This window comes from Hetaerina americana, unplaced genomic scaffold (genome assembly GCF_022747635.1).
Source record: "Hetaerina americana unplaced genomic scaffold, ioHetAmer1.1.p SCAF_9, whole genome shotgun sequence".
Lineage (NCBI taxonomy): Eukaryota > Metazoa > Arthropoda > Insecta > Odonata > Calopterygidae > Hetaerina > Hetaerina americana.
Window position 1 is genome coordinate 19,276,672 of NW_027287538.1, and position 72,089 is coordinate 19,348,760.

Here is a 72,089-nt window from a genome sequence, read left to right on the forward strand (position 1 = left end):
ATAAAGGTTTTTCTCCAGAACGTAACTTTCTAGCGAGATTGAGCGCTCAAAAGAAAGTACCTATCGAAGCATGTCAAGATTATTCTCTGCATATGAGTCACATTGCTGACCAAAAACCTTTCATTTCATTTTGCTGGTTGAATAAAGTGCGCAAGGTATAATGTAACGTGCCTTAAGGTATAATATTCGAGTTTGACAACAACATCAAGAAAGTGTCCACGAGTCAGCTTCAGACATATTTTCACGGTAACTGGACAAACTCAGTGGCAAATCCTGATGCACAAATGTATGTCTGTGTATAAATAAATAAATAAATAAATAAATATATATATATATATATATATATATATATATATATACATATATCGATTTCAAATATACTTTACACTTTCTGGCTTTACTTCGTGGAATTGTTTGATGCCCATATTAAATGAGTTTTTAATTTTCCCCAGACGTTATTATTAGGTACAACGCGTCTGACTGACTGATATCAGGTACCTGCTGATGCCGCATATCGATTTCATTTTCGAAATCTTTCCAAACTCTACCGTTACACCAGATAGATTCCCTTTTATTTTTGTGCTTGCTAATGAGCTAATCAGAGCCGCATTCATTTGAACCATTAAAAAAATCAATAATTTTCTTCATACCAGAAGCTTAGCGGGACAAAGAAATGTTACGGGGGAGGAAAAGCCACCGAAATTTACTTCCCTGGAGAAAGCCATGTTTATTCTCTGGAGTTTTCACCATTAGATATTTGCGCGGACATGAAGTTCATACGGCGACACTCCTGCCTACCGGATGAAAGCAATATCTTATTTATTTAGCATCCACTTAAACAAGTATCGTCGTTATTACATACTTCTACTGACAACAGTATTTGCAATTTATCTTTCGGTGGCCTCTTGATATGCACATTTCAATGCCGTAATCAATCGTCTCCTTATTATCTCCTTTTGTGTATGAAACTCTTATTTTATTTGATAGTGTTCCGTTTATACAAGTATACCACAGTATTCTTCAGCATTTCATCCCCAATAAAAACGCCCTTCTTCCACATTTTATACCTCATTTCGATCTATCCTAACAAACTTTCCTCTTCTCCCATAGCATGCCTAGCACTTCCTCGTTTGTTTTCCTTTTTCTCCATTTTTATCTTTTCCATCCTTCTCCACAGCCACGTTATCTAAAAAGACTCCAAAATATGCATATCATTATTTTCAATGGCGCGCGCCGAGCAATATTCCATATAAAAGTTTTAACGATCGTTTTTATAATAGCTTTACTAAAAATCCCCGGTCTAAATTCCCTCCTCCTTAAGGAAGCTTCTGTGCCCAACTCAATTCTTCGTCTTATATCCTTACTACTGCGACTATCTTCGTAGAAAACACTAACGAGATACGTAGAATATTCTACCTGCTCTAGTTTTTGCCCTTCTTTTTAAACGGTTCACTTAGCTTTCCTCTTTCTGAAAAATCGCATAATATTTGTTTTTTCGCGTGGATTCTCATCTCATAACTTTCATAATTGATTTCAAAATGCGCTCAGCAATTTTGTAACTACGTCACTCTGATGAGATGACGTCAATTATCTTATTTAGCTCATAATTACGAACACAATATTATAAAGTCGTGAAAATTATAAGGAACATTAGGTATGCTAATGCTTTTTTGGTGAAATTATTTCATTAATCAAGATAAAAGGACTATCCTATGCTGCTTCCTATCGGAGTTCCTATATTGTTATCATTTTGATATCTGACGACAGTTTCAATTTCCTTTGACCACATTATCGGTGGAAGATTATGACTTGCATTATTTGCTTTTGCTTACGATGACTTAAAGTAGAAAAAATTCGCACAAACAGCTCAGGCTCAAATGACTCACAGCGATTTCTCGTGAAAACACAATAATCTGAAATCTTCGAGTCCGAAGAGATATACCGTAATATTAGCGGTTTATCAGTTTATTCCACTTATTTGGCTCTTGTTTTCGTAATATCATGCTCTTCTGAATTGTAATATCAACTAACTGATTCCCGTGATAAGCCGAGTTTCAAATAGTTTCCGTAATTATAGTAATTTTCAATTGTTCGACCTCTCAACTTCCTTGATTTATACCCACCACATGAGGCCATGAGAGACAACCGATACACAAAATGACAACGCATGAGAATTGGACATTTGAGAGGATAAGAATTTTAGATGGAGTTCCAGTATTTCTCTCATACCGTTATGGTATACTGATTACATCGCAGGTCATCAAAACAAATGAAAGTAAGAAGGTAAGACTGAGACCACTCAAAGGTAAGTTGTCCGGAATGATTCTTCATTTTAGTTTACGTCCACATTTCTTGTGACTAAAAGACAGGTAAGGTTTCACGTACACTTTATGGTGTAAATAAGGGAAGGAAAGAATGGTAAAGTCTTTCAAATGCGGAGCATGGCGCTGCACTAGCCTGATGTTTGGAGCAAGAGGATGGCAGTAGGTTGGTGGCTTTTGTGGTATGAGTAGGGCGAAGAATGGTGAGAATGAAACGGACAGAGAGGAAGGCCAACTATACAAATTTAAACAGGGTGAGCGGAGGGAGAGGGTTACTAGGGGAAATCCGTAAAAGGTAGGGAAAGTGGGTGGTGGAAACCTCAAAAGGCAGTGACACGTTGACGGCCGAGATAGAAGGGAGGACACGTTGGGCACGAGGGGTGGAGAGGACGCAACGGAGCGGGCTTTTTAGAGAGCAAGATGACGGGGAGAAGTTAAGAAAAAACGAAAAAAAAATTCATTCGGGCAAACTAGAGGAAATCCTCATGGAAAACATAAATTATTTTATTAATCCTGCAAGCCATCGCTAGGACGTGTGAAAGGGTGACTACACACCTGACTGATTTTGACCCAAAATACTTTTCCCTCGGTCAAAATTATTCTGATCCTTAACCGTTAGTGAGAAAAATGGCATCTTAAATCTTTCTAATATTGATGGAATGACAAGTATTAAATGAAGATACATTTTATAGATTGACTCAACTTAGAAAGTATTTCAGAGAAGAGGATTTGAAAATAAGGCCAAGCCGAATTCAAACTGGCAGGTTCGGCAATCAATTTTAAGTTATCTTCGAGAAACCAGCCTATCCTCGAAGAAATTAATATAATTTGTATCATTCAATTCACGGAGGCAATGGAAGTTGGTAGTGGTTCTGAATCACTTTCAGTAAAATTTTAAATAGTATTATATTGCTGGCCCCGGTGGCGGCGGGGTAACGTCCTCATCTGCCAACCCAAGGGTCGCGGGTACGATTCCCGCCTGGGTGGGCTTTCCCCCTCCTAGTGTTCGTAATAGTGTCTATTGTTATCAATGCTAATAGTTTGATGTAGAAGGCCAAAGAGTGCTGTTTACGGACTAAAAATAAATAAATAAAATAAACAAATTCCTCCAACAAAAAATGGTCCAGTACTATTTAAAACTTTGGTTAAAAGAAGTCAGAATGAGCACGTGATAGAAAATACGATGAGCACAATGCAGTTAAATGAACCTACATTATAAAACATTCATGAATTTCTGGTCGACAGAATTCAATAAAAATATCGCGTTTAAAAGAATTTACCGATCAGGAAACTCCGTAGAGATCAACCCAGTTATGAATGCACTTGATATTCATCACGGTGATGCAACGCTAATCGAGTTTCGACTGACGATAACTAGAGAAAACCATCCACTAGGAATGACCGGCGACTGCTAACAGAAGTATTCTCTCCCTTCATGAATAATGCGAAGGCCATTTTGAGGCAATAATAGACTGCAGCAAATTGTTACGGCACGCACGTCTTAATAGGATGAGGCGCAATTCAAACAGTAGAGGGTTTGTATAACATCGGGCACACGGGCAATTTGCGAAGGGTACTTTATGGGACATCCAAGAAATTTGAGGCAAAAGTACCGAGGCTTTGACTTCGATAAAAGTATGTTGAAATGGCTGTAGAGTTGATATTCCTTAAGGAACAAATGGTTGGGCGGGGGTTGGGCTAGATGGGAAAGCTGTCCGACACACCTTAAGGTGCAAGAGGAGGGGGACTTTGGTTTGTAATTAAACAACGAGAGAAAAAACTGTTCAACACTTCAGATGATAATTTTTCCGTTTCTGCTTTCGGAATATATCTCTTGCTTCTCCTCTAGTTCTTCTAGTTCACTTCTAGTTATATTTCCCACCGGGGATCCCAGGGACGAATATCTACAGCATACTCGTTCTAAGGGTGTAACCTTAAACCCACAAGATTTAGATTTGTATTATGATTAGTAGTATGGAATCTTTGGATCAGTAGAACGTGTGTTCGACCAACTGAACTTATGTAATAGGAAAATAAAGGTTTTTAAATAAGCAAAAGCAACAACCGAGGGTGGTTGAATGGTGAGGTGTGATCATGTGTTTTCAGAAAATGGCATTATGTGGTAGCCTCTCCTGTGGAATTAGCGAGATAATAACATAATAGCCGTATTTTATTCCGGAAGAATTCAATGCAGTCATTTGCATTTGACGGCACTACAATTAGAGTGAGTGAATTCCATTATTCATATTTGTTACGTAATCAACGCAACACCACAGCAATCAACCAGGCGGTCCGTTCGTTGGCGGCAGAGCTCGCCTCGTTGCTACTTCACTTCGTAAACTCTCGTAAGGCGTGCGAAGTTCACTCAAAGAGGGAGGGAAGTCGTTCCTTTCCCTGTGCTACCTGATGTTTCCAAAATGGTTTTCCGTACTTGAAAATTCGCACATTGGGTATAGTCGTTAACTCTGAGAAGTGTCACCCGGATTTGAACCTGGTACACTCCAGTCCGATGTTGAATTTTCTACCCACCAACCTAGAACGTATACTTAACTTAAAATTAAGTTTAGCCATCTTCAGATTGTGTCCAGGGTGTATAACGCCAAGCTCTTGAGGGCATGGGCTGACGTGAAACGTATTCATGAGCTGCCAACTACTTTACAGGGATCAATTAAACCACAAGAGCAGTGGGTAGAATCCGAATGTTTACCCTTCAACAATTTTTTTCTATCACACATTTATTTCGACTCAACCTGGGCGTCTCCAAGCAATTCTACGAAAGAATTTACTGGCACTTCCGTTGCCCGATAGCACTGACTGTAATCATTCACTTCGAAGCTTTCGCGGCTTCTCAGCAGAAGTTACGTCCATTGCAAGTGAGGACAAATACAATACAATACTTGCATTGTCTTGGGTGTATTAATTTACTCCGTAAATTGGAAACATAAAGATATATGGGGGTGAGAAACGAATTCGGGTAACAAACTACAGGTATGAAAAGTGTTAAAGCGTATATTGAAAACTTAAAATATTTTGAAATTTAGACATTTTTGAGGAGTTGAAATGTATCTATCCTTTCCGAAATTTGCATTATCTTTGCTTAGAATGCCGAGAACAGTGGTAATTGAGTATTTGGGGAAGTAAAAAGGAGTGACGGAAAAGACACGTCCATCGAAATCTATGCTCTGCCATAAAGGGATCTAATAGAGGTGGAATCGACAGAATATACCTAATAGATATACGTAGGAATAAAAGAAAAAAATGGAAATTTAATAGACTATGAAAAAACGGCATTTTTCAGTAGATTCCCAGGGTAAATATTGAGGCGACTTTGTTCCTCAGCATTATGAGGGACAATTAAGAGTAGCAATTATTATTCAATGTGGAAAAGTAACCCAATTTTGGTGCCGTCAAGCCAAAATAAAAAATAAAACAGTTACATACACTGAAAATTTAAAGGTAACCCTTGAAACGTCTTATTCAAAATATTCGCAAACGAGGTAAATAGGTACTACTTGTGGGAAGAATGATGTGAATTTCGTGGTGTGACTGTTTAAACGTTTTTGACAGTCTACATTGCCAAATAACAAGAGAAACTAGGTACTTGATGTTATGATTATAAACATCACTTCTTGTAGTGAATTTATTTTAATTGAACCCAGGGAATGTCATGGTGATACTAAAAATAATTCAATACACTTGATTAGCGTATTAATGTATCTAACAGACTCCCTCTTTTGGCGCGCTCAGTTCAATGCACAGGTATACACAGCTTTGTTATCTCTTCGACAAGTGCGACATTATATTGAATCTATATCAGAATAAACACGGTGCGTGCCCTTATCTTATTCGATAAGACAACAGAATGGGCTCTTGTGTGACGACTCATAAAGTATTAATTACTAAATATCGCTAACTTCACTCTTAATTTTTTTCCTTAAGGAATAAATGAACGTGCACAATGATAAAATATTAGATTTTCGAGCTGCAATTTAATACATTTGTGCTATAATTATGTACAAATTGGTATTATAGTTATGTTTGCGTTTGTATTATAATTATTTAAACTTTTGTATTGTAATTACATAAGAAGCTTATTGATAGAAATGAGCTCTTACGGCTAGTAATATATAATAAATGTGAAACTCCAATAGCCGTAAACAGTTTACCTTTCTAAACAAAGTGAAAATGAAATTAATTGGCTAGCGCCACAAGTCGAAAAAGGGTAAAGGTAAAAAAGGATAATGAGGTAGGTAAAAGGGGTAAAAGGTAAAAAAGGAGAGGATAAGAAAGGTGAATACGAATACGCGTATTTCGGCCACAAAGTAGCCCTCTTCAGCGTACTGAAGGGTAATCGTCACTACAACACAAGTCGAAGTGAGGCAAGTCGAAGAAGCTTCCCTCCTAATTTTGGTGAAGTGCACAAAAAATAAGTTAAAAATCGTGCAACACTGGGTTGATGGTTTCATGGTTCGCGTCGCCGAAACTAAATAGAAACCTTCCTAATCACATAAGCGGGGACGCCAACACATATTTTATTATTTTTTGTAAAGGTATAGCGCGACAGTCCCTTAGACTACGAAGAATGCATAGATTTGCGTTCTTCTTTGAAAAAAACACCATTCACCCGAATATCCGCGCTAGTGCATCTGCTTTAAATGTCGGTGAGTACTATACGTATAATCAATACCACAGAAAACTTGAATGAGGCATGTTCCTTCAAAGCCTGCCCTTCCTCAGGCAAATGATAAAATATTATCAGCACACTTGATAATTAGCAGCACACTCGATTCAAATGGGTGTCTTTACTTTCACTCGCAGGAATAGCATCACATTGGATATTAGCTTTCAGAGCATTAGTGGGGCTTAGATTATTTTTGTATAGGCCAAATACAGAGGTCATTTGAGGTCAAAAAACCCTCTAATGTGCAACCCTGATATAGGCTTACAGAAGCTCAATTGACATGAAGCAAAAAATAGCTCCAGTTAAGTACCAGCACACTTATTGGGAGGAAAGAACCAATATACTCAAATACTCTCTTTAGAACTAAAACATGTACCACAGGATACCAAAGAATAATGGTAGTTTTTGAGGCATGTTACCAGAGGTGAATTCTGAAATTCGAATTGACAGATACATTGAAAAACAAGGAATCATACACATACAGCAGAGGAATTGGATATATCAAGAATTACATGAAAAAGGGGGTTTGATAGTTTAGTGAATAGAACGCTAGGATACAGAGTGGAAGGCCCAGGTTCGTTTCCTGTGGAGACCACTGTGCATCCTTAGTTTCACCCAAGCTGAGCTATTTCTTGGGTATCAGCACTTTCTGGGAAACCACAGGTGGTGGAAATTCCCTCCTATTACCTGGCTATCAACCAAACTTCACACGCAGTTAGGTTTAGTATCAAGTAAGCCATACCTTCACCTATCATACCAAACTTCAGGGATAATTTCAAAGAAACTGCGCGAGATGCCACAACAGTAACTTTTAACATAGTTGTCCGCTTATATACATTTCAATGCAACAATTTCAATTTGTTCCTTTAAAGCCCCCAGAATTTCAGCATTTAAGAGGATGCCTCGATAGCTAAACTGGCTAAAGCACTTGACCAGACATTGAGGGATCCAGGTTCAAATCCCGGTCAAGGCAAATGATTTTTTCACTCTGAAAGTTGCATTGAGCGATAATTATTGAGACTTTTCCAAACAGAAAAGTAGAACTAAATAGCTTAGACACACCTTGAAGCATAATATACCGATTGGAAACAAAACAGAACATGGGTAGAAAAGAAAAGAAGATTACATATGTAGGATGAAAGGGAAAATACCTGTTTGTGGCCCAAGTAAAGATAGCAGGATGAGAGAACACTATAAAAACAGAGTTATCTATGTTTATGGATGAATGGAGAGGGCTGCAGTCAAGCAACTTTGGAACCAAAGTAGACACTGATAATGGCAGCCTAATAAAAAATGCTTAGAAAGGCAATGGACTCTTTCAAGCTCATGCTGCATGGATTTAATGATTGGTGTACTAGTCATGAAAATCCATGACAACATCCTCAATTTGACGCAAAAGGAGAGCATAAACTCTATGAATGCTCTGACAGTAAAGTGAGCTCCTACTAAGGAAAGAGGCAAGGAAACACATCATTATTACTGCAGGTTATTTATCACTTAAGGTAAGTTTTGGATGAACACAACAAGCAAAATAATTCTCTTGTCTCTCCCAACAAAACATAACCCAACCTTGTACTCTACAACAAAGTCCCTCCTCATCTCTGTATATTTTCTTCCTCCCTTCATTCCGTCCAACATTCCTATTTTATTCCTACTCCTTCCTAGCTGGCCCAACATTCTCCCCTTTATCACTGAAAGACATCATACTTGTATGGTAATAAAATTTGATAACCATTATGTACTATGAAGATGTACCCATTCCTACAATTTTTAAATGTGTCAATCCCATATAAAAAATGTTGGTACTAAACCAATTGTAAAGTCATCTTACATACTTTTTGCCCCCAATAAAATGGATGAACATGATTTCAAACTGATTAGTTACAGTAATTCCAATTTTTGATACGCACATTTTATGAATTTTCCACTATCACCTAGATCTGCAAATCTGCAAAACATTACACTTTTCAAAATTTTATGGATTATTTTAATTAAGCATTCAAATGTGGAGATGAAATCGATGAGTACAAGCACAAGTCAATATTTGGCATAACATATACATCTTCCTTTTTGCCTGTTATTCATTACCATTTGTATACTCTATTGAACTATACTAATGACTACCTTACGCCTAATTTGCTAACAAATACTAAATTTGATTTAGTTTTCGTTGATAGAAACATTTTCAGTAACAATGGGTCACTACATGATGTGCCATGAAGATATAGAAAAAAGAATTCATGCTGCATGGCAAAAGTTTAAAATTTTACCTCTGTATGAGGCATACAAATCTGAAATTGAAGATAACTACCTACATTTATAAATTATAATGATTCCAATAAATAAATTTGCTAACATAATATACTTGCCAATTGTTAGAATGACTTAAAGTATTTATGTAAATATATTTACATGCAAAAATAAAATTAAACTTGAACAAGGTAGTTTAGATTTACCTCTATGCATAATAAATGGCATGGTTTTCATTTGAATTCTTGGAATTTTTGAGACCATAATTTTTGGAAACCAGGAGATATATCAGTAAATCCTTTGGTGAGTAGACCAAAAAATATTCCTCTAATCTCTCTTCGTAGATTAATTATCCCATCTAGTGAAATTCCAAAGAACTATTTTTATGATTCTTCATATGATGTTTTCTAATGAAAAAATTAAATTAAGGAAATGTCATACCATGATTATGCTCTCTAAATTACCACAAAAACTATTTTGGAGAAAGAGTATTTTGAATGCCAACCTTTTTATATGGTTTTACACAATAGCCTTCATATTGTCGATGCAATAGAATCAATTTGTCGCTGGATTTATTTCTGTGAATAATATGTGAAGTTTTCCAGCATAGATTTTGACTACTTCACTAGTCACCTAAGTATGAAATGATATTCATTGGTGAGGATATTCTTGATAAGAGAAGAAATATCACTCTAAGAGTTGATACACATGTTGAATAATACACTTCTTTTCTATAAAATTAATTTTTATATCATGAATTCTCCAACTTTTTACATTAATGAATGGGCAAATGATGAAAACCAATCCCAGAGATCACTCTGAATAGTGCGCTGATGTGTGATGATGTAGGACGTGAGTATGCTTTTAAGTTTAAGAAACTGTTGAAAACAGCAAAGAGAGAAAAGAGCAGCTTATGCATTCCTGGCTTGTAGTCTTGCATTACTTTCTTGAAATCCAATAAGACCAATTTTTTCCAGGAAACTATTCAATGTAGCAATATACTCTTGAGGGTGCTTTGCATAATGGCCAACGTGAGGGGTTTTCTCCCAGCACTTGGTGAAGACCTGAAAATTTGTTAAATAAGGTCTCTCATTAAGGGTGATAAGAAATTCATCAACTGGGAGAAGCTTCTTATAAATAAAAAATTTATTATGTTCATTCTGTACCAAAGATATAAGGCAATGTTCATAGAACACAACAGATTTTGTGGTGTGGTATTTTATGCTCATAGTAGATATCATGGTGTCAAGTTGTACTTTTGTTTAATTATGTAACTCAAACCATTTATTTACACTGCCATAGATTCTTCAAAATAAGAATGCATTCAGCTTTCTTTATGATTGAACTCATGGAAATATGTTTTCAACTGGGATGTAAGCACATTAATGACCATCACATGCTTCACTTAATGGTCCATTGGCATCTATAATAGTTTCAATACTCTTGACGTTTGGTGAATTGTTCTCGGCCTGATAATGAAAGACTGATTTTCAGCTAAAAAACTCATTTTTTCCTACATTATCCCCCTTGACTTCAACACACTTGGTCCAGCCTGTATTCCTTCCCGGAAGCAAGAGTCTGGAAGGCCGTGAAAATATCCATCAACGGCCCTCGTGCCCTCTCCACTTCTTTATTGGTTGCGAAGCGCTTCCCAGAAACAAATTTCTTCAAGTTTGGGAACAGGTCTGAGGGTGCTCTATCAGGAGAATAGGGGAAATGGCCGAGCAAATAGTACCCCAAATCCCGTAGTTTTCCTATTGCCAGTGCATCTTTGTGAGCAGGTGCATTGTCCTGACGAAAGATGATTTTTTTCTTCTTCAAGCCAGGACTCTTCTAGCAAATTTTGGCATCCAGCTGGTCAAGAAGGTTGGAGTAATATTTGCCTGTAATTGTTCTGCCTTTTTCAAGGTAATAAATTAACAGGATGCCCTTCGCATCCCAAAACACACTGGCCATTACCTTTCTGGCAGATGCGATCAACTTTGCTTTCTTTGGTGCTGAACCACCGGCTTCCACCCGCTACTTTGACTGCTGTTTCGTTTCTGACATATAGTGGTGGACTTATGTCTCATCCATGGTGATGAATCCCCGCACAAAATCGGTTGGTTATATTTTGAATCGGTCCTAACATTGCTGCAAAAATTGTTTGCGCATTTGCTTTTGATCGGCATTCAGCAATGCGGCACCCACCTTGCGTAGAGCTTCCACATAACTAATTCTTTGTGCAGGATGTTTCGCACCCTTTCTCCCAATATTCCCATGGCCTTAGCTATCTCATTTACCTTTACTTGCTCATCGTCCAACACCATATTATGTACCTTTTCGATGGTTTCCGGTCTGGTTGTGTTTTTTGGCCATCCTTCACGTGGGTCATCTACGAGGGATGTGCGACCACGTTTAAATTTAGCTGCCAAATTTTTGAAAGGTCTAAACTGAAGGAGTAGGGTCCGCATACTTTGGTCAACTTCCGATGAATTTTCTTAGGGGTTAATCCATCAAAAACGAAGAAATTTATGACTGTACGATCTTTAGGTTTTTACATTTTAACGAAAGACGTCTTCTGCAACAATCAGAGTAAACAAACTATTTGAGAAAACAAATTGAAACTTATCTTGCAAACTAATGGCACATGTACCCAGGCAGGAATATTAAATTTTTGTTGATTGGTACGCCATCCCTGTGTCAGGCCGAGAACTTTTCACCTTACCCTCATATGTATGTATTATTTTTCCATTGTAATAAAATAACTATAAATGACCAAATGTTCCATGAATGAAGCCAATATTTGGTAGATCTCATTTTAAAGGTGTATTAAAATACATCACCAGAAAACTTACAGGCATGCCGAGCTCTGTCCATACGTTGTATAAACCCAAGCTTGTCCTTGTTGTGCTTATTAGATCAGCCTTAGAAAACAGCAAAAGGGATGGGCATCTAGCTGGTGAGCTGTGAAAAACTTGACTGGTTCTGATGTAGTATTGAGTTGCTTGCTCATGGAATACTTTTAGGTGATATCTGTAATAGTGATGAAGATTTAGGTTCCATTAATGACATGAAGTGATTTTGAATACATATTATTGACTCAAAAATTACACAAATTGGGAACTTAAAGGTAAGCAATTAATTAATAATCTATTATTCATAATGAAATTTAGAAGAACAGCCACTTCTATTGAGATCCAGAATTATACTTGTGAAAAACTTATGATAATCATTTATACTTGAGAATATTATTGCTTTCCTCAAAATCAGCACACCAATTTATTTTTGGGACTTCAAAGGATATTTGATACAATCCCACTATTTTAAATTTTATAGTACCCTGTTGAAATTTATGCTTGGATTTCAATTGCTACAATTCTGACAACATTACCAAAAAACTCCCATTACATATCAATTCTTTAAATTGATTAACACTGAAGTTATTTCCAATTTGTGAAAATAAAAATAAGTGACCATAGAAAACTCTGGGATGCAAACTTAAACTTTAATATAATCTCAATTATTCTGATTTCAACTGCTATTCTTCAATGCCTGAAGTTTAGATGTTTATCTATGAGTATTGCTGCTACTATCATAATATAGCAAGGAATCAGAAAGCCCAATCGCAAAAATATTGACGATCCAACTTTTATATACCCAGGAATTTCAAATCCTTAAGAAGCAGTTTGATGAGGTGCGTATATTAATGCATAACAGTGTTATAGATTGTAAAGTGAGGCTTAAAAGGTAATGGTAGAAACATATGATAGAAATGATCGCATGGAATAATAGATTGTACATTTTTGGAATTAGCTAAGACTCTTCTAAAATATTTGATCCTTCACTTTTCTTGCTGGGAGTGTCATCAGAGGTAGGAATTGAATGTCCAATCCCACAATAAAGGCCCAGATGCCCATGGTGACTGCCATATCGTTGGGTGAATTCAAAAATGCAAAACCATTGCCTAATTATCAGTTACTTGAATCATTTAGAGACAGTTTATTGGCATATAATGCAGCTGCTTCAATTACTGCTTTCACTGGCGATAGCCAACTGGTACATGGAGGAATTCAAGAGGGCTGCCTCACAAACATGCAAAACCAAAGCATTATGCTGGTTGTGATATTCATGCAGTCATTAACTTCACTGAAGAGATCACAGGGATACAATACTTTCTCTTTCCAGGTAGTCTTGACCCAGAGGAAAGCAAAGAGAACCTAAGAGCATTTGTTATGCAAAAAGTAATAACATATAAAAAGTTATGCCAATGCAATCTCTCAACAAAATCCACCATAAAGAGAAGATATATGCAATTAATAGTTAATCAACATGCTCAAATTGTCTGCGATGATGAAGGTTTTGAATAAGAGGAGGAATCCTTTGCCTGGGTCATTAAAGGGAATGGCTGCACTGACAACTTCATCAAAACAGTCATGAGTGCCTGTAAAATAAGAGGATTTTCTTTCAATAAAACTAATTGCATTTCCAAAACACCCTTATACCCCTTATATATTTTGACTATCTTCCCTGCAGTGATGAAGATTGAAGATCATTAGATAATTTACCTACACTGAAATTTAGCCTGCTGCCACTTCAAGAGAACAAAGAACATGTGGTTCAATGCAGTTATGGGTGAAGCTATGTTGTGCAAAATAAAAGAGCCATCTCTCAGAGGATAATATAGCACAAGAAGACAACATTCAATGGAAGTCATGGCGAAATATTCAATCTCTATTCCTGGACACAGCATTCTTATTGAAAGGGCAAGGATTTCAGTCAGGAATGTTGAAGAATATTCATGTTTAAAATGTGAAGCAATAGAAATCACCAAAAGACCTCTAAATAATGACTAAATTGTTGCTAAAAGTTTTTTTATTTTTTGAAATTGTACAATGGAGCAATAGCCATGGGAACTTGGAATTATATTAAAAGAGTGGATGTCTGTAATTGTTTTCATTCACCTGTAGTTTCTCAGGAAGACCTGGTACCCAAAAAATTACGCAGCTTGGGTGAATCTGAGGGCACAGAAAAGAATTTGAAGGCTCTCAAGAGAATATGGAGTGAATGCAACAAGGGAGAAGCATATGAAGCATGGTGTAAAACAGGATATCACCAATGACTGACTTCAATTTTTTTGTGTACAAATGTACAAGGGGCAAATGAATGGATAAGGAAGAAATAATGATTGGAAATGCAAATATTTGGACGTATATTTTTCTAAGTTATGCTGATGAAATATTGCTCAATGAGAACCCATAAAACATGAAGGCAGCATGGATGCCTTCTCTTAGGCAACATGAAGAATGAGATTTAGGGTAAATGCATCCAAAATAAAAGTCGATATTGAGAACGATTGAATTAGGAGTGTGCCAAAATAATTTAACACATAGACTGTTTTCTCCCCTTGTAGAATGTTTGTGAAAGATGACAGGGTAAGTGAAGAAAACAGACATGATTTGGCAGAAAGGACACATATGCAGTGTATGAATGCTTGTTTGAGGTGGCAAAAATGGCAGTTCCTTTGTACATCACTGTGTGGAAGTGAAACTTGAGTTGTTCCAAGCTAAGAATAAATGTTGAATAAATGCAGTTAGATTGCAGTACATTAAGGTTATAACAGGTGAAAATAACAGATATAGGGAAAGGAATGAGTGGTTAATGAGGGAATCCGGATTGGATGAACCAATTATAGATGAAAGTGAAATAAGTGGGCTTTCTTGTTTTGGGCTTGTTGAGAAAGTTGATGAGAATTTAATCACCTAAGAGATCTATGAGTAAAGAGTAAATTGTTTGGGAGGCAGAAATAGAGAGTGAATGATAGGCAACAGAGGCACCCCAGACTAATGTAATAAAAGATTTCAGGAAGAGAAGAGCATACTGAAAACCAAGTGTAATGTGACAGAGGTGAAAGAAATACTCAGGAATAGGGACCCATGAAATATATTAGCATAGTAGAGTGAGTTTCCCCACTCAAACTCTTAAATCAGGCTTTTTTTGCTGTGAATATGACAGCACCATCAACTTATTTTTGCATTAATGCTGGAAAGTACAGGAATATAGCATTATTGATGATTTAAAATGATTGTAATACCTATTTCACATTTTATGAAGAGGTCATACCTTAGATAACTTTCCAGTGCATTGCATAACATAGATCCAGGAGTAAATAGGGATCTTGAAACACCAGTTGGAAGCCCATCAAAGTCACAAACACTATCCCAAATGGCACCTGATACTCTTTTAGAGAGTGCATCAAATGGTGAAATGGCATCCTTATCTGACTTTGGTAGCTGTCCTTTCTCCAGCAGTCGCACAAGTGAGTAACCCCAAATGTAGCCCCCAACTGAGAAACCATGGACCAGCAGTCTATCATACTCCGGGTTTGACTCAAGGAAGGACAGGAAGTCCTCTGTAATTAGCTGGATAGGATATAGAAATATCATTTAGTAAGTACTAAATAAAATAATACAATTGAAACAATGATGACACTGACTTTGATGCAAGTGACATATGATATTAATGCATGTATTCAAAGTATTTTACCCATTTAGGTAGATTTTTGGAGTCCTTAATGCTCCATCTTCTATTCATGGATTGTATAACAAGTATCAGTAAAGGTTTTGGAAATATAGATTTATTTCAGATATTGCTGCAGTGCCTCAAAATTCCTCAAAGTATATCTCTTGAGCATCAAAACACTTTTACCAGTGGTTTATCCATGACTCAAAGGCTCTCTGATCAGTGGATTCTGGAAGGTCCTTAAGGGTACACGAGCTAGCCTTTGATGGCATTTAGGGTCCTATGGTGGTATCCTTTGAGGTAGGATTTCACTTTTGGGAATAGGAAATAGTCTGATGGTGCAAGGTTGGGACTGTAAGAGGGTTGGGCAATCATTGCGATGCCATTACCGAAGGTCTTCGCAAGCAGACATGCTCTTGGTCGTCTGTCAAGACCTTTGGGATGAGTTTATTGCTGATTTTTCACATTGCCAAATTTTCAGTGATAATGGTGTCCACTGTCATCTTATCAATGCCAATATGATCTGCGATCATGGGCACACTTAACCAACAATCTAAATTCAGCACTTTACCTTCATGTCAGGGAAAAATTGTTACTGACACTTTTTTTGTAAACCTTGTACAGTATTAGGAGAACTTTTTTTTGCCTTGCCTTATTCCCTTTTTCATAGTTTATATGTTAAACTTTATATTGCCTATTAATGCTGTCTAGAAAGCATGTTACATTCTTTCTTCTGCTCTGATAACCTAACATTATCCCTTCTATCATGGCCTTCAATACCAACCAATTTTTAAATTTTATTCCAATCAATTTCTCTTCCATTTTCTGATTTCCCTCAGTATCTTTCTCTATTCATTAACTCTTTTTTAAACTTCAGTGTTTGCCTCGTACTCTGTCTAACTTGTATTCTCCAAACTCTGCCAAATTCACATCTCAAATGCTTCCAATCTATGGTTATTTCTTGCCTTAAAAATCAGATTTCATAATCATGAAGCGCTATGTTCCATTTTAAAGTATTCACTTATCATCGCTCACATTTTTACTCAGCATACCTGTCATCAGTTTTAATCTTGTAAATACTTAATTTACTATAACTCTTCTCCCAGTGTCCCAATTACAATGCCCCTTTTCCTCTAGAGTATTGTCCAAATTCATGAACTGTGCCACCTTTTCTGGTCTATTCTCTTCTAGTTTAATCTTCAACTTATTTTTCTTATTTACCGATAATCTTATTACTTTAATTTTTCTAGTTAATTTTCATCCCATACCACCTAAATTTCCCCTACGAGGCATGTAATAATTACTTCAATCCCTTGGCCGTCTGACTGACTATTGCTTTATCATCTGCAAACCTAACTGACATTATCATCTCACCATCAACTTTTATTCCCGGCCCAAGCCCTTCCCATGCCACTCATAACAGGACTTTGGCATATACATCAGTGTGTTGAAAAGTATTCTTTCAAGATCATTTGTGCCTCCTACAGATGAATCAACTAAGACATCTTTTCATTTCAGCAAATGATGGAACTAATACATATCATTTAAAAAATTAAATCATAAAAGTTGTCTATTTAGTCTGAAATGTAGTTGTTTAACATCTTACAGAACAGCTCTGCTGTCATGAGACACTTTCCTAGAAAATAAGAAACAATTTTTACCTAGCCTTGATGATATTTACAATCAATGTAAAAGTGCTCTTTAGGGTTAGGGGTAAGTTTCTGATAACTGAAAATTTACATCAAAATAGTCCTACCTAAACAAGATAAGAATTTAAATATATCTTTAATACCAGCATAAAAATGCAGATGAATCTACTCATTTATGAACTCATGTATTATAACATAAGCAGGTATAAATTTTAATATTTTACACACATACCTAGTTACTCGTATAAATATGTAATACAGGAGATATAAAGGGAATATTTTACATGAGATAATCTTTACTTTATGGTTTTATATATTCCATTATGCATTATACATATACACATTGATACATTTCACATAATCTGCAACAAACTTTATGGGTGTATTACTATTTCTTATTAAAAAAGTGAGATAATTTGGGTTTTTGATCCCAGTTACATAGATAAACCTAAATACAATAGCAAATCACTCATTTTACTACTTTTTTTTCAGAGAGAATGAATTGTAACTTTCAAAAATTCATACTTATTCAATTGAAATGGAATTGATGTTTTTTTCAGCGAAATTAAAATATTTCAGGAAAATGTCTACCCCATTGAATTTGAACCACTAAATATAAATGGATATAAAAATATACAATTACAATATAAAAAAGTGAGATAATTTGGGTTTTTGATCCCAGTTACATAGATAAACCTAAATACAATAGCAAATCACTCACATTACTACTTTTTTTTCAGAGAGAATGAATTGTAACTTTCAAAAATTCATACTTATTCAATTGAAATGGAATTGATGTTTTTTTCAGTGAAATTAAAATATTTCAGGAAAATGTCTACCCCATTGAATTTGAACCACTAAATATAAATGGATATAAAAATATACAATTAATATCTAAGGCAACTTCAACTTACATTTGCACCCTTAGTAGGCCATAAAAGTTGATTTGGTGTGGTGCGAACTTGTAGGACATCAAATCCATGTCCTAGGTAGTAATTAATAAACTTCCCGACATGTTTTGGTTTGCTCATGAGCCATGGGAGAATAATAACCAGTGGCGGTCTTGAGGTATTGTTGTGTATCAATCTAAGTTTCTTCTCCTTTGCCTGCTCGTCAGTTTTCTGAAGTTTCACCCCAGCTTTGGAGATTAACTCCATTCCCAGTGCCGGACGTACAATGTGTAGAGAGCGTAAACATTGTCCCTGTAAGAGGGGAAAAAATATATTTCCTCAGAACTTCATACTAGGAAATTATATCTTATACACATACACATGCAAGGCATATGTTTCATCGATGCGCAAACTGAATGCACTATATAGGAATTTAATTTATGAAAAGGGCATACCATTTATAAATTTTAATGCATCAGCCCACATATCCCAGTCAACTTCAGGAAGTCTGTTTTTAGGTACCTTAATGTGGTGGCTTTCAACTCACAAGTAAGGAAAGCTTTGAATTCTGGTAGTGGAGATTTTTTGGCCATTCAACTTTAAAATGTTTTTTAAAATGACACAGACTGAGCTCATTAATGTTGTTTGAGTTTAAATTCCTTACAATACCGACTTTAATCAAATTTTACAGCATTTTTTATATGGTAAACACACCTAACTGAGAAGTTGAGGGTAGTATAATTAAAGGATCTAGCTTATCAATCACAAGTGTGAAATCATAGACATTGTATAGCTCATCAAAATGAAATCATACCCTTTTACCAACAAGATCAATCTGAAATATGTACAGTGTGTTTGAAAATAAATATTGGGGTTTTAATACTGGTGTTTCTTATCTTGATACACTAGAACTACGACTCTTTTCTCAAATGGAGGAAGCTGAACCAGAGAAATTTATTAGGCAGCAAGATGGTGTACCTCCTCACTGGCATAACTCTGGACATGATTGGTTAAATGACATTGTACATGACTGCTGAATGACTGAGCTTGTTTCGTATGGCCTCCATGTTCACTTGATCTAACGACATCTGATTTTTACCTTTGAGGGCTCTAAAGGATCATGTGTGTTTGCCTACATTACCAGCTGACCTACCTGACTTAAGAAACAGGACTGAAGCAGTTGTTGCAACAATTATTTCTTACACACTGATGGGATGGGCTTGGGAAGAACTCGCCTATCGACTCGATGTGTACCTTGTGACTAATGGTGCTCACATGGAATACTTATAGAAAAAACTGCTTGAGTTGCTTTTTCATTAAATGCATAATTAATAACTGTTAGTCAAATGTAATAAACAATACAAGGTCTTAAAATCCCAATATTCATTTTGTAATATCCTGTATAATGCTCATTTTTTTAATGACATGATGAGATAAATAAATTCTCCAATTTAATAAACCTTTGGTGAAAGCAACGGTATATGAATATAATTCTGGAGAATATTTTGATTTCCCACATGGCGAAGAAAGGGCAAGAAAGGACAGAAATGGCATTCAATATTAATAAAGGGAATATTAAAAGCCAAATACGTGAGTGCACAGAAAATCTAACTGTCCTTCCTGAAGCAGTGGATTTTACGAAACCATTGTTTTTCGACAAATTTTCATTGAAACTTTTTTTTACCCACAATCCATTAGCCACTTTTTTATCGTGCATAAAATATAATACGAGTATAAACTGCAGGAGAGGGAAATAAGTATCTATGTAATGATAGCCAGTATCGGAAAAACCGTGAAGAGTATATCACTTATTTTCCTGGAATAATAAAAGTGGTTCGAAAATGAGTGATTTTACTATCAGGACGCAACTAAAATAGATTTCAACGCAGGAAATTATTTCAGCTATTTCCTGAAATTATACACGATAATCCCATATTAAGAAGTCACCTTTTGTGCTTTACCTTTTTAATGTCCTAACCACCACAACTCTGTTTTCATTTATCCTTGACTCACTAGGGTGGCCAAAGGAAAACAATTATCGTTCCTAGATATACTCCTGCTACCATTTAATTATAACTAATTGTTATTCTTATTTTCAAAATCTTGCACACAACAACATTTAATGGCGTTTTTAAGGAAGAATTTCGAAATAAATCACTTCTGTATCCTTTGTTAACCGCAACTCCGCAATGCAGTTATGTTTTTGTTTCGTGCCTTCAAATCCTCGAAGGATATTCGTTCTCCCCAGAATTCGTAGCGTGCGTGAAAGCACGGTGATAGTAGTCGTAGTCACCTCACATTCTAAGCTATAGAGAGAGCTTTGTGTTGAATTATAGACTATATCTAGCTCCTTTATGAAATACATTTTGCATCCACCAATATTGTAATATTTCAAAAAAAATTTTTAATTGTTTCTTCAGAGGCATTTTTCTTTTGAGAATGGAGCGAGGTTCTTCGCAGTGAAAGGCCATCAGCTAGGGCTAGTTTGCAAGAAAAAAGCAAGTCCAATCCATGCCCGATGGGCAAAGCGATCAAATTTTTTAAATGGGCTAAAAAACTCATCCTCTTATATTCCTCAAACACCAAGTCCGATGGTATGGCATTATTGGTATGAACTGTGAATACATTTCGAACTCTCGGATGCATATTACAAGAAAAGTGTATGGAAAATCATGAGGTTTGCTAAATAATGCAAAAATGGCCGACAGTCGAAGGAGAATCAGGTAACTTCGGTATCCGCCAAACAACTTCCTGCATGTTTTCTGAAGATACACCAAGCATAGGGCACGAAACGTTGGAGAAGAAAATAAATCAATTCATACGTCAAGGGCCTCGTATTTTGTAACCAATGGTGTTGAAAATGCATCATAATTGGCAACAAATACAAGAATGCTGTATACTTGTCGATGCGCAGACATTTAAACGCGTTGTACCAAAAAATCGCTGAGTGCAAAATTATATTGAACATTTTTTCCCCCGTTTAATTTACAGAAACTAAAGCCTGCCACAGTTACTTAACTTCCTGCATAATATTTGGTAATGATATTGCATGCATTCCCACATTGAGATGCACGGGATGAAAATAATAGTGACCATCTATCCTCTACATGACTATTTACAATTAGCTAACATTCCATAGTGAAAAGCTGGTATTTTGGTGCCAGAATATTGCATTCAATGATAAGCCTACGGGCAAACTTCGATTTTTTTCCGGAAGGAAGAAATTAAAGATACCATTAAGTTCATTTACGTATTAAACGCGCATGCTCTATCCTTGCATGTGATCTAGTAGCGCCTATGTAGAAATACATGCCGGAAGAATTAGGAGTGAAATAAGAACTTCCAAAATGGCATGCAAAATGCTTTGTTTTGTGGGGATTTACTGCAAGAGGGTGTATAAACAGGCAGATCAATAAAAAAAATATAAACCAACTGATAAATATGCAGTTCTGACATCATAATCAACGAAGACATTGTTGATAGGCGTGTAATATTTTCTCGTGGATATTTTTGTGTTCATTCACAAATTATGTTTATGTTCGTGACTATTGTTACTATCCCCCAGGTTCCAACTTTTCCGCGTCGAATTAAAATGAATCATTCAATTTCCGGATCCCCAAAAACTTCGTACAAGGCTGTAAATTCAATCAACTCGTTAATTTTCGCTTCTGCTTTTAGTTATTTCACATATCACTCTCTTATGATACTATGGAGGGTGTGGTATTCCAGTGGGTAGGGTGCTGGACTACTGACCGGAAGGCCCAGGTTCGATTCCTGGGGATGCCTCTCGGCACCCTTAGCTTCACCCATGCTGTTCGATTTTTTACGTGTTAGTCCTTCCTCTGAAATTGCATGCGGCACAAGGAAAGGGACTTGCCCAATTTCCCAAATGCATGAATTTCACACGCTATCGCATTTGCTACGCGATGAGCTCCGCTCTTGCATTTTAAACCAACCTTCCGGGTGATTACAATGGTTTTTATTTATGCCGCCATGAACTCGACGTCTAGAGGAAAACTTTCTCACTCTACTCTCTCTCAATACTTGTCTGGCCATAATGCAGTTTAGTTCATTTAAAAAAATGACACTTTTTTTGAAATGTTGACTCAAAAACTGCGACGATGAGAAATATTTGTAAATTTTAATTTGTTATACCGATGTAAAAGCAAGACTATGGGGCTACTCAAAGAAATTCGAAGCATAGAGACTAATAAAAAAGGCAAAGGAAGCCGATGTAATTGACAGAATCAAATTGTTACTTGCGAGAGTTGGGATAGATAACTTAGGGAAATGATAATGTGAGTTGCGCTCAGGAAAACAGGCTGTGATAGAGATGAAAAAACAAATGATATAGGGGATATTGTCATACGTACGAGTACTGCTTAAAAACAACTTTTTACACATAAAGAATCATCTAAACAAAATAAGCCTGATGAAAGGTAGCATACATTAAATACCGCCTTTTAGTGTTATGTGTTCATATGTTCAAATCCTTCGGAGAATCCTTAAAAAAACTTAATGAATACTACTCGAAAGAAATTACGACGGAAAATATGAAAGTAAATGTAATGCGGGTGTTTTATTTCATAGCAAGAGTCACACTGTAGTTTAACAAAGAGGAAGAATTTTCATAAGATGAATGCAGGTTTAGAGCTACATTACATCTTATTTTGTTAATTAAGACTTTACTACCTCTTATGCTGCCAAAATCAAATGCACATAGACAACTAGAGTCAAGTATGAAGTAGCACAGATTGTTCAGGAAATACGTACCTTTGAAATTTGTCTGGTAATCAATCCATTGGCAAGAGGAAGTAACTTAGGCAATAGGAGATCCATATTTTCCACTTGGTTATGTTCTTAAGCAGCTGTAAGAAATCAAACATGTTCAATATAGTGCCACTCTTTGGTCAAAAAGTTTTCTTATAGGATAAAGCAATTGATTATCATCTAAAAATTAACACCTACAACTGTATCTACTTCATTTCGCCTATTTCTTTCCACTAAAGAAATTCGAAGCATAGAGACTAATAAAAAAGGCAAAGGAAGCCGATGTAATTGACAGAATCAAATTGTTACTTGCGAGAGTTGGGATAGATAACTTAGGGAAATGATAATGTGAGTTGCGCTCAGGAAAACAGGCTGTGATAGAGATGAAAAAACAAATGATATAGGGGATATTGTCATACGTACGAGTACTGCTTAAAAACAACTTTTTACACATAAAGAATCATCTAAACAAATAAGCCTGATGAAAGGTAGCATACATTAAATACCGCCTTTTAGTGTTATGTGTTCATTCAATATTAATAAAACAAAGGTTATGCGATTTTCTAGAAAGAAAAAGGCCAAGCTTAACATTAAAATAGGAGGGCAAAAGCTAGAGCAGGTAGAACAGTTTACGTATCTCGGTAGTGTTTTGGACCAACACGGTCAAAGTAGTAGGGACGTAAGGAGAAGAATTGCGCTAGGCAAAGGGGCTTTCACAAGGAGGAGGGAGTTGATGACAGGGACTTTGAGTAAGGATGTTAAGAAAAGACTCGTAAAAACTTTGATATGGAGCGTAGCTATGTACGGAGCGGAAACTTGGTCATTGAAGCAGGAGGATAGACGTAGATTGGAGGCTTTTGAAATGTGGGTGTGGAGAAGAATGGAGAAGGTGAAATGGACAGAGAAGAAAACAAATGAGGAAGTACTTGGTATGGTGGGCGAAGAGAGGGGTTTGTTGGGAGCAATCCTATGGAGGCAGGAAAAGTGGATGAAGGGGGTGTTGACCGGCAGTGGGATGTTGAAGACTGTGATAGAGGGTAGAATGTTGGGCAAAAGAGGAAAGGGAAGGAACAGGATAGGGTTGTTGGACGGGATGAAGGGAGGAAGGAAGTACTCAGAGATGAAGAGGGACCTGATATAGAGTAGGATGATTGATTTTGTGTTTTGTTAGGAGTAATAAAATATTTGTTTGGTAGTTGTGTCCGTCCAAAAACCTACCTTAACCGGTAGATTACTTTAAAAAAAAAATATATATATATATGTGTGTGTGTGTGTGTGTGTGTGTGTGTGTGGGTCGCGGTAGTGCAGGGGGTAGAGCGTTGGACTGAGGCCCGAGTTCGATTCCCGGGCAAAGCACTCTGGGAACCAGCAGCTCCACCCAAGCTATGTGATTTTTCGGCTACCAGATCTTCCTGGGAAACCATAACTGGTACAGGGAAAGGAACTGGCCCCCCTAACCTGATGTGTGAATATTCACACGCCGTATATGGCTTAGTACTGGGTGAACTCTACCATCACCTACCAAACCGACCTACGAGTTGTTTACTGTGTCTATGGTTATATATATATATATATATATATATATATATATATATATATATATATATATATATATATACACGTACATATATATTCACACTCACGCACTTTAAATATGCGTTGATTAAGTTCTTATTCTTTAGTTCATGATTGGGGAACGTAGTAGTTCTGCGGGGGTTGAGTGCTGGACGACCGACTGAAGGACCCGGGTTCGATGCCTGGGGGTGCCTCATTGACACTATCAGCTTCACCCAAGCCGTGTGATTTTTCGGACACCAGATCTTCCAGGGAAACCATATTCGGAACAGAGAAAGGAACTGCCCCCCATTGGGCTTAGTACTCGGTGAGCTCCACCCTCACCTATCAAACCGACTTTCGGGTTGAAAACTGTGGTTTATGGTTTTACATGTTTTATATATCTGTACATAAATACCTATCGTGCCTATGCATATCTAACACAATAAACATTTATGTGAACGCCGTAGGCTGTTTTAAATATGAAAGTAATTATGAGCGCAAACAAACGTGTTTCTAAGTAATGCTCCCTACTAGGAAACTGCATATGAAAGGCGAATATGAAACCGCACAAAAGAACTGATTAAATGAGTTTAAGTTAATGCAAGCAAAAGTTCTATTCATTACGCAGTTACGGAATAAGCTGAAAAAATAGCACTCTGCATTTATGAGTGTAATGTTATCGTACACTTGTCACAAAATCGTTCCAACAAAAAAAAACATTCGGCCATCATTAGCATTACATGTACATCGCAGTTTAATTATTTGGTTCTCATTAACGAAAGAAGAAAGCAAGAAATCAGAGACTGCAAGTCACCGTTAAAATTTAGAATGGTCAATATAATGTCTAAACATTGAGGATATTTGCAAAATATGAAATGTTATGAAAAATGGACTTTCGTGAAGTTTTCTCTTCAAACTTCGCTCACAAGATGAAACTGTAACCTATTTTAATGCATACTTGTATGTAATGTTTTCATTTTTTATCATAAAATAAAACATAGAATTAGCGGAACATACAGATTTCCTTAGAAAGTTGAGTTCAATACAAGACACAAAGTAATAAACAATACGATAAAGTTTTCTGGAGAGTGTTTTTGAAGTTAATTAAAATCATAACTAAACTTTTGATTTTTTAGTTTCTTAACTTGACTAAACTATCATCTGTTACGTTTCTCATTTTTCCTCATCCTCTCCGATATAGGAGAAAAGTTTTGTGAAAGTGGCATTTTAAAATCACCAAAGCGAAATAGCCTCCCATTTTCAGATTTCGAGATTGATGACATAGGCACCGATTTATCATTTTCTCTTAGTAACGTCAAACACCGATACTTCACTGATTATGAGGTAAAAGATGTTCTACCACTTCAACTTTGGGATTATCTGTCATCAGTGACAATACATTCGAGTATGTGGAGTATCACTGAACTTATCATCAAATCAATCAAATCGAAATGCCTTGCTCCCTTATCTTAAATTTTAAATATGCCTGATATGGGAAATATTTCCAAAGCAATCATTTTGGATTCAATTGGATCCATTGCATTATCAATTTCTATCACCAGAAATCTTTACCAATGATCGTGAGAGAAAAATAACCATTGTCTCTCAATTTACAGGGAGCAAGGCGGAAACAGGGGATGGATAAAAACATGAGTGGAAATCCTTAAGGCAAAGGAACGGGCGAATCACAGTAGTCAATCCCAAAACAATGTTAAAACGATAGTTTCGCCAGTGGAACGAAAATTTTGACACACATATGAACACGTAAACGTAATTAACATAAAACGTAATTAATGTAAAACTTAATTATCTCCTAAATGTATTCATCTATATTTTTCAAACGCAAGTAAATTCCATTTCTTCTTTAACTGAAGTATATGAAGAGGAGAATCGAAACGTCTGTGAAAATTGTACCAATCATAAAATAGGTCAGGACGAAGATAATAATGTGTTAATTATGTCATTATTATATTAATATTCCACCTGTCACGGTAGGTTTTGGATATATAAAACCAAAAATAATGTACAAATGTACATTTAATAGTCTCTTTTAACAAAGAGTACAGCCTGAAAGCGGAAATCGTGGCACTACAGTAAGTCCCTCTCCATCTTCAGATACTTCCTTATCCTCTTCATTCCATGCAAAATACCTATACTACTTCTGCCCCTTCCTCACTTACCTAACATTCTACCCTTTATCACAGTCTTAAACATCCCAGTCTCAATCAATATGCTTTTCATCCATTTTTCTTGCTCCTTATGATTTATCCCGAACGAACCCCTCTCCTCGCCCACCATGCATAGCACTTCCTCATTTGTTTTCTTCTGTGTCCATTTCACCTTCTCCATTCTTCTCCACACCCACATTTCAAAAGCCTCCAGTCTACGCCTATCCTCCTGCTTCAATGACCACGTTTCCGCGCCGTACATATATTCCTTATCAAAGTTTTGATGAGCATTTTCTTAACATCCTTACTCAACGCCCCTGTCACCAAATCCCTCCTCCTTGTGGAAGCTTCTTTGCCTAACGCAGTTCTTTTCCTTACGTCCATTGGTCCGTTTTGAGTCAAAGCACTCCCGAGATATGTAAATTGTCCCACCTGCTCTAGTTTTTGCCCTACTAGCCATAGAGCTTATCCTTTCTCTTTCTGGAAAATCGCATAACCTTTGTTTTATATTCTCATCCCATACCTATCCCACTGACCTTCCAATGCACTCAGGAGAGTTAGGAAAAAATCGGAAATCAAATATACTCAACCCGCGAAAATTCGTAATTCGCGATACTTTTTGAACAGACCTCGTATGTACTCGTACTTGGCTACTTTGAATAAAATATACATTTTTCTCCCAAGCCCGATCATTTTCAGTTATTCTGGTACTTTATCACTCACCAATCATGATTAAACCACGCCAAAAGAATTGTCTTCAGTAGGTGAAGCCCTACTCGCAAACTGTGCTTGGAAAACCAATAGATATTGTTAATCGAGGCTTAAGGGCCCCAGAAAAGAAATCAGAATAGTATAGCAACCCCGCTGAAATTAACCAACGAAAGATTTAAAGGTTTAACTTTATGCGATCAGTACATACTTTTTAATTGTGAAGGTTCGACCGTTATCAAAACTGAAAGAGGTTTTACTTTTGTTTGTCATTAAACTTTTTCCAACACTTCCTGCATAACTCCATATAAAAACATTGGCGAAATCATTATAGAATATATTACCATACAGTTTTCCAGAGACATTTTGACGTTTGACGCTCGAGGCAAGAAGGCTTCCTGGCGTGATCATTCCACTCCTTGACCTCGGAATGCCAGGCGCGATTGCCCCACAAGGGATACCGTAGTCCCCGGAAGTTATGAGAGTATGCGTCGCCACTCCATAATAAAGATTGAATCATGACACTTTTGCTCCAGCAAATAATATTAGTCAGCAAATCCAACATCTAAATAAGTAACCTCGTTAGTCAGAGAATTCCAGGGCCAATTCGATTCTTGATGTAACAAGATGATAACATCTCATTCCCTCAACTGTTTTGCAACAAATGGGACTTACTTGAGATTACTACGGTGTTTTATTAGCGTCACATATTAGAAAGAAATTGTGGACAGATGGGATAAAAAATCCCCTATTCAACATCAATTTAAGGACGTTACAGGCAAATATTTTATCTCAGCAATGACCAGCGCAAGAAAATAATTGGTTTCGGATGACCGCCTTCTCATTTTATCTGAAAAGTTTCGCTCATCATTAAGATAATACAAGCAAAAGTGACTGACAAACATCACTATATAATCGTGTCTTCGTAATCACCCAAGACACAATCATGCAACAATCATGCTTTCTGAAAAAATCAACTCGCCTATTTGATGCAATTCATTAAATGCGAAGCGATTCAGAGCGCCACTTCAAGGATGTCATTAATGATGGAATTAACACAGTCATATTTTCGACGTAAATGTTTTTAATCCACGATCTAGGTGTCAATGTTCAACTTCACTGGTCTATGACTGCACATCGAAGATTAGGTTGAGGAAATGGAAAAAGGGAAAATGTCAGTTTCATCATGCCTCACACATGATTTTCATGCATATAGAAATGCACGGTCAAAATCTATAAGCCCCAACCATCATCCAGTCATACTGCTCATTTTTCCTGAGCACCTGAGCCTACATAGCAACGAAAAGAACTCCTCGAAACAAATTTCACGGAGGAGGGCCAAAAAAAGTAATACTTTTTTGCTTTTATCAACCGAGTAAAGGTAGACAATGCTGAAGGTGTATTCGCATTTGAGAAAAAGCACTACTCTTCTTTCATTTACAAATATAGACGTGGATAAATTATCTTTAGATAGGAAAAAACCACAAAAACCATAAAATTAACTGTCTTACAGTCTTAAAAAAATTTAGAATTAACAAATCATAGCAATACTGACATGCTCCTGCCTTGGAAGCGATTATAAGAATCACAAGGTGGCATGGAATAAAAAAAAAATGCAAATGAGATCCAATGATTCCTGTTGACTTGAGTATATGCATTGCGTTGGCAGAAAAACCGGTCTTTTCTCGGCAATTATTGTCTCAAAAAACCTTGTAAATAATGCCGTGATGTTTCTACTTCATATACTACTATCAAAAACATAGTTTTGAATATCCTCTTCTCGTCTCCTACTACCTATTTATTTTCATCGCGGATTCAGAAAACAAGTCGGAGCAGTCAAGAACTTACGAGAACGTGAAAATATGGATATACGACGTGTAAGATATGGAAAAAAGGGTCTTCATTTAAGGGAGATGACGAAGTTTTTATTCTAACCTTTGCCGGAGAATATTATCGGCAAATATCTCATTCATTAATGATAAATCGAAAGAGTAATCAGCGGTTTGGAAAAGGCCAACTTATTATATTCCTTCTTTCAAAGCGCCTTCACTAATGTCTCACCGAATGTATCGGATAGCTTACTAAATTGTGCCGGCCAACCGATGCCCAAAATTGAAATCTCATGTAATGGAATAGAAAGTTTGCTAAAAAATATAATTACTAATAAATCCTCCTGGGCCGGATCAAATAACCACTCGTATATTTAAAGTACTAGCGTCGGAAATAGCACCGTATACAGAAATTATATTTAAGAAGTCACTAGCAGATGACAAGGTTCCCAGTGCTTGGAAAACGGCTAACGTAACACCTATATTAAAAAAACGGAGACAAGGAGGAGCAGAGCAATTACAGACCTATTTCCCTCACATCCATTTCATACAGGGATAAGGAAAATAAAGTTGCTACTTCGATCGAGAGAAACCTCGATAATCAGGAGTTATTAATTAAAAATCAGCACGGTTTCCGAAAGGGTAGATCTCGCGAGACAACTTGCGCTTTTTGTTCACTATGTTCTTATTTTGGGAGGGAGCGATGTTCCAGTGGACGTGGGTTTTCCATATTTTAAGAAAGTTTACGACTAAGTACATCACATTAAACAACTCACAGAGCTAGAAGCATATGGCATAGATAAAATATCCAGGGTTGGATAAAAGACTTTTTGAATAGTCGGGTACAAAGAGTAGTCTTAGATGGAGTTAGCTCAAATGCAGTAGAAGTTACTTCAGGGGTTCTCCAGGGAAATATCATCGGACCTCTTTTATTCCCTTCTTTACGTTGACGACATTGACTCCGTAGACACTAGAAAGATACGTTTATTTGCCATCGATGCAGTGGTTTACCGCAATATCCGTATTCCCGAGGAAAAAGCAGCTTTGTTAGGTGGCGTTAATACTGTACAATGCTGGTGCAACACTTGGCAATCAGGATTAAACTTAAAAAAGTGCGCAGTGATAAATTTTTGGAAAAAGATCAATTCCCTCCCGAACACGTACTGCATCGGGAACACCGAAATGGAATGTGTGGACTTGATTAAATACTAAGGCGCTACCCTCACTCCCAACCTCTCTTGGGTGAAACATACGTACATGGGGAATGTGGCAAAACTAACTAAAAATTTGGATTTATTAGAAGAGTACTGGGTAAATGTGATAAAAAGGTCAAAGAGGAATGCTATCTTCCGCTGGTTAGGTCTGATTTAGAATACGCTACTAGTATATGGGATCCTAACGAAGTTGGATTAATTTCCGAATTTGATCGCATGCAACGTGGAAGAGCTAGATTTGAAAAACGTTTTTATGATAAACTTAGGGGCGTATTCAAAATATTAGAGCAGCTAGGTTGGGAATCACTCACGGAGCGAAGGCTAAATTACAGATTTAATTTCTTGCATAAACTGGATGGAGGTCTCTTTAGCAGTCATGTTGAAAACGTATTAATACCCCTAACATAGGCGTCATCATGCCAATACAAATAAAGAGATTAAGTGTAGATGAGATAGATTTAAGATGTAATATTTTCCACGGACGATAAGTGATCAAAACAACGTTGAAGACCGCGGTAAGAGTAAAAATATTCGGGTCAAAATTATTCTGGTGTGTTTTCACCTCCTGCCATACACCCTTTCGGTGACTTGTAGGATAATAAAAAATGCTAAAACCTCATTGATTGAGTAATATTTCCTTTGCTTAAAGCTGTAGGGCAAAAAGGTTTATAACGAATTTTGATAATATTGCCCCACTTTTTGAGTTACAGATTCAATTTTGATGACTAACTTGACTTAGTTTGCCCTGGAGAAAATTAATACTGGATGTTTGATGATATGGGTAACATCTTGGGGGACAATCGCCTTCGATGGCCCTCCTAAAGAATGGGGAACAAACACTCGCTGCCACACCTCTTCGCGCTTTCATACAGCGTAGGATGTAGATCTGTAAAATTATTTATATGAATAATTGCACAGAAATATATTTTAACTTAAAATGAAGGAAAACTTAATTTTTGATAATGCAAGCCTCAAGTGTTATTACCCCCTGCCACACACCCTAGAGGTGACTTGCAAGGTACCATGTGCAATATAATAGAAAATAGATTTGTATTAAATGACTAGGGCCGTTACAGCGCAGGACATAGTTTGATTCTATACTCGTATACTATTGTAAACCCCTTAATGGATTCCATCGTGCGAGTGAATTCTTACCATTCATATTTATTTTGAAATAAATTAATTTCCTTTTTGACGTTTGCATTTGAAGGGATGTGGAAGCCTAATAATTTAATGGTTCAGTCATTGACTTGGAGATCCGGGTTTAATTCCGAATGACGCCTCTGGGCTCACTAAATGAGTTTCATCCAAGCTATGTGGTTTTTCTGGGAACCATATCTTCTTAGGAAACCATAGGTGGAATATGGAACGATATTGGCCCCTCCCTACCCTTATGTGCAAACTTCAACCACCGCCGTAGGGATTAGTATAAGGTGAGCTCAATCCTCAGATCTCTGACCAACATTTGAGTTAATTGCTTTCTTGGTTATGGACACTTACTCTTGTGTGTTTGTGATGATTCGTGTACTTTTTAGTAAGAGAGCTCAAACTAATGCGTGTTGTAGGAACCGCGTCGGCTTTTACCATAAATAATCAATTATATAGGACTATTTGCATTTAATCACATTGTTCTTGCATCTGTGAAAAATTCCGTCGTCTGTTATTTGACCCATTTAAAGGTAAACTAGAGGGCACAAACAACGGATGTCCTTTCGAGGTAGTTACACAAATGCGGGAAGTTAGGTCATAATGTAACACACAAAGACCTCCTGATTTCGTTACAGTGCTCCCTTTTTTACATTTAAAACCGCAGTCTCAATTGTTCGACTAAATCGAATTATTTCACGTAAACTGAGAATCCCAGTCGTCAACCGAAATAAATTAACATAATCTACATCCTCATCATAATTGAGTTTTACCACTACTAAAGTTACGAGTTCATTTCTTGTTAGTAAAAAAGTATTAATACAATAAATTAGACAATCCGTGATTTGATTGTTAACCTTCATCACGCCACTATTAACGCTTTAAATTTGCTGAAATTTTTTCCCGCGGTAAAATTGATGGAATAATTTCAAACTTGATTGGAATTGTGCAATTGGTCACGCCACAATTTAATCGCCACCAACACGATTGTAATATTTCCTGGTCAATTATTCATCCAGTCTATCCAGTCTTAGGCAACACTATTACTCGAAGGCCGAGACTTGTTATTCCGCCTTAGTGATGGATGCTGGATTGCAAAAATGGCGCAGTATTATTTTCTAACTCCTCCAACGATAAATGCAAAATGATCTGAACCGTAGGAGCACAATTAAATCTGATTACCCAGAACATCTGCACGTGGGGGCCACCAGTAACGTTACTACTGCCTCCTCGAATGAACATTAAGCCTCCTGCTAGTGTGGAAGGTCTTAAAGTGCGGAAGTGTGCCTGCCTATCATCGCTTCGATACTTTTGCCCTTTTCGAGTTACTAGATTTCACCGTGCTTGAAAATGTTTGTAGGTTCTCATTGGATCCACGTTTACATTCAATTAGTACGGTTAAATGCAACGTTTTCTCGTCCTATGAACATCAATAGCAATTGTCTCGATTCTTCTGTTTACCTTTCCGTCCGTCTCCCTTTTTCCCACGAATGTTCCAGGACTCTTTTAGTTACTGAAGGCTGGTGAACTAACATTCCATGCCATACACCTTCTCAGTAGCTTGCAGGAAACGATATAGATGCATTCTATTGTTTCAGGCTTCACTTCGTGGAAGTAATTGATATCCATTGTTGAAATAGAAAGAAAGACTCGTACTTTTCCACAGATTTTATTATACGGCACGACGCGTTTCACCGACTTGCGGCATCATCAGGTACAAATTTGCAAAACAGACAGAGCAAGTATATATACCCTCAGGACAGAGTGGGGGCGGGGAGGGTTGGAAGGATTTGAGGGGGGTGGGGGCTCGCAGGTGCGTTGATGGATTGTTTTGACCATTTCCAGGCTAATTTCTCGGAGAGGAGTGGGGAGGGGTATGGGAATAATTGCTCATTACAAAGTGTCGTGTTGGGGTTCACCAAGTGCCTTCTAATCTCTAATTGCTCGAGAGCGTCCATTTTTAATCCTTTTGGGAGTGTGTGTAATATCTCTGGGACAAAGTCACTGCTGTGGTTGAATTCTAGTAAATGCTTGGCGAAGAGAGAGTTGTTATTCTGATTTTTGTGACACCTAGCGTGTTCCTTGACTCGTAACTTGATATTCCTGCCGGTCTGACCGACATAAACGCTGTTGCAATCCTCGCATTTCAGTTTATAAATGCCTGATTTGAGAAGGCTATCCTGGGTGTCTTTTCCATTGGCTAGAAGTTTGGAGAGGGTTATGGGTGGGTAGAAGGCTGCTTCGAGTGAGGTGGGTAGGCAGTTGGAAATCCTATATGAAAGATCTCCCAGAAACGGGATCGAGCACCACTTAAAATCTTTAGATACTGCGGGCTGAGATACGAAAATGCTTTTTATGGCCATTGCTTTTTGTTTTTTCCGTAGTAATGTGTCAACTAGTTTGGGGTTGAAACCATTGTTGGTAGCTATATTAGTGATATTCACGAGTTCAATTTTGAAGTTTTTGGGGGAAAGGGGGATGTGTAGGAGGCGGTGGATCATGGAGTGGAGGGCTGCGTGTTTGTGAGAAAAGTGGTGTGCGGAATCATTAGAAATTATATGGTCTGTATATGTGGGTTTCCTATAAATTGCAAATTCGTGTCTATTATCCCTAATTGTGATTGTCAAGTCGAGGAAGTTGATGGTGCCGTTGACGTCTTTTTCCATGGAGAAGGAGATATTCCGATGAAGAGTGTTTAGGAAATTAAGGAAGGAGTCTAACTGTCGGTTGGTTCCGGTCCATAGGCATAGTATATCGTCCACGTAACGAAACCAATAGCCCACGTTTTTGTTATGCTGATTGTCAGCATTAAAAATATGTTCTTCTACAGAATTGAGGAAGACTTCGGCTAGGAAGGGGGACAGTGGGGAACCCATAGCTAACCCATCCGTTTGGCTGTAAAGGGTGTGGTTGAAACTAAAATAATTCTGGTTAACTGTCATTTTGATGGGGGGGACCAATTCGTCTGAGATATTTTGGGCAATGGTGGAATCCTTGAGTAGTTCTTCCACCCTAAGCAAAGTTTCCGATATTGGTACGCAAGTAAATAAATTGCTAATAGCATTTACTAGAATTCAACCACAGCAGTGACTTTGTCCCAGAGATATTACACACACTCCCAAAAGGATTAAAAATGGACGCTCTCGAGCAATTAGAGATTAGAAGGCACTTGGTGAACCCCAACACGACACTTTGTAATGAGCAATTATTCCCATACCCCTCCCCACTCCTCTCCGAGAAATTAGCCTGGAAATGGTCAAAACAATCCATCAACGCACCTGCGAGCCCCCACCCCCCTCAAATCCTTCCAACCCTCCCCGCCCCCACTCTGTCCTGAGGGTATATATACTTGCTCTGTCTGTTTTGCAAATTTGTAGATTAGATCAGAGACGATTTCATCAGACATCAGAGAGACATCAGAGATCATCAGAAGACATCAGGGTTTTCAAATAACACTTTCGATATTCAAGAGAGAAAACTGCAGCGGAGTGAGCTGCTACCATCCTTACAAAGGGTATTATAGCCCAGGCTGCAAGGCACCCGGGAGGAGTGGCTAACTCAGCACCACTTACTCACTCTCGGGTGGCGCTCTGCGCCTCATCAATATTAAGCGGTCGCCTCATTTCGGCAATCCAGTAAAGCACCGTAAGGTGCATTGCACTTACTGGGGAACCGGGTGGGTCCCCACGCTAGGGTGTCCCTAAAAACGACCATACCAGTGCTATCGTACCATTTCGGAGCAATCTGAAATTTCGAAAAATCATAATTTTTGACAATTAACAGCAATATTCGGCCGCTTACGGAGTACAAACCGCTGTAATTAACATTTACTAGACTTAAAAGGCTAGATTTGATTTAATATCTGATGAAACTTTGTTTGTAGCACTGCTTATGTACGCTACAATCTCTTTGTAAACCCCTTCGGGGGTATCGTACCATTTCGGAGCAAAGTCTTGCTCCGCAACACATCGCTCAGAAGGCTAATCCTGTCCTTCTAATGGACACCAATAAGGCCCAGGAACAGGGTAAAACACTACCCCCTGCATTGCCATTGCAGGGAATGTTTAAACCGTCATACACCCTTACGGTACACAGCAATAACGGCCCCCCTACCAAGGAGGCCCTCAAAAACGCGGAAAAATGCTCACTAGACCCGGCATTGAAACCAGAAAGAGCCGTCAACATAATGCATTCTGGAAACACCGATTATGCGAGAGAATCACATACACCGGCTTCACCGTCCCCTGCTGTAGCAACAGCTATAGCAGCTATCAACAGAGAAAAACTTTTAAAAGCAAAAGCTCAGAAACCACACGAGCCACGTGCGAAGGACACCATCGTCCCCGATTGTGACAAACCATGCCCACCGTCCACCCCTTCAGCGGAAGCCACTTTAGCCCTCCCGCTCGATACGAATACCCACACTGGCCCACAAGCGCAAACCTCGCATGGTCAGGACGACGACAGCTTCACTGTTGTTTCTAGAAAGAAAGGCACACCCTTAAAAAGACGCAGGGTAGTCGAATCCCCAGAGATAGCTCAAGCAAATAGTTTTGCCCCCTTAGACACGCCGGAGGTGATGGAGACTCAGCCCCCTGTCCCAAAATCCACCAAAATCCCGGCAATCACAGTTCACAACGTTTCTGGGTGGGTAGAACTGTCAAAGGAGCTTACAACGAACCTCCTTACCCCCCCTAAGTGCACTTTGAAAGGACTGAACAGAGTCGCCATCAACTGCGCAAATGTTGAAGATTACTTAAAGACAAAAGAAATCTTGCGCAAAAGAAAATTAGAATTCTCTTCATACCAGATTCCCACCGACAGACTCAGTGAATTCTGCGTTAGAAACCTGGTCGGCGACGTTAGCTCGTCTGACTTAGAAGACGAACTAAAACGTCTTGGGTTCGTAACCAAAAGCGTTACCCAACTAACCACTACTAAACCTACCCTAAAGGACAGAGAACTAGGGAAAACCTCAGGCACCAAGAGACTGATACCAGTTTTTCATGTAATCTTAACTAAAGACCCACAACCAGGAGATCTCCTCAAAGTTGAATGGCTGCTGACCATGCGAGTGAACATCACGAAATTCACAAAACCTAAGGGCGTGATACAGTGCCACAAATGCCAGGGCTTCGGGCATACAAAAAACTATTGCGACATTCGGCCCCGTTGCGTTAAGTGCGCCGGCGCGCACCTAACGACCGAATGCGAAAAAAAAGATCGCACTACGCCCGCGAGGTGCGTGAATTGTGCAATGGACCACCCAGCCAATTATCGCGGTTGTCCCGTCTACAAATGGGAAAACCAGCGACGATTGGCGCGTGAAAAGCGCGACACAAACTCCCGTGGATCAGACCAAGGGAAAACATTTATACCTGCCCCGGCTCCCAACAGGAACGCTTGGGCTCCGCGAGCTCAAGGTCCTTTGCAGGGCCAAACATCTTTTGCTGTCACCAACCTATTTCCCTCCTTACCCCCTCCTAGAATCCCTCCTCCCCATGTCATCAACCCTCTAATGCCTGGTGGCGCTATTTCACAATCCTCTTCTTCCTCTAACAGTCACCTACCAAAACTCCCTACTTCAAATCCAGTACACGGAGAACAGACACTTTTTGGATATTTCATGTCAATGCACAACCAGTTAAGTCTCCTAAAGACAAAAACGGAGAAGAAAATCTTTATACTCCAGCAATTATGCGAGTTGCACGAGCTTAATGACTAGTAAGCTCCGCAACATCTGCCTTCTCAGTTGGAATTGCAACGGCATACTCGGCCGCCAACGGGAATTCAAAAATTTTATAAGCTCTGGCAATTTTGATGTAGTCGCCCTTCAGGAGACGCATCTAACACCCAGTCACAGATTCTACATACCCAACTACACCACATATCGGCGAGACCGTCCCACTGCTCGCGGTGGAGGCGTGCTTATCGCAGTTAAATCCTCAATAAAACACAAAGCATTGAAAGCACACGCCCTTAGTACACTAGAATGCGTCGGAATACGACTCCCAACTCCCATAGGTGACCTTGACATCTATTCAGCTTACCAACCTTGTGGTAAAACTGTTGTTCCTGACGAAATTCGTCCCTTATTCCCGGCTGACAGACGCGTCGTAGCCATCGGCGATTGGAATTCAAAACATTTAGAATGGGGGTGCCGGTCCGCGAATAGTAATGGCCGGCGTTTGCTTAATATTGTAAACTCCATCATGCTAGGCGTCGAAGTGCCACTAACGGCGACGCACATTGATAATCGTGGAGGAGAGGACATCCTCGATTTCTGCCTTACCAACAACTTACCTGTCATAGAGACTCCAACGGTACTACCCGATCTCTCCAGTGATCATTATCCGATTAAAGCCAACATTGCGACTGTCCCTTATGAGCAACCTCCTTCCATCTCTGTAAGAACGAACTGGAAACAGTTCGCCACCCTTACAGAAAACGCATTCACAGCAATCCCCATCCCACAATCCTCAGACAGGCAGGACATTGACGCGCATGTCCTTGCCATTACAGAAACAATGCGGGAAGCGCATGCACTTGCATCACTCCCGTACCCTCACCCCCCTCCTCCTTCAAACGCCCTACCCGACGACATCCTGATGCTCATAAAACAGCGTAACAAGGCCCGCAGACAATGGGCGCGAACCAGGGATGGCGCCTATAAACGGCGTTATAACTTTTTCGCGTCCTGCGTCAAACGCGAAATCAGAAATCGGTTCAATGACCAATGGAGAGACAAACTCGACAACCTTTCCTTTGACGACGGTTCCCTTTGGAAGGTTGCTAAGCAACTGACCAAAAAAGGACGTCCCGACCAGCCCATCAGGCACAATAACAACTTGTATTTTGACGCCAATGACAAGGCAGAAATCCTCGCCAACGCATTTCAGGAAACCATGACTCTTCGAAACGACTGGCCAAGAACTGTGGAGGACGGGGAGGCTGAGGCTGCTGTAAGGAGCCTAAGTTTCCTTCCGACTCCGCCTTTCCAACCAGTGACAGAGACGGAGCTAAGAATGACAATTAAATACTTGAACCCGAAAAAAGCCCCGGGTATTGATGACATTTCAAACAGGCATTTAAAGAACGCGCCACTGCCGGCCGTTCGTCACTTGCTGGGCTTATTTAATAACTGTCTTTCCTCTTGCTATTTTCCCGATTCCTGGAAAACAGCAAAACTTTGCCTGCTTGCCAAACCAGGCAAAGACCCGACAATTCCTCTCAACCGCAGACCTATATCTTTACTTTCCTCTATCTCTAAACTGTTTGAATCAATTTTGAAAGCCCGTCTAGACCTCTTCCTACGGACAAACGACGTAATACGACCGGAACAAATGGGATTCCGGGAAGGACATTCCACCTCCCTGCAAATACTCAGACTAGCAGAGTATATCAGCCACGGCATGCAGAACAACCAACACATTGCAGTGTTGTTCTTGGATGTGGCCAAGGCGTTCGACCAAGTCTGGCATGATGGATTGATACTTAAACTAATTAAAATCGGGGTTCCATTACATCTCATCAAGATGTTCCATAGTTTTCTCGCTTCACGAGCTATACATGTCGCCGAAAACGGAGCTCTGTCAACCGGGAAACAGATAAATTGTGGCGTCCCGCAGGGCGCCATATTATCTCCTACTCTCTTCAACTGCTATGTCAACGATCTTCCTTCTTCTCCACAAACTCAAACTTTCATGTTCGCCGACGATACTGCTATCGCGGCAAGATCTTGGAGCGGCACGTGTGCCTTCCGAAAGATACAAAACCACCTATCTTTACTTGAAAAGTGGACCGTCGACTCGAAAGTAACAATAAATGCTGAGAAAAGTGTTGTTGTTGACTTTCGGAGGAGACGAAGCTATTTCCCAAAAAAACCTCTTACCTTTCAATCCGTGCGTATTCCGACGAAATCTTCACACAAATTCTTAGGGATACATTTCGATTACAGACTGACATGGGCCACGCACGTACAGCATGCCTTACAAATAGCAAGGGGCACAAGAGCACTTTTGTCTCCACTCTTGTGCTCCAAATCGCGCCTCACGCACCGAACCAAAATTAGACTCTACCTTTCCTATATCCGCCCCAGGATGCTGTACGGTTGCGAAATTTTCGGAAACGCGACAAAAACAGACAGAAATCGTTTAGAAACATTCCAGAATAAAACACTTCGCTACCTCACAAACCAAAGTAAACTCGTACCAATCAAGGAGATCAGAAACGCACACAAAATTCCTAAAGTACACGACTTCATCCGAGCGCAAGCTGAAAGACTCGAGAGGTCCCTTCCACATAACACGCTTACAAAAAACATATGGGATTACTCCCTACATAGAAAACGCCGTCCGAGCTACAGACTTCCAAAAGAAATCATATTTCGGTAACAAAACCGAATTCTTTCCTATGACTTTTACTTCTTATTTTCATATTGCAATACATGTTAGCATTTAATCAAACAATTTTATAATTAAAATAGTAATTTCTTTGTCAGATGGCCCAGGCTTAAATCATTGTTACGGGCTTATCGGGCAACCCAAGGCCTATCGGAAAAAAAAGGAGAAAAAAAAAAAATATATATATATATATAAGAACACAAAAAAAAAAAAAGAAAAAAAAAAGAAAAAAAAAACAAAATTAATGATATAATAAAAGAGAAAGAAAAAAAAAAAACAAACCAATAAAAAAAAAGAGACTGAAAAAAAAAAAAAATATATATATATATATATATCAATACATAACCATAAATTGTAGTTTGTAGACCAGAGTTAAGGTATGATGTTTATTTTTATTTTTTTAAAATGTTTAGGATTAGTTTACATTTTCCGTCGTGTTGACGTGATAATGGGCAACATGTTCAAGCCCTTAAGTTAAGGTAATTTAATTTAGTTTCTCTTCTTAATTTACGGCCAATTGCCGACCCACTAGTGGTCTTTCTTTCAACTTCTCCTTCACTAACACTGGAAAGGTACACGTTCGTCACTTACACTTTCGTTGAATGATATCCCATGTAAAATTGTACAACTACTACAGCTGAAGGGGTGGACGATGTCGCACCGAAGCAGCATTATAAGATAGGGCAAACGCCCAGACAATATGTGGTTCTGGTCTGGTCTTTGCAAATTTGTACCTGATGATGCCGCAAGTCGGTGAAACGCGTCGTGCCGTATAATGAAATCTGTGGAAAAGTACGAGTCTTTCTTTCTATTTCAACAATGGATATAGATGCAGATTGGTATTTATCACTTTGCTCGAAGCAATCATGGATTTTTCTTACACTCTGTAGTCTATTCATAGAATAGATTTATCGTGTTTACACAATTATAAGCGCCGAAGATCAGTGTGCATTACCAAATTCTACTATCGCAACGAACGCGCGATTTGCCATGGAAAAAAGCGAACGAGCAATACGAACGGGGCACTGCCGAGAATCTCCCACGCAAGAGGAAGATTTCGCCGAGAGTTCTCGATACACATTGACCAGGCCTGACCCGCTAGACGATCACACAAATACCATCATCCCTTCCGCCGGGGTGGATTAAGTCAGATTACAGTCTGATTGAGGACATTGACCGTAGCGCTTGGGTAATATCGAGGACGCTGCACGGATTGGTGGCCTCAAACATCACGCCACCATCGTCGATATGGGGGCCCTAGAAAGGCCGAGACCCTGAGCTTTCTCTCCCCCTCACCCTCCGGGCAACCTCGGTCTACCGCCACAGACGCAAATGCGGGGAGAATGTTCGTTGTGCAGAGCAGTACTCGAATTCTAATATCGCTGAGCGACCCAAGAGGCGGAGGGAGGCATATAGACTTCGAGATGCGAACGGACGATATCGAATAGCTATATAGGATGTGAGATTTGATGATAATTTTAAGGTTTTAGATTTTATCCTCCTTTCCTTTCGTTCTCTGATATTTTATATTCTAACATATGTTTACGTTTAAATCTCTTATAACCCCATTTCGCAGAAATATTTTTCTCGATAATTTCGATAAAGAGGGTGCACATTTACAAGCACCTTATAAGCTTGATTGTTCCTCCGAAGGAGTTGGTGTTTTGCGGGACATTCGTGAGTATAACTATCGTTCACAGACTAGCAGAAATGTAGACTGCGATTAAATTGCTTTCTTTAAGTTTCGAAATCTAATAAAAATATAGGAGTTTTCTTCATATATTTTTTAAAACCTGATGGTCACACTACATGAAGTAAAAGAGAACAAGAAAATAAATTAAAAAAGACGATAGAGTTGCTAGATTCATGAAGGCACCAAAGAAACGACATATACAATTTGGATAAACCCGACTACCGCCAGATGGCTACTTTGTCTGCTTCGATTGAGAAAATATTCGCGAAGTGAACTGGCACACACATAGGGACCACATGCAAAGTTGAAACACTGCTGTATAAATTTAATAAAATTATAACTTCACCGAAATGTAATTAGAAAATGAAAATGATTACACTCGCACTTCGCTCCGAAAATGTTTACTTTGGAAATTTTCTCTACTTCAATTTTCAATGTCAATACGATTCCTGGTAACCAACATCGAACTCACGATTCCAAAAGAATACTTTTCCATTATTATGGTGTGGGAAACTTATTACTATAAGATCGCGTTTAGGTAGGGTTTTTGCAAAATACTTTCCCTGAAAGTTACTTCACACTGGGCTAATTGCCAATACGACCCAGACCGACCATACTGAACATTTTTATTACACCTGGACTCAAACCATATGATTCCATTATTATGATTACACCATTGTGGAATCATGAAACGCGAACTTTTGCTGAACTTGAATACTCTTCCCTACGATATTTTCTATCCTCAGCCTTTCGGATCTATTGTTCCCTTCAGATTGCCCAAGGTTCCCAAAATTCTCCCTTTTCCCCACCTACCTTGTGAAACCTTAAAATTCTCCCTTTTGGGTCATCCTCTAGGAACCAGTTACTAGATTCCTTCCAATTTCTTCTTCATTGAGTTTTTTGCCATATCCAATTTCCCACATTGACGACCTCTCCTGGAGCATCCGTCTTCTTTTCTTTCCTTCCTCTCATATTTTTTTCCAATGTCATTCATTTCCACCTCTGAAAGACCTCCATTCTACGACCAACCGCCTTCGGCGCTTTTGCGATTTATCTGAATAATACAAGGATACGCTCGATGTCACAGTTTTCTCATTTGCCTTTTTTTTCTTTTCCTCTCAGGCATGAGATCTTGTCGTCAATGTTTCACTTCTCAAAACCAATTATGCTAATCAGCGTCAGAATAATGCCTCCACTTAATCGAAAAAATTGTTAGAACATTACGCATGACAAAGAAAACTTTTTATGGGCGTAGTTTCTAAAGGTGTGGAAACATCGTATTTGAAGCAAGATGATAGACATGGATGGGAGGTTTTTGATGCAAGAGTGTGGAGATAGATGAATTAACGCAGAGTCAACGGAAAGGAAAAGAACGAAGAAGTTTAGGCATGGTATTGGGGGATTAGAGAGGGTTGTTGAGAGAAATTCAAAGGAGGTAGGGGTATGAGGGTCGTTTTGATTTTCGATGGGATATTGGAGAATTCTGTGATATATTGAACGGGTAGAAAGTTAGGCCTAGATAAAACAGGTAGAACGTTAGGCGTAGGAGGTAATGGGAGGAAAAGGATAGTAACGTTGGATGGAGTATAGGTTGATGGAATTGAAGAGTTTGAGTTGTTAGGCTTCGCTTTGCGATACTATGTAAAAACACAAAAATGTATCCCTCCAATATCCCATCGAAAACGAAGATTTTTAAACCATGGATACACAAAGAAAGGACACTCACACTATGTTGTTTTGACGTTTCGACAGCTCGGCCGTCGTCTTCAGAATCAGAAGATGATTCTGAAGACGACGGCCGAGCTGTCGAAACGTCAAAACAACATATTGTGAGTGTCTTTTCTTTGTGTATCCATGGTTTAAAAATATACATCTGTGTTTTTATATATTTGTGCGTCGCCGAAGAGCGTTCCATTTCGAAGATACATATATATATATAGTATATATATATATATATATATATATATATATATCTTACATCATATATCATATATATATATATATATATATATATATCTTACATCATATATCATATATATATATATATATATATATATATATATATATATATGATATATGATGTAAGATATATATATATAAAGCCATTTTCCTTCCGTCACCCTCCAGTTTCCGGTTTTCCTCTGCAGACGATAGCGGAAGATCCCTCAATCCAACAGCGGTGTGTTCTTTTCTGTTTTTATGTGTACATCACACATAGGACAAACGGCGAATCCTTGAGTTCGCCGCGGGCCGACGAGGGTACTCATGTCAAAACATTTGGCAAACGGACTTTCTTGCTCATCTCAATACGTAAGTAAGTCACTGTCACGATAATTAAATTCCACAACATTCTGAAGCCCGCGGCACTTGCCCTTCCTTCCGGACCTAACCGTGCCAGCCGTGAGTGAAAGTCGTGCGAGAATGACGCGAAGTTGAAAGTCGGCCAAGCGCATTCGTTTTGAGAAGGAATCACTGTGGCTTAGCTAAAAGCGGGAGCAATGCGGTGAGTAGATAGAGGTGGGGGCAGATTGCATGGCTGGGGCTCAAAGGGCTTTTGGGACCCCGACATCTGACGGTGAAATCGCGAGGGTTCATCGGGGGTTTGCATCTGTCCCGGTCACGTGAATACAAGACATTTACATTTTCCGCAAGAAGATAGGAAATTACTAAGGTATAATCTCGGGCGGGTTGCAGTGCAAACTTTTCCTGTTCCTATTTCATAGACCACATATTTATTTATAGGCTGAAGGGGTTAATGTTATAATATAATTACAAGTACGTTGATTAAAATTTGGGTTATTCTTAGTATGAAATTACGTTGAAATTGTCATACTTTTCAATAAATTCTCAACTTTTCTGATAACTCTCTGACGCCTTTTGGAAATTGGCCTTGAAAATGGACCGCTATATCTGCGGGTCATAGAGATTGACCCTCTCCGAATGAGCGACAGACTTCTCAATTGGAAGGTTCGGTTGGCACTAGAACAAGTAAAATGGCAGCGCGCAGAACCAAGGTTACAGAAACAGACCATAGAGCTTCAAAGATACAATATATATATATATATATATATATATATATTTTTTTTTTTTTTTGACACCACAATTTCACCCGTGTCACCTGAAAGATAATAAAATACATTGATAGCTTCGAGGAACGGGCACAAGAGTTTACATATTTTTCAAGTATCATTTGGTTTTTGTTCACTTTGGAAAAAATTTCATTTCTCTGAATGATATGGGTGTAACAGTCGATTTTTATGATACCCGGTAGAGGTGAACTCAACAAAGAAAGCGCCATCAAGGGACAGCAGATCCATCTGTGGGATTCGAACCCCGTAATTATGGTCTGGCCGGCGAGCACGTCACTAGCCGGGTGGGTGTATTTACTATGATCGGAGTGGAGAACCGCGATATGTAAATGTGATATATATATATATATATTATCAGTTGCAGCCCTCTATTCTTCCCTATTTCATGTTAATTCCCTCAATCCCTGATACCTTCTCTGTTTTTCGTCCTTCTTAATTTGTCCTATGTACACAACTCTTGGTCCTCCTTGTGGAATCTTCCCATCTATTTTTCCTTCTATTATATTCCTAATCAACCCACTGTGTCTGAATGTTTGTCCAGTCCACCTATTTCTTCTTTACCGTAGAGTCCTCAATATGGTCGTATCCTCTTCTATATACTACCTCGTTTCTTACTTACCCAAGCCACCAGTTGAAGGCAGCTAAACAGATGATGAAAAGGTGAGATTTTTTTGGGAAAATGAGAAGTCACTTCAGCTAAACCATCATCTTGCGTGTCTTCCCGGGCAATTATTTTTCCTAAAAAACGAGGTCTGTTAAAAAAGTATCGCGACTTTTTAGTGTTTTTTCAAAAATTATTTATTTATTCACGAATATCCTTTTTGTCCCCTTCAGAGTAATCCCCATTAGATTTTATACACTTGTGCCAACGTTTTTTCCAATCCTCAAAGCACTTCAAAAAATCATTTTTTGTGATCTTGTTCAGCTCCTCCTTCGATGCAGTCTTGAGCCACTTCAGTTTCGGGGACAAGAAAAAGTCACTGGAGGCCAAATCTGGGGAATACGGAGGCTGCGGCATCATTAGTGTGTTCTTTTTGGCCAAAAATTCGCGCACAAGTAATGATGTGTGAGCAGAGGCGTTGTCATGGTGGAAAAGCCAATTTTTGTTCTTCCACAAATCCGGGCATTTATGGCGGATTCCTTGGCGCAAATTGCACATAACTTTCAGGTAATATTCCTTATTTATCGTTCTACCCCGTGCCAAGAACTCATGATGCACCACGCCCATGCAATCGAAGTAAACTAAGCTAAACTTTCACATTCGACCGAACGTTTTTGGTCTTGCCTCGTGCTGCAGCTTCCATTGGGATGATTGACCTTTAGTTTCCACGTCATAGCCATAAACCAGTCGTCGTCACCAGTTATGAGAAAATTTGGAACTTCGCGGACAAAGTCCAACACCTCATTAGCAATGTTAATGCGTTGCTGTTTTTGGTCGAAATTGAGAAATTTTGGTTCGAATTTCGCGGCGATATGTGTCATGCCCAAATCATTGGTAAAAATTGAATGGCACGAATCATTCGATATGTTTAGGTCCTCAGTACCTTCTCTAACGGTGATTGGACGATTGGCCAATACCATTTTCTTCACTTTATCAATGTTTTCGTCTGTTGTTGACGTGCTCTGTAGTCCGGCTCGCTCTTCGTCGTTCACATCTTCTCGGCCCTCTTAGAACATTTTGTAGCACCGTTAACGTTACTTCGGTCCAAGGTAGCTTCTCAATATGCCACAGTCAACATCCGGAATGCGTTGGCGCACTTAATTTCGTTTTTCACACAAAATTTGATACAGATTCTTTGATCTATTTTTTGGAACAGGCTAAAATCGGAGACAAGCCAAAACATGCCCAAGCAAAACAGCTGTCAACTGCTTACATGAACATGTAAAATGGACGAACTTTTCGGCATAAGTGAGAGACAAAAGTACCAATATAACGTCACAAAAAATCGACAATCAAATATACGTAATCCGCGGAAATTCAAAATTCGCGATACCTTATGAACAGGCCTCGTATCCCCAGCCTATCCATCTCCATCACTGCATTTCCTAATTTCCCGCACACCCCTGATGACCTAACGTTCCATATGCCTATTCTGCATTTATCTACCTTGACTGATGTTTCCCTCCCAGTAATTACCACCCGGAGATCCGATTGGGGGACTAGTTTGCCTCTGGAATAGTTTACCCGGGGGAAATTTTTCTTATCATATTTGAATGCAAGGCTGCATATTCTAGGGAGACTAATGCGGTGGTTTCCTGTTGCCTTCCACATCGCAGTACTGCGGCCGATACCGTACACTTCACTCTGCCCCGAAGCTGTGGTAGCCAACTGTAGCTGATGCTGAATGGGTCGGCCCGGCAAACACCAGGGCCCAATGGTGAAATTGCTGCCTTAAACCATAGGTTCAGGGATCTATTTTTCTCGTTCCGAAATACCATTATTGTATTTTTTTTCTGTTAATGTGCAGTTGCTTCGTTCCGAAAAGTCATTCACAAATTTTTAATAAACTGAAAAACTCTCACCGGTCACGGGAAACAAATCAATGACCTTCGATTCTACAGGCAAACATGCTACCTCTAACCCACATGTTTAAATATACATATGTATAGTAAATCAACCACAGTTTTCAACCCGTAAATTGATTTGATAGGTGAGTGTGAAATCCACACACAATGGTAGGGGGATTAGTTCCTTTCCCTGTATCGCGTATAGTCTCCCAGGAAGATCTGGTAGCTAAAAAAATGACAAGCTTGGGTGAAGCTGAGGGTGCCCAGAGACAACGAACCGTCCGTCGTAGAGGCGCTCAGGAATCGAAACTGAGCCCCGGTCAGTAGTCAAACAAACTACCCTCAAGACTATTACGCCCATATATTTTATATTTAATTTAAAAAAATATGAGGAAATGTTACACACGCACACACGTATATATATATATATATATATATATATATATATATATAGTATACATAAATACAAATACACACACACACACACACACACACACACACACACACACACACACACACACACACACACACACACACACACACACACACACACACACACACACACACACACACACACACACACACACACACACACACACACACACACACACACACACACACACACACACACACACACACACACACACACACACACACACACACACACACACACACACACACACACACACACACACACACACACACACACACACACACACACACACACACACACACACACACACACACACACACACACACACACACACACACACACACACACACACACACACACACACACACACACACACACACACACACACACACACACACACACACACACACACACACACACACACACACACACACACACACACACACACACACACACACACACACACACACACACACACACACACACACACACACACACACACACACACACACACACACACACACACACACACACACACACACACACACACACATATATATATATATATATAATGGGCTGACACAACATAACACAAATAGAAAAGAATAGACACATATAAAAGAACACTTACACGGTAAATTGTTCGAGCTTTCGGCCCTCTCAGGGGCCTTCTTCAAGAGAGACTCTCTTGAAGAGAGTCCCCTCTCAGGGGCCTTCTTCAAGAGAGTCTCTCTTGAAGAAGGCCCCTGAGAGGGCCGAAAGCTCGAACAATTTACCGTGTAAGTGTTCTTTTATATGTGTCTATTCTTTTCTATTTGTGTTATGTTGTGTCAGCCCATTATTGTGCCGCTCGTATGAGTTTTTCCGGACAATCGTTATATATATATATATATATATATATATATATATAAATAATGTATAACACTTAGCACTAGTGGACACAGACAAAAACACACAGAAACACACAAAAAAGAGACTCACAATTTTTCGAATTTTCGGTCGTCGTGGCCACCTTTACCAAGGAAGAGAGAGACAGAACTGAAGGGAATACGAGGGCTGGAGCGATGGATGGAAGGGGAAAGTGGGAGAGAATTCGGATAAAGGTGTTGACGACCGCATTCGGATAAAGGTGGTGATAATGGTGGCAACGACCACCGAAAATTCGAAAAATAGTGAGTCTCTTTTTTATTAGTTTCTGTGTGTTTTTGCCTGCGTCCACTAGTGATAAGTGTGATACATTATTATTCACGTCCGTGAGACTTTCAAAAAGTGTTATGTAAATATATCCCTCCCCGGACTACAACCTTGATGTGGTGGAAGGGCTTGTGCGTTCCGATGACCCCTAGAGCTGTGCTGGCGGGAGTGATAAAAATTGCTCCTGGTAGGGTCACCCATGCCAGATAGGTCGAAGGTTAGGAGCCAGACGAAAGGTAGTCCACGCAGCGTCTGTTCCTCGGTGAGGCGGCTGCAATGGCGTCTGACCCCAATGGGGCGGCCAGTAAGTGATGGTGTCACGTTAAAAACACCATTGAGGAAGGCAACGGGAAACCACCTCAATTATCATTCCCAAGATTGACATGATGGACTGTACAGATATTTTGAGTCCTGGACCTACGGAACGCGGCCCAATCGGCCGTGTGTCGTGCCCGGCAGCGGGGGAGGCAAGGCTTCCGCGGTCGTCATCCCACGAAACCCTTGCAAGGGAAAACCAGCAGCAGCAGGACAGAAGACCCAGGAGAAGAAGACCAAATTAGTTAGAATAGGAACGTGGCATGTTAGGACAATGATGAGGACAGGGAAATTGGAGAATGCTAAGCGAGAAATGGAAAGGGGAAATATAGATATTTTAGGTCTATGCGAGGTGAGATGGAAAGATAGCGGGGATTACTGGAGTGATGAGTATAGAATAATATACAGCGGTGGGGACGAGAGCCAACGAGGGGTTGCCATAGTATTAAATGAAGAGGTAGGAAGAAGCGTAGTCAACATAGAGCAGGTAACGGATAGAATACTACTAGTGGAGATAAAAGCAGAACCGACGAACTTAGTTATTATTCAGGTATACATGCCACCGAGCAACCATAAGGAAGAAGAGGTCGATAGGATATACGATCAGTTAGAGGACATAATCGCGTGTGTTCCTGCAGGGAAACATATGATAGTGATGGGGGATTGGAATGCGACGGTAGGCGAAGGAAGAGATGGTGATGAGGTCGGGGACTACGGTTTAGGCACGAGGAATGACCACGGGAAGAAAGCAGTTGAGTTCTGCAAGAGACAGGGGTTAGTCATTACCAACACTTGGTTTAGACACCACAAAAGACGCAGGTATACATGGAAAATTCCAGGTGACTAGGAAGGTATCAGCTAGATTATATTCTGGTTAGACACAGGTTTAGGAACAGTGTGATATATTCGCAGAGCTTCCCGGGAGCGGATGCGGACTCTGACCACAATTTAGTTGTTATGAAATGTAGCGTCCGTTTCAAAAAGATAAGGCAGGGGCGGCAGGTTAGAAAATGGAATGTAGAAGCATTAAATGGTTTGAAAAGGAAGCAGTACAAACAGACGGTAGAGGATATCATGGAGGATGGTGAAGAGCTAAGTACTATCGAAGAATAATGGGAAACTATCAAGAAAGGGTATTCGAAAGCCGCAGAAGACACTATGGCAACCGTTAACGCTGATAGGACTACGAAACCATGGATCACGGATGAGATGATGACAAAGATGGATGCGCGGAGAAAATGGAAGAATGTAGATACAGAATTAGGCAAAATAAAGTACAAAGAGTTAAACAATAAATATAAGCGGGCAACAAATAAAGCAAAAGAATCATGGTGGAAGACGCAGTGTGAGAATATGGATAGTTTGCAGAGGAAGGGTGAAATTGGTGCGCTGTACAGCAAAGTAAAATCTTTATCGGGAAGTAAGAAAGGAAGATCTATGCTAGCCGTTAGAGATAAGGTGGGCAAGATAATAGCTGACACAGGAAAGATCCATGAGAGATGGAAGGAATATATAGAAGAACTGTATAGTAAAGAGCTTAGACCAACAAAGTTAGACATTGAAAAGGAACATGACGTAGAGGAAGATAGCTTAGGTCCAGGCATATTCGACGATGAGATAGGAAGGGCATTAAGGGAGATGAAACTAGACAAGGCCGTGGGGGTGGATAACATTCCCGTGGAACTGTTGAAATGCTTAGGAAAATGTGGGAGGAAGAGGCTATATGGGCTGATCCGTAGTATTTATGAGGAGGGAATCTGGCCGGAAGACTTTGTGAGATCAGTTTTAGTTCCTTTTCCGAAAAAGGTAAAGGCCACGTCATGTGAGGACTATAGGACAATTAGTTTGATATCCCACGCAGCTAAAGTTGTTCTCAGGATCATAAACAAAAGGATAGAGAGTAGGGCAAATGATTCCTTAGGGGATGATCAGTTTGGGTTTAGGAAGGGGAGAGGTACGCGTGATGCCATTGCAGTACTGAGATTATTAATCGAGAGGAATATAGAATACAACCAGTAGGTATTTGCCTGTTTCGTAGATTTCGAAAAGGCGTTTGATAGAGTGAATTGGGAAAAACTAATGAGTATTCTGTAGAAAATAGGAACAGATTGGAGGGAAAGGAGGCTAATCCGCAACTGGTACATGTCTCAGACTGCTCAGGTGCGGATGGGGAACAGGGAGTCCGGATGGGCAGTGTTAAGAAGAGGTGTAAGGCAGGGTTGCCCATTATCACCGTTGCTGTTCAACCTGTACGCAGAGAAAATGATCAAAGAGGCATGGGAAGAACTTGAGGTAGGACTGAAAGGGGGTGGGGAATTCGTAAAATCAGTTAGATTTGCTGATGACCAAGCTTTAGTTTGTCAGTCAGCCAAGGGGCTGCAAGCATTGCTGAGTGAATTGTAAATTCAGTGCGACAGGTATGGGATGAGAATCAATATTAATAAAACAAAGGTAATACAATTTTCCAGAAAGAAAAAGGCTAAGCTTAACATTAAAATAGGAGGGCAAAAACTAGAGCAGGTAGAACAGATTACGTATCTCGGTAGTGTTTTGGACCAACAGGGTCAAAGGAGTAGGGACTTAAGGAGAAGAATTGCGCTAGGCAAAGAGGCTTTCACAAGGAGGAGGGAGTTGATGATAGGGACGTTGAGTAAGGATGTTAAGAAAAGACTCGTAAAAACTTTGAATCAGAGCGTAGCTATGTACGGCGCGGAAACGTGGTCATTGAAGCAGGAGGATAGACGTAGACTGGAGGCTTTTGAAATGCGGGTTTGGAGAAGAATGGAGAAGGTGAAATGGACAGAGAAGAAAACAAACGAGGAAGTACTTGGTATGGTGGGCGAAGAAAGGGGTTTGTTGGGAGAAATCCCATGGAGGCAGGAAAAGTGGGTGAAGGGGTTATTGACCGGCAGCGGGATGTTGAAGACTGTAATTGAGGGGAGAATGCTAGGCAAACGAGGAAAGGGCAGCAACAGGATAGGGATATTGGACGGGATGAAGGGAGGAAGAAAGTACTCAGGGCTGAAGACGGACCTGATCAAGAGTGGGATTTTGTGTTTTGCTGGGGGTCACAAATTGTTGAATTAGTAATTTTGTCCATCCAAAAACCTACCTTAACCGGTAGATTACCTAATAATAATAATTATATATATATATATATATATATATATATATATATATATATATATATATATATATACATACACACATACATGCATGTTTTTGTGTGTGTGTTAAGTGTATGGGCCAAAATAAAGGGTAATGGTATTAGGAAATCATAAGGAAGGATATGTAGAACTTTTCGCAAAAATAAAATATTTCTCCCCAGGGAAAAAGTTTTGATGCAAAACACGACTCTTATTGATGAATTTCCTGATCAATTGATGAAAAAATTCATCGATACCAGCGTTTCCTGGGTTATACCGCAAACAATTGCTCTGTTTTACAAAATATCCAACATTCTTGGATACCCCATTCTTAAATGAATACGAACTTCTTAGTGAATTCCAATAAATATCGTCTAATTTGAACGAATGGTTTCGATTACACATTTCAACGTCCAATCTTCCCAATGGGTTATTTAAGTTGAAGTGCACCCCAAAAGTCATAAAAAGATGAAATTGTGGAGCAATTAAAATCACTGAATCTGGACACACTTCGTGGGGAGCTACCATATCAATTTATTCCTCACATATTAATCAATATGATGCTTCGATCCAGAACTTATTCGACAATCAATTAACATTATGTGGACGGAAATAAAATTACGTTCTTTATTTTTTAACGTGACACATGTTTCGATGTTGAAAAATAAATTGTGAAATTTCACTGAGTAATTTCATCTCTCTTTCAATTTTGATTTCATAAGTTCATCATGTACTCCGGCCCACCATACAGGTATCTGTCGGTACTTTAAATCATTGTGATCAAGTAAGATAAACCAATTCCCTATAAGGAAGATATGAATATTCGTTTTTTTCTCGCACAATTCACGATTACGTTAAGACTAACGCTTACATTCCTTAAACCTTTTTTAAATTTGCTTTTTTCATTCATAAAACCGAAACACAGAGTAATAAACAACCAAAGACTAATAACTTAATATGCTCGCAGACTCGAAAAGTTAGACATCATGTCAAGGTAATTTTAAACATCAGAAACAGAAATCGCGTACCTCAATGAAGGATATTGCATCGAGATATTACGTACCTACATGAGATTTTGATAAAATGTCCATACCTGTAAACCTAAGTGTACTCTATCAAATGAAAATGACAAAGCAGGGTCTGCCCGAGTTAGTTTCTATTGAGCTTTCCACTGAAAATTAAAGTTTTATACGTTCTCTCATGGCAGTGGAAGAAAATTACCATAAGAATTATAGAATACAGGTGCAGAAATACATGTCCTTCTCACGAAAAATTGATACCATGCGCATTATTACATGTAAGTTGTAATAGTGTCAACACAGGAGCTCCTGAACCACTTTCGCTTAAATGACCTTAATCAATATGGGGGAAAGCAACAGCCGAAATCTAGTGCTTTAAAAAATTGAGGCCTTATACAAATTAAGTTTTAGAAGACGTTCCCAAAATTAAGAGAAAGCTCAGAGTACTTAAAAACTGTACATTCACATGTTATATCTGTTTACGAATTACGCATGAATGGGTGTTTCGTTATTTTTCACCACTTCTCATTAATACGCGGACACAGTTACTAGTGAACTCACGATCTAGATTCTGAATTCCATCTCGCTATGAATTGTTTAAGTACGTTTCTCAACTTGGGATCGTGTGCATATCTTGTGCGTCGCGACTATTTCTGTCGCAGGGAAAAATAAATGATAAATATATCCTAATGGCAGTCGATAAACGTACACAGCTAGGAAAAAGATAAATTAAAATCACATCTGATAGAAGTTACGAAAATCGTACGCAAAATGAAGGACATTCAAGTTAGCATTCGACAAAAATACTCTGGATAATTGTTTGAGACCCTCGGAGGAATTGTTAATACCTATAGGGATCATTTAAAATTTAAAGGATGTCGGCTGGTTTTGAGAAAATTTTGAAGGAAAAGAGTAATATATCTGAGTCTCTCTATGTAGACAACCTAGGAACGAACTGCCAGTCACGACAACAGATTGGCGGGCAGACTTGAGTTTTATGAAAGGTACACTCGAGATTACCTCCAACATCTTTTCACAAATACATTAAATCTCACAATGTATATGGGTCACTTGGATAGAATACGAATTACACAATCCAACACAGGAATCGCGTTTTAGTTCACACAATCGCGACCACAACAGAACGGATGTTAAACACTGCAACACTTTCAAAGGGAAGCCCATTAAAGTTGTTCAAATGACGGCACGCTTCGCAATATATGGTCCCAATTCACTACAATCACATAATTAAGGGCTAGCACACCCTGCCACAGTTCTACGCGGCGGCTCTCAAGGGTGCGAGGCGAGAACAACGGGAACTCACCGGAATTTCCCCGAGGTGTTGGCGCCCAGTGTATCGAAGTGACCTGTCGCTGGTCGGAGTCCTCCGCGCTCTGCAAGGCAGAGGCCGCAGCGAGATCTCGGAGGAGAGAGGAAGGTGGGCCCGGGCTCAGTCTCTCTCTCTCTGTACGGAGCGGGGAACTCCTTGCCTACGGCTAGCAAGGGATCGTAGTGAAGGCCTCTGACTTGTCGCCGTCCGTTCAAATAGGAACCGCGGATCTTCTTCTCCAGCGAGATAAGGCAGAAGATTGGGATGAAAAAGCGTGCGGAAGGGGAGGGATAGAGAGAGAGAGGGGGGGGGGCAGAGAGATGAAAAGGGAGAGGCCCACTCATGAGCGTGAGGATCAGCTGTTCGGACGTGTAGGGCACGCAGGCGGACGGGTGATAATCTTCGCTGAACTAGTCGGAGATTGAAGATTGCGGGAATGTTCGGAAAGGGATCGGAGAGGGAGGGGAGGTCATGTCTATCAAGAACACGCACACGCATTCACCTCCGGAGGGGACAATCTGGGAGAGGTTTGATACGTGCGCGGTTTCCACCGACGCATTATTTTCCCCCCTGAGAGTTGCACTGGATGACTGCACTGACATGGCTGTTTTCGGGCGAGTGCAACTGCACTTTTTTCGAAGAGGTCGGATAGGGAGCGAAAAAACGCAGATGTGCTTTATATAAATGTACGTGCGAGTACATTTATATAAAGTACGTAAATATAAACCGTATTTTACTAGTACGTAAAATAAAATAAAATAAATACCTGCTTAATGGTTGCAATTATTTTGGGACAACAGGCTAGGCGATTTTTTAATACATATTCCGTTACAATATTGTTTACATATATCGTGATTGTCAGCAAAGATAATAAACTCTTGTTTTTCAACACCAAAATTTGAGCTGAAAAAATTTTCATTGCAATGATTGTGAATATTGACTTATTAATTTGAATCGATTCCATGCAACTTATACTCGCACACACACATACATATATATGTAATATATGTGTGTGTGTATATATATATGTGTGTGTATATATATATATATATATATATATATATATATATATATATATAAAAGCACTTTTTGAAAGTCTCACGGACATGAATAATAATGTATAACACTTAGCACTAGTGGACACAGACAAAAATACACAGAAACACGCAAAAAAGAGACTCACTATTTTTCGAATTTTCGGTGGTCGTGGCCACCTTTATCAAGGAAGAGAGGGACAGAACTTCAGAGTTCAGAACAGATATATATATATATATATATATATATATATATATATATATATATGTATTTATTTATTTATGTTCTGACGTTCAATAATGTACAATGAACACGCCCATGCAAATATACACTAGTGTAAAAAATTTAAACAGATTGATAAAAATTTTGAAAAACTCAGCGACATTTCCCCACGTAAATCACAGACCCCGTTTCAGAATGTGTTGGCGCATCTGTAAACTCGGCTTCAACTTCAATGATATAGTAACTGCATTTTCACTGTAAAAGAATTTGAACAATCGTGCAATAAAATATTGATTTGTCACGCAAAGAACTGATACTTTTGCACTTTTTGTGACATTTACGAGACCGAGTTTTGATAAGCTTGTGGTTTGATGCTTCTCCTTATAACAGCTAATAAATATTTTGCTTTAAAATATGTACATGTTTTCCGAATATTCTCCCCCAGAGGGCCCAGGTGATCCCCACAGACTGCAGGTCAGGATACGTGACTGACTACAGTGAAGATTTGGACATGGAGCCGTTGCAATGGTGGAATGCTGGGGTCATGAGCACACTCAATAATTTCAGCACTGCTCTGACAGATCACATAAATTGCTATGATTGAATATGGCGAAATCATCTTTCCAGTCCTATCTCTAGCAGTTGACCTATTTTTATTACCCATTGTAATTTTCTCCACTAATCTGAAATTCCTGAACATCTCAATTTCTCTTCCCACCACCTTTCTTTGGCCCTTGTCAGAAAATTTGCGACATTCTAATGCTTTTTACACAAAGATGGCGGAAAACACAACAATGACCTGAGCCAATTCGCGGCGCAGGTAAATACGCCGATGAAAATCATTTCAGTAATCTGTTTTCAGAAAGAACAGAAGCAAGCTTCGGGAGTTAATGCAGCAATGAGGGAATAAAACGCTCGTCCCTTATCTCACAATTGATCAAATGGGAAATACCCATTGCGTTAAAACATCGAGTAATCACCCTCAATCCCCCTCTTGTTCATTGCGCGTTCAAAAAAGCTCTTTTTTCGATTCAAAATGAAAAATTTTACAAGATGCAACAATCTTCGGTGAGCGAATTGAGGAGAAACGCGCATAAAACCCCTCAACCCTCGAATATTTACTCGCCCCAATTTTGAATTATACCTTGGCCAGCAGGGTTAAATGAAAAACGACCTTGCCTTCACCATAATTACTGCTTCCAAGGTCATTTTCCTGTGCTTCCTGCTCGTAAGGAAGTTCACCGTGCCTTAGCATGTTGCAGGCCACGGTTTCCTGAACAGGAGGATAAATAAGTCATCCGCCGACTCCGTGAAGTACGACTACTAACGATTCCTCGTGGAACTACTTTCTAAACGAATAAAGCGTGTGTGGGGGAGAGGGTTTGGAGAGGGGTGGAAGGTGGGGAGACAGTCGCACGCGTTCAAGCGGCGCCCAAAGACAATACTTAATTAAGGGGAAAGTATTGAATTCTTCGAGTGTTGAATGAGCCGAAAGGATTCACTTCAACTCGGGTAAATTTCAATGAACAATGACTACACCACATACATCGGAATAGCGGATGGTTTCACTTGAGTCGCTATTCGTACAGTCATCATTTTCTGAAAATTAAACGGTATGCAAGGGTGGAGCTACCTGGCTTTGGAGAGATGGGAGACGTTTGATAAAATACTAATAATAAAAATATTTTAGAATGTAAAAAAATAATATGAAAATTTTCGTTTCTCTCCATTGGCTAAAACTCTCTTCATGTTTGTCGTTTTACATTTTGAGTTTTTTTGGAAACATGGCGATAAAAAAATTCAAATACGAGTGGAAAATTCTCCGATTTGGTGCCAATATACATTACCTCACCCTTAATCTGATAAAACTCTCGTTTTTTTTAAATTTTATCTTTGTTTAAAAGGTATTGCAGATTTTTTTATTGATCAAAAACTAAATTGAGTAGGTAAAACGGTTTGCCTATCTTGGGAGTGTTCTGGACCAAGATGGTCAAAGTAGTAGGGATGTAAGAAGAAGAATTACGTTAGGCAAAGAGGCTTTCGCAAGGGAGAGGGAGTTGATGACAGGAAGGATGAGTAAGGATATTTAGAAAAGACTTTTTAAAAATATAATAAGGAGCGTTGTTTATCTAAGGCTTAGAAACATGGCCATTGAAACAAAGTGATAGGCATAGATTGAAGATTTTGAAATGTGGGAGTGGAAAAGGATGGAGAAGGTGAAGTGGACTGAAAGGAAACCAAATGAAGAAGTGCTGGGCATAGTGGGAGAGGAGAGGGGATTGATGGGAGAAATCCAAAGGAGGCATAAAGGTGATTGCAGAGCATTACGAATGGTGATGGAATGTTTAATAATACTGTGATATATATATAACGCTGGGCAGGCGAGGAAGGTGCCCATTAATGCGCCATCGTTAGGGAATGACTCCCATGGACTGTGAAGGGTTTCTCTTTCACCAGTCATAAAAAAGGCAGTTAGGGTTTTTGGGGTCTTAATCCACTCAGCAATCACACTTCTTGACCGCTAGCGAGACGTACCGAGTGACACACGACTTTGCGACCTGCATATGACTATTTAGTTTATTTTTCATACATTTAAACTAAAGCTGTATTGAAGTTAAAATGGTATTTAAAATCAATTCCGCTAGGCATGCCAGGAGGTAGGTTGCTAATACCTATTGTATATGAAAGTTTTACGATAATATCAGATAGATTGCTGGATTTTTGAGAGAAATTGGAGGGACATAATGAACTTTGGTTTGTATAACCAAATATATATTGATAAAAATATCGAGAAAAACGTATTTGACGTAAACTGAGTCTTGATTTTTTTTACGAAATCACGTGAAAGAAATGATTAAATTGTTATAACTACCGAATTAGAGGAGCACTGAGACTTAGAACTTACATTATCAAAATAATACTAATTATTTGATCCTATTCATTAGTAAATAGAAATAATGTGCTGTTTATGTGGTACCGGTACCATTAAGCATAGCCAATTCTATTCCTCTGTGATTTAGTGAGAAAATTGTTAGGTCACGCAAAAATGTGGTGGAGGTCATATAATTCACATTTATAATTAATGTTAACTAAATACTTAATAAATAAAAATAAAATTAACTAAAAACTAAATATATATATATATATATATATTTATGTACGAGTATATATATTTATGTCTCGTATGTATATATATGTATATATATGCATATATATACATACACGTATAAGTATTATGGAGTAAATGGGTTGTCACTATTTGTTAAACAATGCCACCGTTGTGACCACAATCACAAAACTTTCCACACGGCGATCGAGATGGTGCGATGCCTATTCGCACAGCCTTCCCACCCAGAGGGCCCGGGTTCAACTCCCGGCAGAGTTGAATATTTTTAGAGGTATCTCGATCCCTACTTGAGGTGCTTTGTGGAGGGCACTTTGAGTGAGTAGGCCGTCCGTCGAATGGGACGTTAAGCTGCGGACCCCTTGGCGCCTTTCGTAAAGAGTAACCTAATGCCGACGCTGAGTTTCTCTCCAACCTTCATCCTTTCCTGTCCATTCCCTTTGGCGCAAATGACCTCAGCAGTCGGTCGCCTCCCCTAAATACTACTCCTACTAACTTTCCACACTTTCTCCGGGCCTGATTGATTACAAAATGAATAGCGGTTTGTATTATACGAGATTCCTATACAAGACTGCGAATGATAATTTTGAACGATACCATTCTTTCCGGAAATATGAGAGTCATTCAGGCGTAAAAGGTAAATATACCAAAATAGTGTTCCTGAAATAATATCTGTGTTACCTCTCAAAGATAAACGTCTTGAAATAACTACTATGTAATAATATGTGTTCATTGCAATGTTTCAGTAAAGTTTCTTTCAATTAGTTCAATGTACTCGGTGACGTTAGTAATAGGCAATTAATTATGACATTCTTCCTGCTGCTGAAGTGGACAGAAGCCAGAATTAAATATTTTTTAAGTATGAGGCGATAGCTTAAAATAACAGAAAGAGAGTTAACAAAAAAAGAGATCAGAAATATGGGAACTGGAAGATAAACATGCAGTTGAAGGCCATCACCTTCGAGAAGTTGGCATTCCTCTGACATTTCCGATTGATGAGCATTGGTTCACACATTATACGAGACGCGAATTCAACGATGTCGTTCTTCCACATTCTCCTTTAATGTTGGATATATATTTCTCCCTCCCATCCAAAGGGATCTTATTAAAAGTAATCTCGGAAAAATGTGTGCCTACGTCATTTAATGAATCAACAAATCGATCCACTAGAATGCAATGTGTTCTCACAGATATTTTATTAAAGGCTCGTTAGCATTTACATTAATATCAGTACTAATTTCCATCGAATAAGTACACCTTTTTTGACCTCCTTTTCCCGCAGCGTGATGATATGTGTGACACTTTCTTGACCCTTTCATCTTACATCAAGTAACCAGTTTACCATTTCAGCAGTTCTTTTTACTCAACACTTTGTGTGGCGTTCATTTTCTACGCCTTTAACTGAAAAAAGACGCTTGACGTCGTGCTCTGAATTGCTAACCCTTCCAACTTGAAATTAATCCCTGGTCTGACCCTCGAACAGAATCACGCGAGTTACATAGGTGGTGACACATCGCGAAAAACCCAAAAGAGAACGAAGGCGAAAAGAGTCTAATGATCAGAAAAGGGTTGCGTTCCCAATCTAAATGAAATCGCACGACATCAAAATTTGTAATGTGTGTTATTACGAAGCATTTTTGTATGCATTACATTCTTTCGAAGTCCTACTACTTTATTACTCTGTGTGACGGTCTTCACGCGAACAAACGCGTTCACCAATGCATTGTTTTTCATTAAAAACTTTGCAAGGCCACAACCGGACTGACTAGAAAAATCCTGCCAAGATCTTGCTTGGTAGAAGGCCGCGTCAATCGTCAATATATCAGTGAGATCAAACTATAAGCATTAGCAAGCCTCATAGGCTTATTATTTTATTCTGGAATGAAAGCGAGACAGGCCGACCTTCGGGTGTATAGTTGCTCAATGTTTACGTATATAGAACTGGTACCAAAATTAAACAGCCATAATAGCGGCAAGTTCCAAAATCATGGATGCGAAGGAAAAAAATGATATAGGCACATAATGTAAAATCGTATGACCTATACGCAGAACAGTAGGGCTGACCTTATAATGTATCTGACAACCGGCACTAAAAATAGGCGCTTGGGATTGACAAAGACTTAAAATAATAGTAATATATTCATTCCACATAATTAGTTTCACAAGAATAATATTTGAACAGAAATATTTAATTTTACAAGAGTCAAATATCCATAAATACACCGGAGGAAGTCTTGTGACGGGATAATAAGAATACTGATTAGAATGGACAATGGTTAGGCGACAGGGTTGTCCATTATCACCTGTGATCTTCAACGTATATGTGGAGGATATGGTTAAAGAGGCAAGGGAATAACTGGAGATAAGAATGAAAGTCCGTGGAGATTTCGCAATATCAGTTAGGTCTGCGGATGATCACGCTTCCGTTTGCCTGTCGGCCAAGGGGTTTCAATCATTTCAGAGTGCATCGGAAGGTCACTGCGATAGCTATGGCATTAAAATAAATGAATATAAAACAAAGGTTATGCTATTTTCCAGAAAGAGAAAGGCTAAGATCAAAAGTCTATTCATTAGAGCATGTGAAACTGTTTACGTTTCTCGGACGTGTTTTGGACCAGAATGGTCAAAGTAGTAAGGACGTAAGGAGAAGAATTACGTAAGGCAAAGAGGCTTTAGCAAGAAGGACGTTGAGTAAGGTTGTTGAAAAAAGGCTCGCCAAAACTTTAATACGGAGCGTAGTTATGCATGTCGTGGAAAAATAGTAATTAAAGCAGGATGATAGGCGTAGATTGGAGGCTTTTGAAATGTAGGTTTGGAGACGAATGGAGAAGGTTAAGTGGACAGAGTAAGTGAGAGAAGCTTTCACAAGGAGAAAATTAATGAACTTTAGCAAGGATGTTGAAAAAAGGCTTGTTAAAACTAAAAATATGGAGCAAGGTTCTGTACGGCGTGGAAACATGGTCATTGAAGCAGGATGATTGACGTTTAGTTTGGTGACGAATGCTTATCGAATGGAAGTCAGAGGGATTTTTCGGCGGCATATGCTACTATTGCATACGGCGATTTTCTTTGCCTCCCATTCGCAACTTAGCCTCATCAATTCTACGCAGTTGATATTTCGACCCTATAAACTCAATGTGGAATTGCCCAAAGCACCCTCCCAGCTCTGCATGCCAAAATAATTGCTCGTAGTGCCACTTTTTTATTTAGCTAGGGTATGTGGCAGGGGGTGAATACACACCAGACTAATTTTGCCCCGAAATTTATTATTCAGCTGTTTTGAATTTGTTTAGCCTTTTCTGTTATTCGAATTTATACTTCCACCTACATGATGAGATGGCTTAATAGTTGCTCTTCGAAAAATTAAATCAATTCACTTCTATAATAGGAATTAAATCGATTAAATTAATTGGCAAATGCTCCTTAAACGATGGTTAATTGGGTCTAGAAAATGTTATTTTTGTTTCAACTGTTTTTTTTGACTTAAATAACTTTATAAAAAGTACAAGTGCGAAGTATTCGCCATCCCTGTACTACGACTTCGTCGAACAATATCACATTTACTTGGATTGTAAGTGTATTTACTCATGTAGAAATGGGAGCAACTGACAACGTAAAAAAATAAAATAATCTGACTCCAACTAAAAATCTACCTCCAAAGATTACACTCGAGGTCCAAGGGCTAATAAAACCGCAAAAGGGACGTAAACCTTGTTTACAAAGAACAGCTATCGGACGGGTGAGTGGGCGTTCGACAAATGAATTCCGTATCCGTTGCCATATCAATAACACAGCCGATCCTCCGTATGACCGCAACACCTGTCGAAACGCCACTCGGCACGCTCTCAATAGGCGTCCACTCGAATGGGAAGGGCTCGGGACGAACACGTGATCGGCTCACGGTGGTCCTACGCTCATCCTCGAGTGTCAAACTTCGGCTTAAGGTGTCGCAAGTTGGAGATACTCTCGCGTAGCAACCGCAAACGATGGCGACCGCGATATCGATGAGTTTCACTGAATTCATTTAATTTTTCTCTCCTCCCTTTCCCTATCCCTCTCCCCGCCCTCTGTAACTCGATAACCTTGGCAATGACATCTTTCGCCGATGAGGAAGGTCGCTTGGAGCTTTATCTCCTCCCTTCCTTAACAGTAATGACTCAAGGATGATGATATCCCGTGCAATTGCACTGAACAAACGCCACTGGGGAAACGGATTCTGCGCTGACTTACGAGTTATGTGGTTTACGGTAGTTTCGGTTCACCCCATATGGGCGGTAGGAAGGGACGGGTGGTATCCAAAACTGTTTCTGTACGATCATCTGGATCATTCCACTCCCAAGCCGAAGGTGCAACGTTCATGAAATCAATTAGGCATGCCTATGATCAAGTTTTAGTCAGTCATCAACCAAGGGGTTACAATCATTACCAACCTGCAACAATTGCAGAGTGTAAAAGAGTGTTTCTTTGGAAATTACCAAACCTATTAGTAAATCAAGTGTGAAATGTATGAGCTGAAAAAAAGAGTGAACAAAAAAAAGGTTGTGTGGTTTTTCAGAAAGAGGAAAACTAGCTTAACCGTTAAAAAATGAGAGCAAAAACTAGAGCGGGTGGAACATTTTACTTATCTCGGAATTGTTCCGGACCTAAATAATCGAAGTATTAATGAATGTTTAGAAAAAGGACGTCAAAACATCGATTGGAGAGGGGTTTTGTACGGCGCGGAAACATGATCGTTGAATCAAGATTTGGAGTCTTTAGAGATTTGGACGTGGAGAAGGATGTAGAAGATAAAATAGATGTAAAGGAAAGTAAACAAAGAAGCACTAGGTATGGATGGCATGGGGTGAGGTGAGTGGGTTGAGGGGAGAAATTCTAAGGAGGCAAAAAAGGTGGATGCAGAACATTATGATTGGGGATAGAATTTTGAAGAATATTGTGATTCAATGAGAGGACAACGTTAGGCAAGCAAGGAAGGGGCAAGAATAGGATAGACATATAGGACGGATTAAAGGGAGGAAGGAAATATGATGAATTGAAGAAGGGCTTAGTGTTGCGTTGGATGGCAGGTTGTGTCTTATTAGATGAAGTTAAGAAATGTAGCGATGTTCAGTCTAGTGTTCTTTTCAAGCAGTAGACTTCCAAAAATAATAATAAACATCTTGAGAGTAAATTAACCGCTGTTCTCCGCCGTCTATTACTGTGAACCGCTCGGTACTTTTCTTACGACAGGGCTAAATGCTTCGTTGGCCTCTTAAGTATCGCAGTAGCTTAGATAGCCAGTGGATGACAACAATACACGGGAGCAAATCACATACTTAAGTACCAGCAAGAAGGGGACTTAAAGCGAATTGAAATTTCAGGACCGCTAACACTATTTAGTTTTGTATTATTTACTTACAAATTTGCGATTTCAATCCTAAATAAATTCTTTAAATCTCAAAAGATGACTATAACAACGTACTATTGCATTATCTTAAAAGTTTTCTCCCAATCTTAGCTCGTATCAAAACAGTTGTCTGTGATAAAATTAACAAGAGTAACTTGGTATTCCACAACAAATAATTTATTGCGACTCAGATTTCTTCGCTGCGAGATCTCATCAAAGTCCATTTCGGTAGAAACGAATAAGGTTTTGTAGAATACGGAGGAATGTCTGGTAATTGAAGCGATTTCGTGAAGTAATATAAAGTTGGGTAATTGAGGCAATTCCACCTAGTAACACCCATTACTCTTACACATTATTTTGAGATTTTAAGAAGAAGTTACACAGGGTCTTATGAGTTTGAATCTTTCTTTTAAAATGATTTTTTTGTACATAATTTTTTCACTTGCTTTAGTATCACTCCAGGTTCGCCTCTACCTCCATAAAAATCTCAACCACTCCTAAATTCTATTCCAAAACCTAATACGCGCATTTGCTCAGTTGTCATTCGTGTGAACTGATAAGTAAAACTTTCGCTGCATTCTCAGTTATGGTTGCTGTAAATAGATATTTTTAACGGCCGATAGTAACCAATATCGACAATCCAAGAATATCCAGATTTTGGGTGGATTTTCCAACATGTGATTTTGGGTGACGGCTCTGGACACTCTAAGGTTCTCTTACAAGGAGTTAGATAGGAGGTACAAAGAAATAATGAAGGAAACGATGCAGGAAAAACAAAGGAGGTTCACGTGATTATTGTTATTAGCAGTGGTCTAACGGGTTTAAGTTGGTTTTTGATGGACCCTAGACTACACACTATTTCACTCCTCACTCTGAGAAATGCGAAACAAAATATTCTTAGACCCCAAATTATATACTAAAATTTGCTCTGTGGTACAAGGATTTCGTGTGATGGCGATCGCGGAGTTCTTGTCTCCTCCGCCGCGGGAACGACATTCGGACGAGTCCCGTAGTTGCTAGTGCTCATTTTTTAAATTTTGGTTTCCCCATTTTTTTTATTTGAGGTGGTTTCCCGTACCCTTTGTCTAGTTCACGTATGATAGTCGTCAGAGATCACCCTAAACCACCGTTATTAGATAGATTGCCTAGGGTGAACAAGATCTAGCTTGGAAATCGGAGGTGACATAGGAAAATAAATCAGTCTTCTAATATACTGATGAGCGGAAGTCACACGCCATACTTACAGGGCTTTGCAGTACGCGGTGACCTTACCAGTCAATCTCCCAAAACACCAGGAGATAATTTTAATTCAATAATTGGGAAAAGATACATAGAATATCTTCCAGATATGTTAAAAATACTACGAGAAGAGAGTAAACGGGACGTGTACGTTGGAAGAATCGGACTGGAGACATCTTGATTCTCGAAGATATTAGGAAATGCTTAAGAATTATAGAAAGGTGCGGGACACCTGAGTTTTCTCGCAAAATCTAGGGAATTATTATGGCGCCAAATAATATATTGGTAGATTCGACCACTAATGGATAAAATAAGAGAGTTGAACTCCGTCACGTGACAGGTTCAAGTATTCGTTCTTCCCTCGCACGACACAAAATCATAATAAAATGGAACCCTATCGCCAGACAATACTTAATACATGTATTTTTGTGTATTAGTATGTATTAAATGAATTTATGAACAAAAATTTCTTCACATACAGGGTATTCCTCAAAAATATGTCAAATCATTTAATGGTAAATAGAATTTAGGCGTTATCCACACACAGCTAGTGCCTCAGAGAAAAACCGAATGGTAAAATGTATGTGGAAGTCCCCAAAAGGCTGCAGAAAAGAGTGCAAAACATCAGGAAGGAGATATTTGCCAACAAGAGGCTTTTTCCTCAGACTTGAATTTTTTTGGCCGGATTTAATCTATTTATTTTTGGGACAGAACCTGCGCGCCTGGTGCTCTAACATCCCCCGACACTCGCTCTTGCGACGGCATACGGGGGTATTGCGTAGATGTATATCAATTCATCATTCCTGTGTTGATTACTGTGATGGCTGTTCTAAAACAGGATCATATATCACAACGTGGCCACAGTCAGCCATTTCGGCTGAAAAAAATATTTTTTTTCTCCATGCAGGGTGAGTTTTTTTATACCTATCGAGTGAGAATTATCTTTGATTATTAAATAAGTAGCAGAGGGGTTATTTTCGACCAGTTCCAAAGTCGAGTTTAAAGGTAAAATAGGCTGCCTTCGTCTCACTGCTCTTGCCCTTCCCACAAAATGAAGGGATAGAGTTTCTCAATCAGGCACGACAAAAAGAAAATTCAGTTTGAGACAACAACAGCTGCGGACTTTATATGATACGGTGAGGTACTGAAAGGAAACTTGAGGAGATCAGGGTAGAAAAAGAAACTTTGCACTCTCACATAAAGATTTAATACTTCACACGACCATGGTTTAAATACTGCGCGTCATCATCAGGTGACATACAGGTATACATACCTGTACATAAAAATTTTGTTCTTAGAAAGAACAGCGGAAAAAAACACATTGTGTTTTTCCTTTAATGAGCATAAAATTCCACAAATTTGAGCCAGAATCCATCGAATACATATCCTCCCCCTCCACTAGCCTACTAATAGGTTGCTGCACGAGTACCCAACTTACTCCCTCTCCCTTTCTCCCCCTACCTTCCTCCCCACTTGGAGCCAGGCTATATGAGTTTAAAACTTTTTCATGTATGGCACCTGATGATGATGCGCAGCATCGAAACCATGATCGGGTGAAGTATTAAATCTTTATGTGGAAGAGCAAAGTTTCTTTTTCTACCCTCATCATGAAGGAATTCCACAAAGTTAAGCCTAAAGATGTTATGTTTTTAAGGAGATCAATTGATTTGAAATTTCACCTGAAATTATCTGATTACGGCTATCCAGTGTTCGCCACAGCTGTTTTTAACATTCCTCCTCTTATCTGAATCCTAAATTAATCAGCGTGTTTACTTTCTATCACTTAAAAATGCTATCGACGATCTTTTTTGCGAAATATTGAACGCCACACGTAGGATGCTCATGCATACCAGCTGGTATTTTTCCTTAAGTCAGGACACAGAAATATCCCTTATCTATTTCCAAGGAACATTAAAACTGTGACATTTCATTCTGACATCTTCCCAAACCGATGGCACGTATTTGCTGGATGGGTCGTTTTCTTCAAAGTTTAGGAATTGTGGAAGATATCATCTAATAAAGCCATGCAAAAGAGCGCACGAAATAATCGCAAATTTTAATAATTTGCTTACTTTCCTAAATGTTACGTCCATTTCGCTGATATTCAGTCATTAGGCGGACGCACAAAAATAAAATGCTAGTCAGTCTTGAATAAACATGAGATTCACTCCACAATTTGTAAGCTATCTTCATTTGCATATACGTCATGCTCTCTTTCTATTTCTAACCTTGTTGGCCTAAGTTCTATACCACACAGTTCTTCTACATATCCCTTCAATCTCTCTTGGATATTTCCTGTTTCAGCTAGTATTTTTCCGAATTATTTTTGTTTGTTAACACAGATTTTCTCTTCTTACTTCTCTATATTGTTTTAAACTTCTTATATACCCACCAATTTCACCCTTCCTCGGTCAAATTTCTACGAGGATTCTTCTTTCTATTTCTCGTATATCTACCCACTGCTTCTTCCACCATACTTCTTTTGCTCCGTCTCCATTTTTTATTGAACCTATTGTACTTTCTTCTACCTAACTCTGTATTCACATTCTTCCATTTCCTTCACTCCTCTATTTTTCTAATCATCTCGTCCACAGTCCATGGTTTCCTGATGCTTTTCTTATTGACAGTTCCTATAGTTTCTTTTGCGGCTTTCGATATCCCTTTTTTGATACATCTCCATTTTTCCTCAATAGTACTCAGCTCTTTTCCTTCATCAATGGTTTTCTCTACAGCCTCTGGTGATACTCCTTCCTTGTCAATCCATTTAATGCTTCTAAATTCCATTTTATAACCCGCCTCCCCTGCCTTATCTTTTTGAAACGGACGCTACAATTCACAACTAAATTGTGGTCCGAGTCCGCATCCGCTCCCGGGAAGCTGTGCGAATTGATCGCGCTGTTCCCAAATCTGTGCCTAACCAGAATATAATCTAACTGGTACCTTTATGAGTTACCTGGCATTTTAAATGTATACCTACGCCTTTTGTGGTTTCTAAATGAAGTGTGGGTAATGACTACATCTATATCGTACCCCGCAAGTCTCCGCAAGGGCGTGTGGCGAGGGGTTTTAGGGCACCGCCCGTAATTAAGAAAAAACCGCCTGTAAAAGCCATAAGTTTATACGTATAATCCAAAAACAAAAAATGTTATGCATTCATGATAAAACCCTAACAACCCAAACACATACAAACACTCAAACTACCATAGACATACACCTACTAACACAGACATACACCAACAAAGATCCCTGATGTCTTTGCAATGTTTACTTTTGTTCCGACTTGTAAATTTAATGTTTGTAATATTTCTAAAACTAACCCGTCTCCTACAGAATTCCATCGTTTTCTCCCCGCGGTCATTCTTTTTACCTAAAACGTAGTCCCCCACCTCTTCCATCGCCTACCGTCGCATTCTAATCCCCCATCACTATCAAATGTTTCCCTGTTCGAACACACGCGATTATGTGACTGATCGTATACCCTATCGACTTCTTCCTCCTCATGATTTCTTGACGGCACGTATGCCTGAGCAATGACCAAGCTCGTTGGTTCAACTTTTATCTCTACTAGAAATATTCAATCCATTGCTTGCTCTATATTCACTACGGCTCTTCCGATCTGTTTGCCCGGTACTACGTGAGACCCCTCGCTTTTTCTCTCCCCTTTCACTAAGTATTATTCTATAAATATCACTTCAATAATACCCCAATATTTCCATCTAAACTAACACAGCCTTACAATATCTACATTCACCCTCCTCATCTCTATCTTTATATTTTCTAATTTCCCGTCTTTAACATAACTTAAAACTTCCAAGTAACTATGTTCCAATTAAAAATTCATTGCTATTTCAATAAGGAAATATTTAAAAGAAATTTTTTAAATATAAGCGATTTCGTCTAAAATACTACTGTGTGACGACTATTCTTGTTAACAATAGGCAGCGGATGAGTTCCTTTCGATGAATCTAAAACGAGACCACATGGGCACCGTCATTAGGCTGCCCGATATGTACTGGGGAAGCATAGGAGGATGGAGAGTGTGTCTGACATGCTAGAAACGCTGGGCTGGGAACCTCTAGAATCTAGAAGAAAAGTAAGCAGACTTTGTGGAATGTTCCGAATTTTGAAGGGGGAGAAAGCTTGGGCAGATCTTAGGAAAGAGGCGGGGAACCCAAATTTTATAGGCAGAAATGATCACAAATTTAAGATAAAATGCCGGGCACAGAGGACAAATAAAAAAAAATTTTCATTTCTAAATAGAACAATTGTTGAGTGGAACACCTTACCTGCAAAAATATTCGAGCCCTTTCCTAACAGAGTGTATACTTTTAAGAATAGATGTAAGGTATATATGTAAAAATTTGATTTATGTGTGGTGTATGGTATTATATGTTATAGCTTAATTTTTTTTTAATGTATCTTTTTTTTTCTTGCTGGTTAATGGTTGTAAATGGGATGAGGATTCACTTGTTTTGTTAAAGAGATCTGTGTTTGTCTGGTTTTATGTATTATATTTTGCAATTGTTTGGGACTTGCGTGCCACCTGACAGTGTCTATTAGCACATGTGTATTTATAATAATAATAATTAAGAAAACATTGCTTTCCTATTGAAATTATAGTGTTCTCACCCAACTCCCATTAGTGCTGTGATTCTTTTAGTTTTTCGTAGCATTCAATTGTACGATACTTATCAGCGTGGGTTTATTAAAAGTTTATTGGGGACCAATAAATAGCTCGGATTATTTTGATAACCAATTTTCCATTTAATATGCTGATATTTCTGGCGCGTTTTTTGTGACAAGTCCTCTTTTTTACCGTAGCCCCATTAAATGCAAGTAAAGGAATGTTTTATTGATCCATTTTCAATATAATTTTATTATGTAAAAGCAACAAAAAGATGTTTTTATGCGTGTGCGTTGAAAAAAGAGCAATGATATATTGTGAACTCATTTGAAATAAGAATCCAAATTTTTCAGTACGAATATCTTCCATACACTACTTATCTTGGTATTGATGGAATAGAAAATTTCATCGGAACACACCAAAACCACGTGCGCCCTTTTTCCGGAATGTAATAACGTTGAGAATTAAGTAATTCCATAGCGATAAAAATTATTATTATTTTCAAGGTTGAAAGCATCTAGATTTCAAGATCAGATAACGGTCCGCAATCAACCGCGGATGAGAAAGAGGACGTTGCTCCCTCATTGTACTCCTTTCGACACTCGTACAATACAGGCACTTGAAATCTCTAAGTAGATCACTCGATTGAAAGTAGGTAAACAACGATGGAGCTCACTATTCGCAGAGATATTGTGATTTTTTACTGCTTGTTTTTTCAAGGGAAACTCGGTCGATGAAGATAAGCTGTCAGATCTGCGAAAAACACTTTCGCATAACACTTTGAAGCCGGAGAATCAAAAGAACAACATCAACCAAAAGTCGAGAAAGGGGTCGCAGCGGTTCCTCACCGTGGGTTGATGACCTACCCATGACCGCCCGTTACGAGATGTTTTCGGGTCAGTGATATCTCAGCGAGGCTACGGAGACTTGGGCATTTTAATTACCAGAGCGAGATTTGTTTCCTCTTCCTGCCTTGGACTCCAAGATATCTACGATTACTCATGTCGCGATTTCGCGAGTACCACGATGTATACCGAAATACCGAATGTATACCGCGGCAGGAAATTAATGCAGATATGCACGGTAGCACACGTTGATATAGACCTTAAGGATACGGAATTGAACTACTGGCCAAAAGAACATTCCGAGGACTGTCACTGGGACCCAGGGAATCGTAACCAATCAGTCTGAATGTTCTAAAAACCACAGAGGTTGCAGAAAAATACCAGCACCTCAGAGTGGAATTTTACTCCACAAAACAAAAATGGGACACATTTAGTTCAATCAACACATATGGAACTTGATTTGATGACTGTGGGATTGACTATGTTCGAACAGGATAATTTGTTTATCTTTTATAACCACACACAAGCGGGGCGATTAATAATGAAAAAATTAGTATAATACAGCTTCTCAGTGGAGTCTCGGCTCGCACTTTCAAATAAATTTAAAAGCAAGTGACCACTACGACTGTCAGAAAGACAATATTAGCAGCGATCTACGGATTAAACACGAAATCTTTAATGATCGCTGGGACAGTTTTTTTTTGTCGAAAACTTTCATATGAGCTTCCTTGGTAAAACAGGCAATACAATTCCTTAACTTGAAGCGTAATTTCAGGCCAATTTGTAAAGTATCTGAAATGC

General features: G+C 38.9%; 1 protein-coding gene across 1 annotated transcript; it reads right to left on the bottom strand.

Annotated features, from left to right (window-relative positions):
* Window positions 1-9,458: 9,458 nt before the first annotated feature.
* Window positions 9,459-55,013, bottom strand: LOC139699104 (transmembrane protein 53-A-like). Its single transcript, XM_071598128.1, has 6 exons — window positions 54,808-55,013; window positions 23,066-23,160; window positions 18,317-18,604; window positions 15,355-15,653; window positions 12,090-12,267; window positions 9,459-10,316 (listed from the first exon to the last, which is right to left on the bottom strand). Exons 2-6 carry the CDS (start codon window positions 23,129-23,131, stop codon window positions 10,164-10,166), a joined length of 984 nt encoding a protein of 327 aa, XP_071454229.1. The 5' UTR covers window positions 23,132-23,160; window positions 54,808-55,013; the 3' UTR covers window positions 9,459-10,163.
* Between the last annotated feature and the right edge of the window lie 17,076 nt (window positions 55,014-72,089).

Excerpts from the sequence above, each read along its gene's own strand:
- LOC139699104 (XM_071598128.1), bottom strand. The coding sequence starts at position 23,131 with ATGGATCTCCTATTGCCTAAGTTACTTCCTCTTGCCAATGGATTGATT. Across the intron at positions 18,605-23,065 it reads TTACCAGACAAATTTCAAAG|GGACAATGTTTACGCTCTCT; the intron begins GTACGTATTTCC and ends CCCCTCTTACAG. Across the intron at positions 10,317-12,089 it reads GGACAGAGCTCGGCATGCCT|GTCTTCACCAAGTGCTGGGA; the intron begins GTAAGTTTTCTG and ends ACAAATTTTCAG.